Below are 72,089 nucleotides of genomic sequence, written 5' to 3'. Positions count from 1 at the left end.
AATCATTTAAACCCCATATTTTAAAATTTATAACAATTTAGTTCTTATTCATTTAATCTTCGGTTAGTTGATTGATCTACACGTATAAAAAAATTCATTAGATTTCAATAATATTTTTCATGATAGGCACTATATATGAATTGTAAAGTACAGTAATTAAATTATTACTTATTATAATTTAGGAACTAAATTGTTACAAATTCAAAAACATTGAGATTAAATTGTTACCAACTAAAACTCAAAGACTAAGGCCTCATTTTGTAACCATTTGGTTCTTTTTGTTTTTGTTTATGAAATTTAAGCCAATTTATTTTCTATTTCTTACCATATTTTGCATTTGTTTAAGTACAATGGTTAAATACTTAACCAAATTCCAAAAACAAAAATAAGTTTTTGAAAACTATTTTTTTTTTAATTTTGAAAATTTGACTTGGTTTTTTAAACTATTGATAAAAAAATATATAACAAATAAATAAATTTGAAGATGGAAGTAGTATCTATAAACTTAATTTTCAAAAATAAAAACTCAAAAACCAAATTGTTTATAAATGAGATGTAAATTTTTAGTTTTACGAAATTCCAAGAATGAAAACGTTTTTTCAACCAAAGTATAACAACTTATACAAGGTGATAGGGACTCGAATCAAAACACAAAAAACTTCTAACTACTTTCTAAATAAATAAATTAAAATAAGAGACTTCTAGTTACACTTTTATTATTTAACCAAAAAAATTTCTATAGTACGATTCCCTTTATTCATGGTATGTTACGTCAATATTTTTTTAAAAAAAATCAAGTAGAGTCTACGTACATTAATGTGGGGTATATTGTTTTTTGTAAAGATAAAATTATTGCGTGAATAAATAGAGTATGGTATTTTCATTTTACTAAAAAATTTTCTTTTTTTTTTTTTAAAAAAAAGAGAAGTACAAGTCAATTTGTTAATTTTTTATTTTATATATATATATATATATATTTATTTATTGGTACTAAAAAAGTTAGCAATGTCTTTATATGGTCAACTTAAAAATTAAAATATATGTACTAAAGGGAACTTAAAAATTAAAGTAAATTACTTTAATAATTATCTTTAGAAAAATAAACTAAAATCCCCCGTCACCTTTTTAGGTCAACTTAACTTGTGTCACGTAACTTTATAAGATGGACACCGGCCTCTAGTTTATTTAAGTTCAATTATTAAGGCCAATAATTATACTCAAATCTCCTTTAAAAAAATATAAATAATTGTACTGAAATCTGCCACGTACACTTCTAATATATTTTCTTCAACTTTTTTCCCCCTCTCCAAGGTTTTCCTTTAAATCCGTTTGGTAATTACTTCCTATTTTATTTTTAAAAATTAAGTTTATTCCTTCTGATTTGCAAGTATAATCGTTGAATTTTTAGCTAAATTTCAAAAATAAAAAAATATATTTAAAAGCTACTTTTTTAGTTTAAAATTTGGTTTGGTTTTAAAAACATCGGTAAAAAATAGATGCACCAAGGAAGAAGTTTAGAGATAAAAGTTGTGACTGTATGCTTAATTTTCAAAAATAAAAAACAAAAAACTAAGGCCTAGTTTGATAATCATTTCATTTTTTTTATTTTTAAAAATTAAGTCTATTTCCTCCTCACATCTTACAATAATTCGAATCTTTCTTAAGTATAATGGTTGAATTCTTAGCCAAATTCCAAAAACAAGAACAACTTTTTAAAAGTTATTTTTTTTAATTTTTCAAAATTTGGCTTAGTTTTTTAAACCATTGGTAAAAAGTAGATAATAAATGGAGAAATTTGAATGTGGAAGTAGTGTCTATAGACTTAATTTCCAAAAAAAAAAAAAAGGGTTATCAAACGGAATCTAAATGGTTACTAAATGAGACATTAGTTTTCGACCATGACTTACTTTTGTACCATCTTTTATCTTAAAATTGGAAAAAAAAATCCACTGATTAGGATGTACACTACTACAAAAACTATATTACTTAACACTTGAAACTTTTGAGTTTCTTGACGTTTTTTATTTAAAAAAAAAAAAAAAAAAAAAAGTCAAGTAACATGTAAATTTGATGAAAAACGTCAAGAATAATGAAAAAAAAATGAAGGTTCGCAGAAATTTTTGAATTTTTTTTCATTCCATTTTTACTTGATGCTTTATAAATATCAAGTAATTTGTGATTTAATTTTTTTTTGGGGGTTTCATATATTAAATAGATGCAAACTACCATCCATCTAATTGGAACCTGATTCATAGTCTTCAAATTAAGTGTTACGGTTGTTTTGAGGTAAAACTTATCTAAACGTTCTTTCAATTTTGATTTAGGATTCTGAATTGATATATTTATATTATGTGTGAAAGCTCTAAGGAATTATATGATGTATATCTTTTGTTATAGGACCCAGCTCCATTGTCATATCTTTTTCGAAAAAAGGCATCCAAGAACTATGGCATTTCATTGAAGGTACTTAATTCATTCCATTTCACTGCTTTATATATATATATATAGTTGTCTTTTTTTAGTTTTTAGCTTGATTAACTGCATTTTTGGCTTGAAACTCCCAAATCATATCATATTCAATGTTTACGATAGTTTTAGTTTGAGTTGAGATTCACATTTACGGATGTACGGGTCAACTTGTAGCCATATTCAATGTTTTGATTTCAAAAGAATGGTTTAGTTTCAAGCTCAAATGTGATTTGTTTTTTTTATTTGTATTTCGTGTTAGGTTTGTGAATCATGTTACCATTTGCTTTTTCCTTCAGTTTTTAGGACTTTGTAGGTTGTGGTACTAATTTTAGTAATGTTTAAATTATTTCAATCTATATATTGTGGTTTTATTTTATATTTCATTTGTTGGGTCTTGATTTTTATGGCTTGTGTAAGGCTTATTTCATGGTAGCATTAGATTTTGTCTTTTTTTTTTTTTTTTTTTTTTTTTGGTTAGAAAGATATGTGATGCCTACAAATGCATTTTGAAATTCTTGGTATTGAACTTTGGAATAGCCGTTTAATCCATATTTTGGTGGTTAATCTTTTCTCCTTGGACTTGACGTAGTGGGGTTGAATGTGAACCCTCCCCCTCTCCTAAAAAAAAAAAGTTTGATTTGGTGCTTTTTGTGTGATTAAAGTATGTTTGGTGCTTAATTGTGTGATTAAAGTTTGATTTGGAATTTAGTGTGATTAAAGTATACTTTTAAACTTTTATTGATTGAGTTTGAAAAGTTAGCACACTACAAGAAATCAGGCTTCTCTCGACGCCTGAAATTGCCGAAAAATGGTAGAAAACGCGTCAGGAGATCCTTTCCCGACGCCGTACTGATCGTCGGGATTTTGGTCAGAGAAATCCGTCGGGAGAGGAACTCCCGATGCTGGAAAGGGCGACATCTGGAGTTGTTCACAAACTCCCGACGCCGATTGTACGGCTTCGGAAGTTAGGGAACTCTTGACGGTCATTGTACATTGTCAGGGGTTCCACTAACTCTCAATAGTCTGTTATTTCTTTACAATTATTGAGAATGTATCAATGTGCGATACGCTTTTCCTTTGAAAAACTCACCAATAACAGAATCATAAGTTTGCACACCAATTGTCCATAATTCTTTCAACTCTTCAATCAACGGTTGCAAGTAAACATCAATTTCCTTTCTAGGAGATTTTGGACCAGGTATGAGCAAAGACATGAACAAGTTTGTTTCCTTTATGCATTTCCAAGGGAGCAAATTATAAGGGATTATCACCACAGGCCATATACTATAAGAGGTATTCATATTTCCAAATGGATTGAACTCATCTGAAACTATTTCGGGGATCTAAAGCAAAATGAGGAAATTCAAGGTCAAAATGTTTCTACCCCTCTGCATCAGCTAGATGTCGCAATACATCCTCCGTTTCAACTCGCTTATCTTTATGCCATCTCATGTCAGAAACGCCTTCTTTTGATGCAAACAATCGTTTTAATCTCGTATCAATGGAAAATGATGCAATATCTTATGTGGTATTTTTTTACCCTTCCCATCATTAACTTTGTATCGAGATTCACCACAAACGGGACATTGTTGTAAATTTGCAAATTCTTTCCAATACAATATACAATCATATTTGCACGTATGAATAGACTCATAACCTAGGCCTAAATCATGCAATTTTCGCTTAGCTTCATAAAATGAAGTAGGTATAGCGGTGCCAGTGAAGCAACATGTCAAACAATTTGTTACTCCAGCTGTTGAGAACTTTGATATGCATCAACTTCACTAAAAAGCTCAAAGACGAAAAATTGCAAACAGCCAGGGTATAGTTCATTACATGCTTCTGTCATTAAATCCTCGAATAAGTTCGTCGTATCTCTTTCTTGACCATTAGAGGACATTTCATTCTCAATTCCTTTTTCATTTGCATCTTCTTTTTCAATTGGAACTTGTAGATCGTTTATAAGATTCAACATCTCATTTTCTTTGATAACATTACCTTCTATACTATTTACTTCAACATTGTATATTGAATGAGTTGTATGACTTTTCAAACCTCTAGATAAGTTTACTGGCTCTCCATGATATACTCATTCACAGTATGAGGGAGATATTCCATATGTTAATAGATGTCATTCCACGATATCTAATTTTTTCTAAATTAAATTCATACAATTCTTGCATGGACATCTTATTCGTCTCGAATAATTAACATGAAATTTCGCCATATCTAAAAACTGGGATACTCTATCTCTATACTCCACTGATAACTTATTTCTTAGTTTAATCCATTCTTTATTCATCCTTAAAAATAAATCTTTTCTCACCAACTTGTAATCCAAAACAATAATCGGTATTAGAGGACAAAGTACAAAGCCTTTAGTAAGCATGATTTTTGATTAATTTAATACAAAATTATTTAAGGTGATGAGGTGATGTATACATAGGTTTATGTCTATCATAGGTTTAATGTTTAACTTTTAGATGAAGGACCTATATCTTTTAACTTAACTAGGAATCAAAAAGCTATTAAATCTAGTGGTAGTTTTGTAATTTTTGGGAAAACGAGGCCTCAATATTCTCCAAAAAAAAAAAAAAAAAAAAAAAAAAAAAAGATCAAAATTCTTATTCTTAACAACCGTTGGAAAAAAAAAAAGGAGTTAACAAGTTTTCACTCTCACCGTCTTCTCCATCTCCAACCTCATTGATTCCTAAAATCCCAAACAAAGCAATCCAAATGCCCAAAGCTTCTCTTCTTTCCAATAGCAATCCAAATCCAAATCCCAAAAAAGGCCTCAATTTCCCTCTTTAATTGCCTATGACACTTAAACTAAATTTTTTTCAAGTTGGAGCCATTGAAGGATGTTTGTAAATAAAAACAATAAAGAGTCATTGAAGAATTTCTTTAAGTATAATTTAGAAAATTTGTTTAAATTAATAATTAAATTGTTTTTACTCTCAAACTAAGTATTCATATTGAATTACTAATTTTAGACTAAATCGCTACACAATTGAAAGTACAAGCTTTACATAAAATCAAACAAAGTAGACAAGCACAAAATCAAATTTCAATCAAACTCAAAGCTTTATACAAAATCAAACAAAGTAGACAAGCACAAAGAGGTTGAATATAAGTTTTCTAAAATGCTGAGATAAAAATAATTACCTTATGAAAGTACAAGCTTTACACAAAATCAAACAAAGTAGACAAGCACAAAATCAAATTTCAATCAAACTCAAACTTTACACAAAATCAAAGATGTTGATTTTACCCAAAATCAAAATCAAACTCAAGCTTTACACAAAACCAAAGATGCATCAATCAAAGTAGACAGCACAAAGATGTTGAATATAAGTTTCTAAAAGCTGAGGGAAAAATTACAACCTTATGATGGAGACGGAAGAAGAAAGGGCGAGCGAAGATGGAGACGGCTCAGCGAAGATGGAGATAGCGAAGATCAAGATGGAGACAGCGAGAGACGGCGAGATCGCACAGTCGTATGTCAAAAGGGCTAGGGTTTTCAGATTGGGGAAGAAGAAGAAAGGACTTCTGACCGATCTGGAATATATACCGGATCTCCTCGTCGGGAGTTATTTACTAACTTCCGACGAATAAATTACTTCATCAAGAGTTACTATAACCCCCGATGGGTAATGTCTCACCATCGAGAGATAGGACCTACTCCTGACGGTCCCTTACGTCGTCGGGAGAGACCCTATCTTCCAACGACCGATCTTCCGACGGCGAGTATAAGCGTCGGGAGACATTCTTTTTCTTGTAGTGGCATTTAATTGTTATCTTTCTATGTGTTAGTATTAAGTTTTATTATATTGAAGGATCTTGGGATTTTTTTTATTTTGTGTATCAATGTGATATGAACTTAGAGTTTCTCTTTTAGGCATGACTTTAGAGTTGGTACCTTCCATTTCTAGTATTTTCGGATATCAACTAGTAAAATTCAAGATTTCTCGGAAAGATTCTTGCAAAATCAACCAACCAATTATAGAACCACAACACTAGATACAAAGTTAAAGTAATTTAAAGTAGTGTATCAAGTTTTCTTCTTAATAATTATGATTTCACTTCAACTTGTATAGATTGGGTATCCGAAACTTGGTTTTGAAGTCGTCGAATGATTTGAAGATCACTAGATTTACCTTGTCGTTTGGATGAGTGGTTAAAAGGCGTTGGATGTCGTTGGATTGGTGATTTACTTTGCCAAATCTATGACCAACTTGACAAGGTAATCAAAGACCATCAAGCCTTCGATACTAGTTTTAATATTTTTTTCTTGATTTGGTTTATGGTAGTATTTGAACATTACTCTTTGTAATCATCATTCATCAAATTTCATATGGAAGAGAAAAACTTGATTTTCTTTGTTGTTAAACTGGTGGGAATTTAGTTTTATTTGTTGTTGACATAAAATTGTGAATATATATTATTTGTTTATATGGATGACAAGATTGGAAATGTCGTTAATTTGGTTGATGAATATTGTTTGTCTTATATATATCAATGTGATTACTGGACCTCAAAACATGAGCAATTATATAGGTAATTTCTAATAGTACAATTAAAAAAAAAACACACATACAAACTTGATAAGCAAAACGTATCAAGTATTCATTTAGTTGTCAGTTTTTGGATGTCAAGAAAAAATTATATTTGACAAGTAAAAACTGTCAAGTTATGAAAACCTTAATCCATAATAAATGTCAAGAATTTAGATACTTGACATTTAAAGTAAGTCAAGAGATCTCATATGCTTCACAGTTATAACGAATCAAGTAAATTACAGCTTAATACTTTTAGGCAGTCAAAAAATTTCTCTTATTCTTGACACTGGATTACTTGATGTCAAGTAACACTGATACTTGATCACGAAAAAATGTCAAGTAATACAACTTTTGTAGTAGTGGTAAACCAATAATCAATAAATAAAAAACTATAACACCAAAAAAAGAAACAAAAAATCTCATCCTATTAGCACATGCTGAAAAAAAATTGAATTAGGATCCTCGTTTGTCAATTTTACTAAGGTAGATGGTCTAGTTAGATGAAAGTAAACTTCGAGTCTATGTCTTTAGTTTCAAGTTGTCACAATTACAAACACTTTAAGCTTAGATGTATTAACTTTAGTTAAATTTCCTTTACATATTCTCTAGTTTGAGAGTGAAAAAATGGTGTGAATAGTATAAATACTTTGAGAGAGTGCTCTTATAATTGAGATCGAGATAGAGAATTTATTCTCTGTGATTGTAGCAATTTTTCAGATAGTGGATTTCTTTTCAATTCAAACATGGGTTTGATTCACACTCCATGTTCTGAGAAATATTTACCGCCAAAAAAGGTCAGTCGGACTCGGTTAGGACCCTTGATCTGGTTCAGCTAGGTCTTAATCCAACCACAGGGATATTTAGGCTCGATATTTGTGAGTCGTGGTTTTTTTATAAATTTAGAGTTTTCTACTTAAATTCCAATGTTTCCTATTTTTATTGTTCTCTATTATATTTCTGTTTATTCCTACAATAACAAGAATCCCATAATTATTATTAAAAGGACATCGTGTAAAAAACAAAGTTAGGATCATCTTTTGCCCATTCAATTGATGGAGATGTTCAACTTTGATGAAGATGAACCATTCGGTAAAATAATATTTCAAAATTTTTTTTATTTTTTTTTTTATTTTTTTTTTATTTTCTTTTTGGCTGAGAGAAATGTTTTGACAGTTTTGAAAGGGATAACATTGGGTCAGTTTTATAGAGGAACCCTTAACTATTTCTAAGTATCTCTTATCGTTTTAATCTTTGTATATCTTATTCAGATATTATTCTATGATAAAATCTTAAAGATTTAAACCATAAATATTTAAATAAAAAAATAAAAATAATATATATAAAAAAAACTCCAGCATCCAAAAAGAAATTAGTCACTCGACAAAGGCTATTTTAAAGCATTTTGTAAAAAGCTAAGTTATAAGGTCACGACTTCAAGCATGGCCAGCTCCTAGTGTGACGGGCGGTATATTTACTAAGGGGATGCCAAAGTTTGATGAAAATGAACCCATTTTTTTTATTTAAGTAAAACCATTTTAAAGTAATTTTTGAATGCGATTGGGAACTATTCGTAAGTCGTAAATAGCTCCCTTATTGTTTAAACTTAATGTATATCTTGATCAGAGATTGTTTAAGCAATAAAGCTGGCAAGATTTTAACTTTCGTTTCCTGCCATTAATTTGAAACATTTGGTGAAAATGAATCCATTTCTTACCTAAAAAAAAAAAAAAAAAAAATACATTTCAAAACCTTTTTGTGATGGCAACTATTGGGCGATTTTTGAAGAGGGTAGCATTGACCATTTCTACAGAGCTTCATATGATTCTAGTTTTTTGTGTATCTTGATAGAGATTATTTGAGTGATATAAATCCAATGATTTACACCAATAATCCCCAAATAAAAGTGTACAGCACCAAAGAAGAAACAGTAATTAAAACCCATGGGCCAATAATTAAACCCTAAATAATAATTAAAACGTGGCCACGATTGCTAATTTGAAGCACTTGGTGAAAAGAAAAAGAAAAGAGTTAGGATTTTGTAAATTTTCTAGTAGGAGATGTTTAAATTAGATGAAAGTGAACCCATTTCTCAAATGAAGAACACATTTCAAAACTTTTATTAATTAGCAATTTTGGAAAGTTGTAAAGGGTACCACTCATCGTACCATTTCAAAAGAGCTCTCTTATCATTTTACGTTGATAATTTCTAACTAAAAAATCTTCTATTATGAAAACAGCAATTAAAGAATATAAAAGAACGTAAAAGAATCAACACACAGACAACTTGCTAAAGAAAACCTACAGATGAGCTACAGAGAGCTATAGAAGGAAAAGAAAGATAGGGCAGTCGTCGGTAAAGAATTTCCTTTTGATATTATTTTTGTACATCTTTACAATTGCAGATGTGTGAATTTATACAAAAGAATAGAAAACCCTAGGCTATAGTAAATGACAAGAGATGAGGGGAATACATACACATCATGGCATAAAACGTAACTAATTACACAAAGGACAAAATAACAATTATATTAATGACTTTTTGGTGGAGTCCTTTCCACTGCCTTCTGAGACTGAACAAATTGGTATGTTGTATTCCTTCACATCCCCCTGCAAACGAGCAGGTAATTCAGTTATCCCGAGTTTGGAGCGAAGAAAGGTGAACTGAGAGTGAGACAAAGGTTTCGTGAGGTTGTCCGCAACCTCATCTGGAGAGGAAATATAACAAACTTCAAGAGCACCTTCAAGAACTTTGTCACGAACAAAATGGACATAGATTTCAATGTGCTTGGTCTTTGTGTGAAACACAGGATTGCTAGCTAAAGCCCCAACACTTATATTGTTGCACCAGAGAATTGGTTTTGACGGCAGTAAAACACCAAGTTCACGATGTAGTTGATTTAGCCAAACTATCTCGGAAGAGGCATGGGCTAAAGCCCGATACTCAGAATCCGTGTTCGAACGTGCAACGGCTGTTTGCTTCTTGGAGGACCAAGGGACTAGAGAGTTACCCAAATACATACAGTAGGCAGCAATAGACTTGTGGTCATCAATATTAGATGCCCAATCAGCATCAGTGTAAGCAGTGATGGCAAGATCTTCAGATGGTGTGATTAAAAGGCCTAGATGTTTGGTGCCACTTAGATAGCGAAGCACCCGTTTAACACCTTGCCAGTGAATGTTTGTGGGCTATTTCAGATGATTCAAATGTAGGCAATGTCAGGGCGTGTAGTTGTTAAGTATTGGAGTGCACCAATTGTGCTTCGATATATAAAAGGATCGGACAATGGAGTTCCATCAAATATAGAAAAGTGTTTACCCACGGCTGAAGAAGTTGATGCAGACTTTAGAGAGGATAGATTCAACCGAATTAATAGATCATCAATATATTTCGACTGGGTGAGCAACAACCCAGAACTGAGATGGGAGGCATGAATGTAGAGAAAATAGTTTAACGGTCCGAGGTCGGAGTTCCATCAGATATAGAAAAGTGTTTACCCACGGCTGAAGGAGTTGGTGCTGACTTTAGAGAGGATAGATTCAACCGAATTAATAGATCATCAATGTATTTCAACTGGGTGAGCAACAACCCAGAACTGAGACGGGAGGCATGAATGTAAAGAAAATAGTTTAACGGTCCGAGGTCCTTTAAAGCAAACTTGTTATCCAACAAGGCAATAAGATTATTTACTAGTTGAAGGTTGTTTCCTATGATAATCCCATCATCAACATAGACCAGTAAAATCACAACATAGGACCCATGTCGAGAAATAAACAGGGAGGTGTTAGCTCTACTATTCACAAAGCCCCATGAGGTCAGAGTGTTCTTTAACATTGTATTTCAAGTGCAGGGTGCCTGTTTGAGGCCATATATGGCCTTGCGTAGTTTAGGTAAATGTTAGAGTTTTGATCAGGGGTAGAGTTGAATGTTTGGAAAGAGGTAGACGTGTTAGGTGTATTTAGCGTTGGGGAAGAACACAGGCGACCAGATGGGGGAGATGGTAAGCCAGGTTTCAGTGGGGAAGATAGGATGCACAGAGTCGGGCTTAAAGTTGGGTTGTGGGGACACTGAGTTTAACTTAGGCTTCTAAGCGGTTGAGGGTTAACAAGATCATGGAGGCTGATAGTGGGCTTGGGCTAAAGGGTACCAGCAAGCTGGTCATCCCATGGTGGTTGTGGATAAGAGTTGAAATTAATTGGGCCAGCTGCAACCTCCAATGATGTATCAGATCCAAAACATGTTGCAAAAGGGAAAAAAAATTCATCAAATTCAATATGTCTTGAGATTAATATTTTCACGGGTACCAGGCACAACCAAGTATTCTCAAATATGAAAAGTTTAACTGCTTATGAATAAGTTTCTCCATTGGAGACTGCCCCTTTAGAACTATTGAAGGTAACCCATTGATTATAAAACTTGAGGTCATAAACGCATCCCACAAAAAATGTAGAGGCATTGAGGCTTGGGCCAATAATGTTAGGCCCATTTCAACAATGTGTCGGTGTTTCCTTTTCGCCCTACCATTTTGTGCTAACGTATAAGGGCAAAAGAAGTGTGATTTAATGCCTAAGGTAGTACACATTTGATGTATTTGTTTATATTCCCCTCCATTATCTAACTAAAAAGCTTTAATAAACGTTCCAAACTGGTTTTTCACCATACTAAGGAAGTGAGAAAAGGCAGCAATTGTGTCACTTTTTAATTTTAAGGGATAAATCCATGCAAATCTATTAAAATCATCAAGGAAATGTATGTAGTAACGATAACCATCAGAGGACATAACTGATGCAGGACCCCATAGATCAGAGTATACTAAATCAAATGGTGCTGAAGTATGTGATAAAGAGGCTGAAAATGGGAGAGCATGAGATTTTCCATACTTACACACTTCACAAAAGTTAAAAACTTCATTGACTTTCACTGGCAATTTACATTTTTTAGCTACATCATTTAAAACTTTTAGAAAGGGGTGTCCAAGTCGTCTATGCAAAATTTCCTTGGACACTGCAACATTAACACTACTATTTTGAACAACAGCAGAGCAAGCCATTATTTTACCATCCGAATTCAAGTAAGGATCGACCGAACCTGAAGCACTACCAGTGGCTCTCGTTGTCCTTAGTCTGTACAATCCATCACTGAGTTCCTCCTTCAACACCACCTTGCTCGTATGGGCATCCTTAACAAGACAACAGTCATTATGAATTTCAATTAACACTTTGCTATCTTGTGCTAGTTTAGAAACACTTATAAGATTTTTTGCTTTTTCAAGAACACATAACACATTTTTCAGATCCATCAAACCATTATGTGTAACTAAGGAACATGAACCAACATGAGAAATGGGGAGAGCACACATGTTACCTACAGTAACTTTTTTAGTACCTCCATATTCAGATGAGTAGGTCATATTGTTTGGATCCCTAATCACATGATTTTAAGCTCCACTGTCTACATACCATTCAGGATTAGCAACTAACTTAGGAGTGGCTATAAACGAATTGTTGGTTTGAGCTACTGTAAAAGCTTGGTTCGTTGGTTGACTTTGACCATCAAAGGTCTGCCTAGAATTCTGACTTCGATTGTTCTGTTCATTGTTCTAATTTGAAGAGAAACCTTTGTTTAGCAGTTTATAGCAAGTGAGAGCAGTATGCCCTTGTTTAAAGCATACTTGGCAGGTAGGTCTATTATTACCACCATTCTAGAGACCTCTGCCTCAACCACGAACTTCTTTTACGTCCACTGTTTGGAAAAGAAGGACGAGTATTGGCAACCACTTTGTTGCTTGTTTTAACTAGAGTTGGACCCATGAGTAGTTGTAAGATTCACAAAAGAGGTGCTGCCAAGAGAGACTGACTTGCTGGTATTTTGCAACTCTAGACATTTTTCAAAGCTCAATAGTTCAGAGTGTAAATCTGACCATTTCATGTTAGCTCTTCCTTGAATTGTGACCAGAATCGGATTATACTTTTCATCTAGCCCTATTAAGACTTGAGACACCAGCGATCAAAGCAAAACAGGATTTCCAGTAAGCTCTAAATTTTCTGCATGATTTTTCATAACTCGCAGATAGTCACTCATTTTCATTGAACCCTTACGTGTAGATTGAAATACCTGGCTGAGGTAGTCTTCTTCAGCACGAGATTGGATTCCAATCAGCTCCTAGATGGCATTCCACAGACTTTAGGCACTTTCATGACCCATAACTTGCTTTGCAACTTCCACAATCATAGAGTTATAAAGCCACCCCAACAAGAGAGTTGTTCGGTGGCTACCCAGGAATGATACAGAGGACTTACCATGATAGAGGAGATCATAGAGGAGCTTGAAGCTCCAGACACAACCTCTTGTTGTGACTCAGCTTGCATAGGGGTTCCGGTGGTCAAGTTTGTCGATGACTCTGCTGCTGTCGGTAAAGCCATCATTGGAGGGCAAATGTCCTCCCCAGTTAAGTATCCTTCCAGTTGATAACTCATCAGAATGGGGAGAGCTAAGTTCTTCCATAGCAAGAAGTCGCTTCGATCAAGCTTGATTGTTGTAATTTGGTTTAAAAGTTGATTCAATAGAGGACTGCTATAAGTAGGACTGATAAACGAGCTACTGATGTTGGATGTATTGGATGAGGCATTGGTCATGGCTCTGATACCAAATCAACCTACTAAATAAGGCCTACAACTGAGCTATAGAGAGCTATAAAAGGAAAAAGAAGATAGGGTAGCCGTCTGTAAAGAATTTCCTTTTGATATTATTTTTGTATATCTTTACAATTGCATAGGTGTGAATTTATACAAAAGAATGGAAAACCCTAGGCTATAGTAAATGACAAGAGATGAGGGGACCACATACACATCATGGTAGAAAATGTAATTAATTACACAAAGGACAAAATAACAATTATATTAATGACTTTTTGGTGGAGTCCTTTCCACTACCTTCTGAGATTGAACAAATTGATCTATTGTATTTCTCCACACATACAGATATATGTGGTTCACTAATGGTTTATTAGCTATGTCTACAACATCCACGGGACAGGTTCACTAACGATGTGTTAGCTACGTGCATGGGGCAAAAAGAGAATTGTATTATTAAAGAAAATATTTTCTGAAAATACAAACGACGCCTCTAGGGTTAGAGAATTTATATAACACACTACTCAATGAGATTCCCATACTTGATTATTTGAAGTGACAGTAAACAAATTCAAGGCATTCCAACACTTTCAATACTAAAAAAGAAATAACCCCCCCCCCCCCCCATTAATTTGAACCATCGGAAGAAAAAAAAACTATGTTAGGATCATCGTTTGTCAATGCATGTTATTGTGGGGGAAAATAAACTCACTTTTTATTTAAAAAATAAATTTTTAAAAATTATTACTCTAAGCAACTATTTGAACTTATTTGAAAGGGGCAGCATTGATTATTTTTTCATCGGTTTTAAAGAAGTACCATTGATGATCATTTCTGTGGAGCTCCCCTTATCGTTTTAATTTTTTATGTATCTTGATCGATGATTGTTCCAATGATACAACCCAAAAGTTTTAAACCCATAACCTCTAAATAAAGACTTAAAAAGAAACAAGAACCCATAGAATTATTAATTTGAAGCATTTTGTGGGGGGAAAAAAATCTAAGTTAGGTTCCATGATCATTTCAGAAGTTATTTGCTCTTGAATCTATTTGGTAATTTTAGAAATGGTTAACATCGGCCATTTCTAAAAACCTCCATTCTCATTTTAATTTTTGTTTGTCTTGATTAAAGATTGTTCTTGTGATAAATCCCAAGATTTAAACCTAGAATTCTTAAATAAAAAACTTATACCACCAAAAATTAAACAAAAAGAATCCCACAAAGTATAATTTAAGGGCTAGTTGCAAAATGGACAAAATAAATTTTAAATATTAGGCTCATTGTCCAAATTTTTTAGTTTTGTAAAAATAGCAAAAAAAACAAGTCCAACCCAAAATTTAAAATAGAAAATGTAAAAAAAATTGTAGGAATACACCTGGTACATTTGATGCACACTTGATACATTTGGTACATTCGATACATTCGATACATCTGATACACTTAATAATGTAACTAGTACACTTGATAATACATCTGTTACACTTGATATCCCTTGATACACTATTGATGTACAGTTGATATACTTAATACCCTTGATACACTTAGAATTTTTTTTTTTTTTTTTAAAAAAAAAGATCGTCACTTCTCTCTATCAATTAATTGTTTAGGAATTTATGTAATAAAAAATAATTAGAAATTCATATTTGATGTTTTTGCCATTTTTGCAAAACATCAAATATGAGTGACACACCTACAAAATAACTTACTCAAACTACTACCCACTGCAATTTTCCCCAATTTGATGCATTTGGTGAAAAAAATTGAGTTAAGATGAATGTTTGTCGATTCAAATGAGGGGATTAAATTTTGATGAAAATGAACCATTTTTTCACTATAGAAACATATTTTTAAAAATATATATATATATATATATATATTGGTAAATTATTTGGTATTTTTTTTAAAGGTGTAACATTGCTCATTTTTTGACGATTTTAAGTGGATATCAGTGGCCATATTTAAAGAGGTTCTTCTCATTTTAAAGTCCAGGTATCTTGGTAAGATATTGTTTTAGTGATAAAACCCTAAAAATTTAATCCTATAATTCCAATTTTAAAGGGAAAAAAAAAAAGCTATAATGACATTCAGCAAAGTAAACAATTGCAAATATAGACATTAGACTCAAAGTATTAGTAGACAAAATATAATATAAAAAAAAATGCAAATATAGTCAAATTTAAATAGTCTATCAGTGATAGATCATATCACTTGTAAGAGTCTATCAACGATAGAAGACTATCGTTGTCTATATTTACATTTTTTTTTAAATAATATTATATACTTGGTTATTGTTCCTAAAAATTCTACCCATTGCAATTACTCAACAAGGAAAAGAAATAGAAAAGAAACCCAATAGTTAATTGAAATCATATGGTGAAAAAAAACTGAGCTGGAATCATCTTTTGCCAATTTAACTTACGTGGATATTCATATTTGATTAAATTGAACCCATTTTTTTAAGTAAAAAACACATTTCAAAAGTTGATACGGACAACTTTTTAGTATTTTTTAAAGGAGTAGCATTGGCTATTTTTTGCCAAATCTCCTCGTATATTAATCACATATTTTTCTAGTCATAAAACTCCAAAGATTTAAACCCATAACCTAAATTAAAAAAAAAAAAAAAAAAAAAAAAAAAAAAACTACATAGTTCCCAAAGAGAAACAAGAATCCTACATCGGTTAATTGAAAGCTAATGGTGAAGAAAAAAAAGCTCACTTTGGATCATCACTTGTCAAAAAAGAAAGCAAAAGGAAATCCCTACTCGTTAAATTTCATATGTGGTGATATGAATGTTCTCCCAAGACTATATCATCAATATCCCTTGTGTGTTGGCTTACACCCAAGCTAAACACATTTTTCAGAATGAAATTGAAACTTTTGATGTCGGTACGACCTGAAGTACGGAAAGCAAGCACAATAAAAACAATTTAGACCTAGAAATCAATTTTACGTTAAGTAGTAGCTCAATCGGAGATTTACCTTGAATAATCGGAGTCGGTAATCCATTGATGAGAAATACAGTTGTGACAAACATATCCCACCAAAAGCTAAATGGCGCTTAAACAAGTAGTGTGAGACTCATTTTTACCACATGGCGATATCGACATTCAACACGCCCATTCTGGGCGAATATGTAAGGACAAGAAAATCGAGAATCATTGCCAACATTATTACATATCTGATGAACCTTGGTGTATTCACCTCCATTATTGTTGCGCCAACTTATTGAATTGCAGGCCCAAATAGAGATGAAGGCTGATCCAATTCAATGTGGTAGGTGAAAGGAAAGGCTCTGGGAGAGCCACGAACCTCAGCTCAAAGATCAACACGTGGAGAAGACCACTAACACAGATCTGATGGTATTCTGATGAACTGATGCAAATCTTCTTCAGGTAAACAAAACTTCCTCTCTCTCTCTAACCCATGATACTGAAACCCTCTCAACTCTTTCTAACCCTATTCTGTTCTTGGCAAGATTTGCAGATAATGAAGAAGTAATTCAAGCATGCAATGAAGTAAAGATGAAGAGAAAGAAGAGATCTACACAATGATATACGTGGTTTGGCAAGGTGGTGCCTACATCCACGGGAAGGGAGTTCAATCTTTATTGAAAACTACTAGAAAGATAAGTATTTTTCTTTTCTTACAGATCTTGTACAAACTGAAAAGGACTGTAAGTAATTTGAATGTATCTCATATATATAGGTTTACATTTCTGTTACAAGTTTGTTAAGCAATCTGATTGAAGAGGAAAAATATAGTCGTTGAGATTATATCTTCAAATCTCCACTTTAATCTCAACTTAGTAGTCCCCTTCCTTCCAAATCTGACTAATTTTTACCCGTTTTCAGGTAACATGAAGCTGATCTGTTCAAGACACTTGATGAGCTTGAGCTTCGAGACAGGTTTGGTAAGCATGTCAGTTGCGTTCACCGAGGTATGGACTTTTAATACTTCGATTTGTCCTTATTCAATCCTGTCTCTAACGAAATGAAATTTTATGTCTATATGTTTTGTTCTTACATGGTATTATAAGTTTTTGGAAGATGGATAGCACTTTGGTTATCACAGTAGATCTTAACTACTATTTGTTTGATGCGAAAGTCTTACATCAAGCCCTTTAACCACAATGCTTCTTTTATAGCTTCTGAAAGTGTCATGTACTCTGCTTCAGTAGTTGATAGGGCTGTAATTGATTGTAGATTAGTCTTCCAACTTAGTAGATTAGATCCATATAGGAAGAGATAACCTGTCAGTGACCTTCTTTTATCTTGATCCCCTGCAAAATTTGAATCAACAAACCCATATAGCTCAAGTTCTGTCTCTTTAACACTCTAGTAGATTAGCTTAGACTAGATTAAATACCTAAGTATCCATTTGGTAGCTTCCCAATGCCTTCTTCCAGGGTTTGACATGTATCTACTAACTAGACTTGCACAATAGGATAAATCAGACCTAGTAGAATCATGAGATACATCAAGCTTCCTACTGCCTGACTACAAGGAACCAATTGCATCTGATTTAGGTGTTCCAAGTCAGTTTCCTTAGGTGAATTAGCTTAGGATAGTTTAAAATGTTGAGCAATAGGTATAGTTACAGGTTTAGATTAGACATTTTGAATCTTCTGATGATTTTCTCACAGTAATTAGTTTGACTAATGCTAAGTGTAGAGGAACCCCTGTCTCTGTCAATTTCAATCCTAAAGATCTTCTTAGATTGACCCATATCCTTCATGTCAAACTCTCTCTTTAGGAGATTTTTGACATGACTTAAATCTTCTTTAGAACTCCTAACTAGCAACATATCATCCACATAGAGAAGTAGCACACCTTGTTCCTATAGGTAGTTGAGTTCACATAAGTGCAAATGTCATAGGTACACTACAAGAATTTTGGGCTTTAATGTCGGCTTTAAACCAACATTAAAGACAGTTTTAAAGCCCTTTAATGTCGGTTGTTTTTAATGTCGGTTGCAACCGACAATAAAGGGCTTTAATATCATTTGTCAACTGAAACCCATAATCCATTAAAGCCCTTTAAACCGACATTGAAACCCAGAATCCATGTTCGTTTTTTTCAATTATTGTCCGTTTTTTTTTTAAATTTCGTTGTCAAGTCCATTTTTAATATCAGTCAAAAACTTTAAAACGATATTATATGTCTTGTGTTGGGTCAAGAAATATCTGTCATTGTTTTTTATTAAAAAAATATAAAAAATTGTTCATTGTAATGTGTGCCTATTATATTTTGCATGGCAAGTCAACAATATTTGTCTTCCACCTATGAATTCAATAAACTCAAACCTGAAATATAACAATAGACAGAACAATACACTCTACCACAAAACTAAATACAAAGTTACCTGCAATGAAGTACACTTCTATAATAATTTATCCACAAAAAAGAACTAATATTTCCAATCCATTCTATAAGTACTCATCAAATATGAAATAAACACACTAACCAACATTTGTATATCGATAACACACTTTCATAGAACAAGAATTATAATTATCAACCACCTCTATGATAATCATTTCTCTCATTCACAAATATCAATTCGTACTTCCATGAATACTTACACCAAATACCCCATAAACAAAAAAATTATACATAAATCTTCCAATAAACAGATCATGGTTAGATAACAATTCGTCTATCCACAAACCAACGATTAGTACGTCAAATTCATTCTAAACTTACATATTTTACTCAAAAATCGTCAAGATTCATTATAAGCTAGCATTTATATTCTATTGAGACAAAAAAAAAAAATAAGAAGTACATCCTTACACAAATCGGCCAATAAAACTTGCCAATTGGGTCCAAATTACGTCAATCTCTCCTCGGGTATATGCATTTTTTGTATTGAACTACAAAAAGAAAAAAAATAAACTCAACATAAGTTTACATCATTTATTAAATTAAAGCTAGTATATAAAAAATAAATAATTTACGTACGAGGCTAGTAAAGGGAGTAGTAGGAGTATGTACTATTTCGTGTATATACTTTTGCACATAGTACCCATATCCTACAGAATCTAATTGATGGGTGCATTGCATATAAAGAAGTTAAAAACAATTATTCTTATGTTCAAATGAACATAAATTGTTAAAAAAAATTAGTGCAAATTTACCTTTACAGGTTTCCATTTTGGAGAAGATCGATGGTGTTGGAGATCGTGCTTGGCTTGCCATGTTTTAAATCCACTAAATAGTTTGAAAACATTAGTTAAACATAAATACTTCAATTAAGAGCTAAGAAAGTTCAATTACATTTACATATTTATAACTCCATGAAAATTCTCTTGAACCTTACTTCGAATAGAGTCCAAAACATTAACACAATTTTCTTGTAGATTGATTACAATCAATATCCAATGATAACTATAATAAGCAACAATTTTGAAATATTAGTACGCATATAATGCAAATTAAAAATAACTAAAGAACTTGTATTTACTTACCCTGTGTTATATTGAATAAATTAGCCAATTCTAGTTGGTTGGCTAAATTTCTGGATCAAATATCTTAAGACTTCACATGTGGAGACATTCTTGCTTGATCAATTATAAGAAACTTCTTCGTAATATCACGACCAAATTCATCCCAAAGATACCTAAACAAAGTAAAAGTTATTCTTTATACATGAAATAAAATATACATGAGTGAATCTAGATGAGTAATACTTAAGCAATGTATATCAAAATACACATGTAACTTATTTCAACCATATTACAATATTGGATCAGATCATCGCGGCCTAAATAAACAAATTTGTCTCTTCCAAATATATGCTCATTCAAATTGATATGGATCATGTCTACATCATCCATGTTATGCATGGCATGTCCATTCAAGAGTTTGATGGTACCATTGGTGTCCGTATATTTGAAGGAGTGGCGGAAGCTCTTAATTATTGAATGGTCCTACCATAACCAAAGTTACAAAAATTCAAAGTATAAAAAATATTAAATAACTAAACTCATATACTAAAAAAGAGGCATTCTTTTTTCTCATCAACCATAATTACAAATTCACGAGGCCATGTTACGAAGTTGCCCATTGCTTGATTTAATGACTCTATTTCTCCCTTCACAGGAATTGGTATTGGCAAATCTTTTCCCATGACAATGTCAATTAGTACTTTAATAGTTAAACATGACACATCATCATCAAATGTTGTGACTACTGCAAAAATATTATCTAGAGTTCCTATAGCCAAGTGGCATGGTGTCCCCTTAACAAATTTTAAAGAACTAATGTCATGCATGGTTAAGTACAATATGATTAAAATTTAAAAGTTACAACAAATAAATTACCTCCAAATATTCTGTAGGCATTTTCTCAGTATCTTCTTCTTCAGATGCACTAAATGCGACATTTCCAATAGATGATTTGGACTTATGAGATTGTTTGCTATGAGTTTTTTCTCTTGATACTTTACCATGCCGAACATTTTTTTCATTAGAGCTTTCTTCAATTTCTTGGCTCATTGTGAACTTTGGTTTTACTAATTTGAAATATTGGGAATGGGAAACAAAATCACCCACTCCTCTAACACGTCCCCAATGTTTAATGCTTTGGTCAAAACGTCTTCACCTTTATAGACTTTGGCCAATTTATCCTGTAAAACATATTACAATTTTCATACAATATCTATATCATCACAAGTTTCAAACATTATATATATGTCATCTTAAACTTTGCACAATATAAACTTACAATTCGATTGGCACATTCTTGAATGGCTTCATCAAAGTATTCATTATTTTTTCCTTTTCATGCTTCTTTCTATAAAGTCGCCCGATAAGGAAGATCACTCGATATATTCTACATGAACATACATATTTAATTTGCATAAACATATTAAAATAAAAGATTTAAATTGAAAAACTTACTAGTTCTTGGACAAGATTCGCATAACTCTAACGAGAAATGTGATGATTATATATACACATTTCGACATTCTTTCTTTTTGAAGACGAGTGATTTCTTGTACAACAAATCTAGTTGAAGTTACCTATCAAAACAATGATAATATTGACATTTATTTAGAATGACTTACATCCCATTCTTCACTCAATCGTTCATTAACAAACGATGTCCACTGATCTTGATCTATATAAGAATATTGTTGGGAAGAAAATTGCAAGACCGAGGGTTCATCTTTAAATGGAAGTATGAACTTTTGAGTCAATGTGGTCTTAAAAGTCCGAAACTTCCTAGATGCAGACATGATTATACCATGTTTGGACTTAGAGTCCACATCGAACAACATCTGCACAATGAAAAAAGTAGTAAACAATAAACTAATAAACTACTATGCACATGAATTAAAGTTTTAGAAAACATACCGCTACACAATTAAAAAGTTTATCTTTTAGATGGTTTGGAACTTTTTTTCTAAGAATTATACGTTATAGGTATTTGTTGTCGAACACAAACTCCTATATAACTTTGCATCTTCTTTGCACCCAATCCAATTGGTTGTCCATGTTCATTATAATCAATGGCCAACCGTTGCCCAGATGTTCTTATTTGTGTCAACTCAGACATAGTAGTTGGCCATGTGGAATACTTATTCTGCTATTTTTTTGTGGGATCATATTTCTATCATCCTCATTGTTACTTGCTGAATTTTCCATGTCAATCTGCAAAAAAAAAAAAAAGCATTACTCACATAAAAAACATATAATCTTAATATTTAAATACATATAACCATAGTAAATGACATACCATGTTTAATACATTATTTATCTACCCATCTACCCTCACAATCATTTCTAATGTATGTGCATGTTGTATCATCAATCTCAATAGATGTATCAACATTGGGCATTCTTTGCATGCCTCCATAACCACACTTTTATAGCGTATCTCCTATTTCATCTTCATAAAAATCATCTTCAATTGTTTGTTATGGAGATGTTAAAACAATTGACCAACCCGAATTTGCAGGGTCTTTTACATAGAAGACTTGTTTAGCTTGAGAGACTAAAATAAATGGGTCTGATTTATGTCCAATACAATTGAGGTCCACAATAGTAAACCCAAACTCGTCTATTTTGACTTCATTTCTATTCTCAACCCAATTATATTTGATTAAAATAAATGATAATCCAGGATAGTCAAGCTCCCATATTTCTTGTATTACACCATAAAAGGTCATATCTGACATGACAGGGCTTTTGTCCTTAGCACTAGAGACTTGTATTGTGGTAGTCGTTATACTAACTCCACTATTTTGAACCCTTCTAATATCATCGTAATTCTTTATGTGATAATAGTAACCATTGACCACATAACAAGAATATTTTGCCACAGTTGGACAAGGTCCATTAGCTATCCATCTTTAAAAAGGCGATATGAAATTTTTGGGAACTTCAAGAGCTAGTGCAACCTACGATATATTTTATAATAGTTCAGTAGTTAACATTTAATTATACATCAAATAGTAGGCTTCTAGAGATTAGCCGTGTGGACAACCACCGACTGAATATACGATTATGCTCTTCCATAAGACACTTTCTACCTTTACTTCTACCAGAATTGAGCTAAAAAATATCCATACGTTACCTATTATAAATGACAAAGTTAGTAGATCATTGAATAATCAAGTAACCTAAAATGAGAATAAGATGAAGATCTATATACTCGACGTAAGGAAGCACATCATTTACATTTTGAATGACATAAAGATGAGTTTGATCCAACTCATCCTTACTCTATCTGATAAAAAAAGCAGCAGACAATGCTCTAGCAATGTTTGAGTTCTCTTTCTTTGTTGATGAGTTTAGTTCAATAGAATTAACACCAGATACAAATTCAGAACAAAACTCTATAGTCTCTTCGACAATATAATTTTCTCCAACACATCCTTCAGGTCAATTTCTATTTCATACAAAAGTTTTCAACACTTTCATGTATCGTTCAAAAAGATACATCCACCACAAATAAATAGGTCCACAAAACTCAACTTCTCTTACGAGATGCACTACAAAGTGTATCGTTTTTGTGAAGAATGATGGTGAAAAATATTTCTCTAAAAGGCATAGAGTGACAACTATATCCTCTTGCATACCCTTTAACTGAGATGAATCGATCGCTTTGCAACATATAGCATTAAAGAAGAAGCATAGACGAGTAATTGCAAGTCTTACATGTTTGGGTAAAATATCATGAATGGCTACAGGTAATAATTGTTGCATAAGAACGTGATGGTCATGAAACTTAAGTCCGTAAAGTTTCAAATCTGTGAGCGACTCTAAATTTTGAATGTTCGATGAATAGCCTTCAGGTACTTTAATTTCTGATAGTATCTTAAAAAAGCTCAATTTCTCAGCTCGTGTTAATGTATAACATATGGAAGGTAAAAAGACTTTTCTATCTCCTACTTGAGGTCCTAATACTGATCTAATGTTCAATTCCACCAAATATAATCAAGTTTCTATTCTATCCTTCGTTTTACTAAGAATGTCAAGCAATGTGACAATAAGATTTGCACATACATTCTTTTGAATGTGCATCACGTCTAAATAATGCCACACGTCAAGATACTTCCAGTATTCTAACTCAAAAGGAATAAATTTTTTCTTCCAATAAGTTGAAGGGTTATCTCCACTGTTATCTTCCTTTATAGTTTTCTTACCAAATGAATATTGATACTTACTTGTTTCTGCAAAAATTTCTTCCCCACTTAATGGTTCTAGAGCAAATTCTAATTCTTGTGTGCCATTAAAAGCTTTCTGTTCTTTCCTATATGGACGATGGCATGGTAGAAACTTACGATGCCTAAGATATGCCATCTTCTTCACTTTTTGTAAATAAGTGGATGAAATTTTCTCTCTACAAATTGGACATGCATGATATCATTTAACCATACAACCACACAAGTTACCATACGCAGGAAAATCATTAATGGTCCATAATAAAATAGTTTTAAGCATGAAACGTTGTTCTTCATATGCATCGTAACATTCTACCCCATCTTTCCAAAGTTTTTTCTCAAATCATCTACTAATGGAGCTAAATAAACATCTATGTCATTTTCTGGTTGTTTAGGACCAAATATTAGTGCAATCAACATAAAAAAATTTTGCTTCATGCACAACCATGGAGGTAGATTGTACGTCACTAACATCACTGACCAACAACTATATCTACTACCATGATCACCATGTGGATTTACCCCATCTGTCGAAAGAGGAAGACAAAGATTTCTAGGTTTTAACCCAAACTCTGGCCACAAATTGTATATTTTTTTCCACAATAGGGCATCTTTGGGATGTTTTAATAAACCATCAGTTTCTTTTTTTTTTTTAGCATGTCACGTCAATAAACTTGATGTTTCTTTACTTCGAAACATTCTTTCAAATCTTGGAATTTGGGAGAAATACCACATAACTTTTGCTGGGATATTCTTAGCCCTTTCCTTTAAATTTTTATGAAGCTTCCATCTTGACGTACCACAAATGGAGCATACATTTGCATTAGAGAGTTATTTTCTAAACAAGCAACAATCGTTGTGTAGGATTGTAACAATTGCAGCGGAAGTACAAGGATCATTTAAGCACTCAAATTCACTAATTTTGGCATAATATAAAGCATGCTTCTACAGAAAAATGGGTTTCAAGACATACCTCTTGTAGAACTTCTTCAAAGCTCCTTCTCCAGTTGCAATCTTCTTCATATCTTGTTATAGACCACCTCAAGACCTTCCCCACTATTCTCTTGGTGCTCTAGATTGATTTGTGGGACTCAAAACAAGTTTGAATCAAGGGATGAAGGAAAAAAGCACACTGCAGCAACCTTGTTGAAGAACTATTCTTCAAACCGAATTTTCTCTCAAAATTCTGTAGATTGCATGCCCGATTTTCACTCCAATTTTCTCATTATATTGCAGATCAACATGCAAAGAGAAGAGCTACAAGAGTTGTAGCTCATGCTTGGAGAAGACAAGGCCAAGACAATGCAATATGTGTGAGCTACTTGGTGATGGATAATGGAAAAATACATTTTTCCATTTTGTGTTTTTGTTTTCCAATTTTTCCAATTTTATCTAAATAAAAATTTTGATTTAAAAAATCTATTTGATTTTAAAAATAAAAAATTAATTAATTTCATAAATTAATTATTAAATAAAACTTAATTAATTTAATATCAAATATTAAATTAATTTTAACACATATCCATCTTTATATATTTAAATCATATTTAAATATATAAATTCTCCTATTTCGGTTAATTCTAAAATTAAACATAATTATATCTCATATAATCACTAATTCCCTTAATTCTAATTTGAACGTTTCAAATTAACTTATCACGCTATTTTAAAGCTAGTCCGTTACGAGCTAGTAGGGGATCTCGTGGACGTACAGATCATGGGCTTCAATGATCAAAGATTAATTAGAAACTCATTAGACCAAATTAATCTCCATTCGTTAATTAATGGGTCACTCCACTAAAGCCCATAGTTGCACTCCCCTCACTGTAGATATATTATGTCCACATGATTTAACCATAATCAGCTAGTCGACCCAGGTTGTTCGTAATAACGGTTGGGTCAAATATTTATTTTACCCCCGAGATTATGTCTTATTCCTCAAGTCCCTACTGATCCTCTAATGAACAACTGGTTTGTGATCCAATCACCAAACCAAACTCTCTCAGCTCAGTGAGAGGGTGGGGCCCCTTGTTCAAGACCTAGATTCATTACTTGAGAGAATAACCTTTCTCCTACCCCTAAATCGGGTAGGCGTGAACTCCATCTTGGACCCTATGTCCCCAGCTATCTATTCGGTCTTACCCCTGAAATGGGAGTCTTATTGAGCAGGTGTTGTTGAGCCAACCCTCAACTATGCAAATCTAAGGGTAATCTTGAATAAATAGGAGTTCATAGTTAGCTCAGGATTAAGATCGAGTTACCTAGGTCATCTAGGTGAAATAGTCAATCTTAAATAGTAAACAGCATTATAAAGTAAGAGTGACTTATTTCTTGGTCCCGATCTTATGCAAACTCATTGCATAGGACGCCCCCACTCCTCATGTCATAACATGTACAAATTAGGATCACATCGTATGTAGCACTTTACAACTTTTTGCAACAACTACAGAGTAGGTCGCATCCAATGGTGTTACCAGAATAAGGTACCCAATCTCATTCATGTACCATAGATCATTTTGACTATTTACTCGAACATGATTCACTCTTATGTCTCCACATAAAGTTCAAGTACTCATACAATAGTCATGGTTTCTTAGTTTATTGGATTTAGACTTTCATATAATTTATGAGATCAATAACAAGTATATTGATAATAGAAAATGTTTATCATTTTACAAACTGCGAATTTTTAGTACATAAAACCCAACACGTTGCTACATGCATGAATCTTCTCGTACTTCATTCCAAGAGTACCTAACATCTTTTTTGCTTCATAAGTAGAAGTTGGAATTTCATTAGGACTAGGTAATATGTCATGAATTAATTCCAACAACTCAGTGAAACTCTTATTGCTCCATCCAAATTTAGCTTTCAAATTATATAACTTTACCAATGTAGATATTTTGGAAAAAGTTTTACAATTTGGATACAATGGTTTCTTTGTATCATCTAATAATTCTTCAAAATTATCAGATTTTCATTAAGATAGTTGTATGTAGCCTCAAACATACCAATTGTGTCATCAATATCAACACCATCCTCATCAACTTTGTCTCTTTCACTAATAGACACATTTTCATTGTTTCACTTAATCGGTAATGATTCACCATGAAAAATCTATGTCTGATAATTTGATATGTACCATTAAAAAATAAGTGATCTCTTATTGTGTTCACATTTAGAGTCTTTGTATTCACATGCTTCAAACATGAACAACTCATGATATTCGATATATTTGAATGTTGTAGACTATTTTTAATAAACATCTCAACCCCTAAACCATATTCAGCTGATATTCTATTCATTTTCATCCATGAATTATCCATGATTGTAAAATATGCAACTTAATATACAAAAAAAATAAATAATAACAAAGGAAAATTATGTAACCGTAAGCTTGTAAATTTAACCATAATCAATAATAAGACCTAAAACCAAATTGGTTCTGATATACACTTGAATCACACCAAGCAAGACTATCAACCAAGTACATGTTTTTGAACTAATTTCATTCAAACATTAACAAATTTCAAGAAGCTTAATCATTGGAACAAACCATAAAATTAATGAAATAACATTTGAACCATACCAATCAAGCTTAATCAACCAAGTAAGACTAAATTAGTTTATATATAATTGAAAGAAAAGGATTTTGATATACACTTAAACTACACCAAGTAAGACTACCAACCAATTATATATCCTTTAACTAATTTAATTCCAACATTTCAAAATTTCAAGAAGTTTAATCATTGGAACAAAACATAAAATTAATGAAATAACACTTGAACCACACCAATCAAACTTAATCAACCAAGTAAGACCAAAGTAATTTATATATAATTGAAAGAAAATGATTTTGATATACACTTGAACCACACCAAACAAGACTATCAACCAAGTACATATTTTTTAACTAATTTCATTCCAACATCGACAAATTTCAAGAAGCTTTATCATTGGAACAAAACATACAATTAATGAAATAACACTTGAACTACACCAATCAAACTTAATCAACCAAGTAAGACCAAATTAGTTTATATATAATTGAAAGAAAAGGATTTTGATATACACTTAAACTACACCAAGCAAGACTACCAACCAAATATATATTCTTCAACTAATTTAATTTCAACATTTCAAAATTTCAATAAACTTAATCATTAAAATAAAAATAAAATGAATAAAATAACTTTAAATTACTAAATTGAAAATTCATATAAAAATAAAATTTTATCTTTCCAAGCAAACAATTTAAACAACCCACAAACTTGAAGAGATCCAAACCGAAGCTCGAAGATTGGAACGTCGGCGAGCACCAGACCTTGCGAACAAAGTTGAGACGACAGATCTAACAAAATTACAACACCGACGAGCGGATTGGAGGACCCACGAGTAGATCGGGTAAATAGACGACCGGATCAGAAAAACTCACAACTAAATCTACAAATCCACACCGGTGACCCATCTCTACGACCGAAACTAGTTGGACGAATGGTGAGCTAACCCACCAAAAGAACAACCACGACGAACAACCACCAGAAAACCAACTGGAGAACACTCGGAGAACAAAGCCAACCACGACGAACAACCACCGAAAAAACACGTAAATAACAAAGGAGAACACTCACACGCCGGCGAAGAACACTTACGTGCCGACGAAAACCAACCGTAAAATAATCGAAGAACACCCACGACGATGACCCACCACTGGATGAACCCCACGACGACAGAGATCCAAGCAACACCGGTGACGACGACGATCGAAAGTGATGTGCACACCAAACTAAGGAGAGAAGAGAGGGTATGGTAAGAGAGGGTTTGGTAAGAGAGGATTTGGTAAGAAAGAAGTGAAAGGAGAGAGAGGATTTGATATGAAATGGAGAAGATATTTGTTTAATAAAGTTAAAACAAAAAAAAAAGAGGTCTTTAATTTCGGTTTTAAACCGACATTGTAACCCATCTTCAATGTTGGTTTAAAATCGACATTAAAGATCCATTTTTTTAAAAAAAAAAAAAACCGATATTATACATCCAATTTCACTTTTTTCAACCGACATTAAAGCCCAAAATTCTTGTAGTGGTGCTTTTCTGAAACCCAATACTCATAATGTAGTCATTGAATCTTCTGTACTAGCATCTAGGAGACTGCTTAAGACCATAGATGGACTTATTTAAAAGACAGTAGAGGTCTTCTTTTTTCCTTTTCTTCAAAACCCTTTGGCTGAACCATGTAAATGACCTCATCTAAGTGGCCAGTAGGAAGCTGTTTTTACATCTAGTTGGTCTAATTCAAGGTTGTGTTGAGCAACTAAGAATAACAAGAGTCTGATTGAGGTTTACTTTACTACAGGTGAAAAAATCTTAGAGTAGTCAATGCCTTCCCTCTGTGTGAATCCTATAGCTACTAATCTTGCCTTATATCTAGGCTTTTCTTCTTTAGAAGTGTCCCCCTTCAGTTTATAGATCCATTTAGATGTTATAGGCTTGCATCCTTTAGGAAGAGGAGCTAGGGTCCAAGTGTTATTAACACTTAGTGATTGCATTTCTTCACATATAGCTTCAATCCAATTTCTAGCATCAGGGCAGCTTACTGCCTTTTCAAAGTTAACTAGTTCTTGGTCATTTGGAGCTATAGTTGCATTTAAAACTAGGTTCATATAGTTTGTTTCAGTATACTTAGCTAGAGGAACAATCACCCTTCTTTATCTGTTCCTTGCTAATGAGTATTGACTTAAATCAGGTTGAGCTTTAGTATGTTCTATCAGCTGTCCTGTAGTTTCCTTTTCCTCTTCTGAATCATTAGGAGGATCATGACTAGTGGACTTATCTTTAGAAGCCTCCACCTCAATTCTAGTGGTAGGACTCTGAGGTATCTCAACTGTAGTCTTCTTTTTCTGCATGAACATTTCCTTTTCTCTAAAAGTGTCATCCCAACTGATCACAAATCTTTTCTCAACAGAATTCTACATTTTAAAGCCCTTTACACCTTCAGTGAACCCTATAAACATACATTTCACAACCCTAGACTTACGTTTTCCTTGATTTTGATGTATGTAACCAACACATCTAAATACCCTTAGGTTGCTAGGTTAAGAGGATGTTTGGACCATTTTTCTTCAGGGGTTAAAAAGTTTAGGGATGTATATGGGCACCTATTTAAGGTGTACACTGTAGAGCTTGCAGCTTCAGCCTAGTACTTTTCACTGAGAGTAAACATCTGACCCTTTTCCATAATAGTCCTATTAAGCCTCTCTGCTACCCCATTCTATTGGGATGTATATCTGATTGTCCTGTGCCTAGTTATGCCTGATTCTTTACAAAATTTATTGAATTCTTCACTACAAAATTTCAGCCCATTATTTTTTCTTAGGTATTTAATTTCCTTAGAGGTTTGCTTCTCAATCATGAGTTTCCATTCTTTAAATTTTTCAAAATTTTGGTCTTTTGATTTAAGAAAACCCAACTTTTCCTTGAGAAGTCATCTATAAAGGAAAGTAAGTACCTCGAGCCATGTAGTCAAAAATTTCCTTTGTTGAATGTTGTGCTTTGGTAAAGCTATGTTTAGTTGCTTTCCCCAAAACACAATGTTCACAAAAGGTTAGCTTGTCTGAAATTCCCTTGGGTAGAAGTTCCTGTTTAGACAAAACTTCCATCCCTTTAGCACTTATGTGAGACAGCCTTTTGTGCCATATGTCAGCTTCTGTCATATCATTTGGTGTGACAACATATGCCCCTATCATCATCTCAACACCTCTAACCACAAACAAGTCATTAACTTTCTCCCCAACAAGGATCACCTTTGAGTCTTTTAGAATCTCAAGAGTTCCACCCTTACCCCCACTGCATCAACATTCCTAAGGAGATTAAGTTTCTCTTTAGAAGGAAACATATCTCACATTTCTGAGTAGTTTGATAGTTCCATCCTTGAGTTTCATAGAGACAGATCCAATGCCTTCAATTTTACAGCCTTTGTTGTTCTCTATGTAAACCATTTCTCCATCAATCTCTTTGTAGGTGTTAAACCAGGGTCTCATAGGTGTCATGTGGTAGGTACATCCTGAATCCAAGACCCAATCATGTTTCCAAGAGGGTTAAAATAATTGGCCTTGTCAAGTGTTGAGGCTAGTGCATGAGAGTAGATGTAGGAGCCTTCTACTACAGAGGCTTCTAGTTGCTTGCCTTTGGGCTCTTTTTCTTTCTAAGAATGAAGCAGTCTTTGATCAAATTTCTTTTTGTAATATTTGCATTTAACTTTCTATTTTGGCTTGTTTTCTTTTGTATGTTGTTGTTTTCTATCCTTTGACTGATTTGGTTTGATGTTTCACTTCACAAACAACCCTTCACCACTTGGTTGTTCCTTTTTAACTATTTGCAGCTCAAGTTCCCTTGTTCTTAGAGCAGATATAATTGCATCAATAGACTTCAATGCATTTTTTATTTTCCTATAGGACTCTGGTAAGAAATTTAGAAGCACATATGTCTCATTCTCATCTCCTATTTTCTCCCCTAGATTCTTAAATTCAGCAACAATTCTTTTGAACTCATCTAGATTATCAAAAAGTGATTTTGATGAATCCATTTTAAAGGTGAAAATCTCTCCCTAAAGTACATTTTATTAGGAAGATCTTTAGTAGCATATAAGTCTTCCAATTTTGTCCAAATCCTATAGGTTGTCTCTTGATAAAGGACTTGCCTTAAAATCACTTAGGTTTAGGACTAACGTACCATAGGCTGCTAGCTCCCAATCTTCCTTTTCTTGAGTTGTCACAGTGTTTAGGAGAGTGGATGGATCAAGAAGGGCCTTGTGAGCCTTCTACTGATCTAGGATGGCTTTAATTTTGGCCTTTCAAAGACAAAAGTCTCTTATTCCATCAAATTTCTCCACCTCAAATCTTGTTACTGCCATTTGTGTATGAATCTTGAATCTTGATTCTCCAAGAATTGAAATCTTTATGTGTCTTTTGCTTTGATACCAATTTGTTGGGCCAACTTATTGAATTCTAGGCCCAAGTAGAGATGAAGGTTGATCCAATTCAATGTGGTAGGTGAAAGGAAAGGCTTTGGGAGATCCACGAACCTCAGCTTAGAGATCAACACGTGGAAAAGACCACTAACATAGATCTGATGGTATTCTGATGAGCTAATGGAAATCTGCTTCAGGTAAACAAAACTTTCTTTCTCTCTCTAACCCACGATACTGAAACCCTCTCAACTCTCTCTAACCCTATTTTGTTCTTGGCAAGATTTGGAGATAATGAAGAAGTAATTCAAGCATGCAATGGAGTAAAGATGAAGAGAAAGAATAAATCTATACAATGATATGTGTGGTTCGGCAAGGTGGTGCCTAAATCCACGGAAAGGGAGTTCAATCTTTATTGAAGACTACTAGAAAGATAAATATTTTTCTTTTCTTATAGATCTTGTACAAACTGAAAATGATTGTAAGTAATTTGAATGTAACTCATATATATAGGTTTACATTTCTGTTACAAGATTGTTAAGCAGACTGATTGAAGAGGAAAAATATAGTCGTTGAGATTATATCTTCAATTATCCGATTGTAGCACCTTGACTACCGTATTAAATTGAATTTTAATCAACTTTAAGAAATGATTAAAAGCATTAACAGTATTCCTCTTTTGTTTGAGTGGATATATTCATGTATATATGTTGAAATCGTCAACAAACAGAACATAATAGCGATATCCATTGGTAAAAGAAACTGGAGTTGGTCCCATAAATCAGTGTGAATAAGATCAAAATGATTTGAGGCTGTACTTGTAGAGTTAGAAAACGGCAATGCATGAGTTTTACCAAGTTGACAAGAATCACAAAAAGCAACTTCTTCATTAGATTTGGCTTTCAAAATACAATCGGTAATTAACCTATGTAAAACTTTGGACGAATGATGACCATCGTCAGTGCCACACAGGCCTTGATTCTACAACATTGACACTTATTCCCACATCAGAAAATTAATGCTTCAAATGCATTTTATTCAACGACAATGATTTGCCATATCTCCCTATACTTGAAACATCAACTGCACGAACCTTCAAATTGATAAAGTTGATCTTTAAGTGTTCTTCACAACATTGTTCTACCCGTATCCTTGTCTTTTACATGACAACAACCATCGTGAAATTCAATAGGTAGATATCTAGATCATTGAAATCTGTTCGTCTACTTTAGCTATAGAAAGGATATAATTTATAAATGATTTTTTTATTGTAAAAAAAAAAGTATATTTGTAGCACTGTGGTCGGTATTCTAATTTTCTAACTCGTCATCAACTTGATTTGATTTTATCTTTGATTGACATCAATTTGATTTTTTTAAAAGATTATCCTTTGCTTATTTATTTATAAGATTATGTATACAAAGAAGTGTGTTGAATGTATTAAAAACTTTGTTATTTTTGCCACGTATTTCAATTAATTGTTTGGGAATTTCTGATCTCTTTTTAGGTACTATAAGTTTTTTATTTAGGGAATATGAGTTTAAATCTTTGAGGCTTTATCTCCCAAAAAAAAATAAAATAAAATAAAATCTCATATATCAATATACACGAAAATTAAAGCGAGAAGAGTTATTTATAAAGAACCATTGAAACCCTTTTCTGATCGACGAAAAATGACAAAAAATGACCAATGCTACCCCTTTAAAAAATACCAAGTTGCAAGAACAAAACACCTTGGAAATCTATTTTTACTGAAAATTGGTTGACTTGAATATCGATCATTCTTAGTTAATTAAATTGACAAACGATGACTCTAACTTAATTGTTTTCATGATATGCTTTCAATTAACAGGTTTCTTGTTTTTTATTTATTTTATTTTTTTGGGTGCAGAAGGTTTTCTTTTATTGTGGGATTAATGTTTTGGCTTCATCACGTGCTTTCCATTAATCATGGTGGGTTTTCTGTTTTCTTTTGAGTGCTACAGGTTTTTATTTCATTTTATTTTTATTTAGGGATTATGAGTTCAATTTTTTGGGTATATATCAACAAAACAATCTCTGAACTCTTTTATTTATTTATTTTGGGTGCTATAGACTATTTTATTTTGTTATTAGGAGTTTGGATCTTTGGAATTTTATCACTAGAACAATTTCTTATCAAGATTCATAGAAATTAAAACGATAATGAGCTCTTTAGAATTGGCCCATGGTACCAATTTAAAACTGACGAAAAATGACAAATATTATCCCTTAAAAGATGACAGTTGCCAAAGCAAAAAAGAAAACGAAAAAAAAAAATATTTGAATTGTATCTTCACTACAAACAATTAGCTCAATTTCATAAAATGTGAACATCCCTCTGCATAATTAGCAATACGAGTATATTAGAAACCACGAAGTATGTGATTCGAATCCACCTATCCAATTATACTAAAAAAGGGAAAGTTGTTTTTTTAATCTCTAAGTTTTTCTGTATCAGGTGTATTTGATCTCTAAGTTTTGAAAATAAAACCTTTTAGTCTCTGAGTTTAAGAATGAATTCAAAAGGTCCCTCTCTTCTAATATAGCGTTAAAGGAAAACAGAAAAATGATTTGGCATCAAGGGCTTGCTGACTAGGATTTTCTTAAAGAAAAAAATCAATAACATTAAGATGAAACAATATAGACCTAAAATTATTGAACCCAAGTTGATAATTATTTGTTGGCAAATCGCAAATCGTTATTTCTTCTTCAACTCTTTTCAATCTTCTCGGGTTTTCTATTCTTTTGTAGGATGGCCACAGTTGGCCGGTTGGAATCGGAGCACTTGGTGGACCAGATTTTAAGCATTGTCTCTGTTTTTAGGTGAGATTGGAGAATCAAGCGAAAAGTTAGTGGGTTTAAAAATTGAAGAATTTCTCGTGTCATTAAATTAAGTCTAGACATTACTTCGACTTTCAAATGTCTTCTATTATCTACTTTTTATCAATTATTTAAAAAACTGAACCAAATTTTGAAGAAAAAAAAAAAAAAAGTAACTTTCAAACATTTGTTTTTGTTCTTAAAAATTAGCTCATAATTTAACTACTATATTTAAAGATGCAAATCATGATAAAAAATGGGAAGGAAGTAAACTTAATTTTCAAAAAACCAAAATGAAAAGATTACCGTACAAGACCTCAATTAAGTCCTAAGAATTGCAGAAGAATTGAAAAATGGAGGCTTTGTTGTTTTTGAAAAATTGTAGAAATTTGACAGAATGTGATATTGAAAATTTGCAGAAAATTTTAAAATAAAATATAGTCCACCAGTGCAGAAAAATTGCAAAATTGCTTTTTTTTTTTTTTTTTTTTTTCAAGAAGTCCACCAAGTGAGAAAAATTGCAGGAAAAAATTTCAAAAGATTTTCAGGGTGAAAATACAGTCCACCATGAAAATGCTTAAAATGCACCGTCAATCCCATCAAGTGTTCAGTTCATTCGCCCTAGTTCACTTTTAGGGCTAAAGGAATCAATATTTATAATACATTTTTAATTGATTTTTCAAGTCCAAAAACAATTAATATGTCATCACGTAAGCACATAACTTAAAAGTTAAGTTAGGAAGTATTTACAACTATTTTACAGACGCGAAGGACTAAGTGCAATTTTAAAATTTCAAGTGTCAAATAAATATAAAATCTAAACTTCAAGAACCAAAAGTACATTTTGCCCTTTCTTTTTAATTTTTGAAAATTACATTTGTTTTCGTCCTTAATTTTTAATATTTTTTAGGTAAACATTTGAATTACTAACCAATTTTTTAAAACAAACCAAATTTTTAAAAACTATTCTTAAACAAAATGGTTTTGATTTTGAACCAACACTTAAAATATAGGCAACAAGACACTAAAAAACTAATAAATGGAAGTGATGTTTATTGATCTAATTTATAAAAATAGAAAACAAAAAACCAATACCCCATTTAGTAACCATTTGATTTTTTTCTTTTTATTTTTTAAAATCAAGTTGATAGACACTACTTTCACCTCCAAATTTCTTTATTTGTTATCTACTTTTTACTAATGGTTTAAAAAACCAAATAAAAATTTGAAAACTAAAAGTAACTTTCAAAAAATTGTTTTTATTTTTGAAATTTGACTAAGAATTCAACAATTATACTTAAGAAATATGCAGATCATTATAAGAAATGAGAAGAAAAATAGACCTAAATTTAAAAAAAAACCAAAAACCAAAAAACAAAATGATTACTTAAGGCTTAATTTTTATTTTTAAAAATCTAGGTTACTAACACATACGAGTCTATTGAGTTTCATCACTTCAACCAAGATTTAAATTAATACCATTATTAATTTGGAGTTTTAATTGCTACACTCACAAAAATTTAGGAGTACAAATTGATATTCACCCAATATAAACTTTTCCAATGATACAATTTTTATAAAATTCACATTTACAACTATAACACCTGCAAACTCCACTACGTACTTTAATTTGAGTAACACCATCGAAATTTATAAGCTTCTAAAGAAGAGTATGATTTCATCTATTTACTCACACGAAAGTATACCAGTGGCAACTGCTAACTGCCCCCAAAATACAGAAATTTTTGGCATTCTATTACAGACAGATTAATATGAAGAAACTTGGTTAAAAACAAGAAATACGATCACCTATTAGCCTATTAAATTCAAAATTAGACCAACGCCATAGATGATATTGTTTAAAATGCTATGGTGTTATTATTTATAGCGGTTTCTTTTATCAAACAAGTGAGCGAGTGATCAACCACATTTTTAAGGCCAATTCCAATAATTTCTCGACTTTATCATACACGTAAAACATACCGTCGGTCATCCTAAAATTATGTCAAAGGAGTTCTGATATCATTAGACGATGTGTTGCTACCCAATGTGATTCTGTTTCCAAGGGTATTAGGTTAGAGAACTTACTGAAAATTTGCAATATAGGATACCACAAGACACCATCGATCGTATGATGTAATTAGGTAGATGAAACCAACCCTTTAAGTGCTGGGATTTGACTCTCCAAAAACTCCCTTTTGGTCAATATTCTGTCAGATGAACAGTCGTCTTCCTGAAAGATTACATGTATAGCAACACTGATTAGTGTATTCTTTAGCAATTTCTAACGCCCAGGTTAAAAGAAATGAAAAGGCTTCCTGTTTTGAGAACATGAAAAAAGATAAACTGAAAAGATTATTGAACTATATATATATAAATATATATTTTTTGAGAAGATAATTGAATCTTAATATTATTTCTACAAAATTATTCATCAAATTGCATAAAATTATTCACTAAATTGTATAGTTTTAGCGACACAAGATCAGGAACACACCACCATGGTTAGGAAAAAAATACAAAAACAAAACCAAATTTACGTATTATTTAAGGTATGTTTGATAACAAATTTCTATGTTCTACTAAAATGTCATGTCCTTCACAATCATTTTGTATTTAGGATTTTTTAAGTATTTTAAGATTGACATACGTTTGGCGTGCTAAGATCCAAAGTCGAGAGGGAAACAGCCCAGATCGTACGCTAAGGTCCCTAAGCAATCACTTAGTGAAAAAGGAAGTAATTTCTATAAATGTATTTATTTTTATTTTAGAAATAATAAATATATTACAATTTGCTGGGAAGGTTGACAGTGAGTGAAAGAGTGAGCATAGAGAAAAAGTATGTGAAAAAAAAAAAATGCACCGAGTAGTGAGGAAAAAATAATTTAAATGAGAATAAAGAAATAGAAGTTAAACAGAACTTGAAATTATATATAACGTAGAAGCTCTTTTTTTCTCTCCGTTGACAAGTATATAAGTGCATAGAGAGTATGAAACAAACATTTGATATTTGAAAATTAAGCTTATAAATTGTTAGAAAGTAGATAACAAAACAAAGAAACTTATAGGTGGATTGAAAATAGTGTTAACATTTCAAAAACCAAAAATAAAAAACAAATGGTTATCAAGTAAGGCCTTAAAAATTGTTTTTGGGATTTGGCTATAAATTCAAGTATGAACTTATGAAAGATGAAAACTATTGTAAAGAAGTTGGGAGAAAACAGGTATAATTTTCAAAAACCAAATAGTTATCAAATCAGATAATTTTCCTCTCTTTCCTTTTCATTTGACAAGTATGGTTTGACTTTATGGTAAAATAAAATGAACAAAGAATTATAGACCTCTAACACTAATGTAACTAGCATGTATCCAGCTAGATTTGGATTGTCAGGAGGCTTACTACATGTTGGATAAAAACACATTAGTAAATCTTAAGACTTCAGTCTTCCTAGTTCACAATGGCAGTTTCTTGTTCTCTTTGCTCAAGTCTAGACATATAGGGTCAAAATGCTAAATCAATAATCTGAGAAGGAAAAATACTACTTACATCACCGACAGCAGCTGAAATAAGAGACAGCAGGGTCACTGTTGCAGTTTGGTAATCTGATAAGATCTTGAATGCCGAATCATCCAGTTTATCCTGAAAATTAGCACATAACTTCAGAGAGGGGAAGCCTTAGCAGTCCCAAATGAAATTAATGATTCAATCTATGCATGTGGAAGACCCCTAGTTATGGAAATAGTAGTTTTATTAGTAAAATATTAGTATGGCTATTAGAAGGGGTATATTAGTAAATAGGTAGTAAATTTGTTAGAGCTTTTAGTTATAAATAGAGGGAGTGGATTGGGAGAAAGGTTTGAAGAATTTTATGGGATTTCCTTTAAGAAATTCTGGGAGAGAGTTGCCCTCTCAAAAGGCTATGGTATATTGTAGTTTCTTCGTTGATATCGTAATACAAATCTATCTTTTAGTGTTCTTTGTCATTCATTGTTATTCTTGAGTGTTCTTGTTAGGTGGTATCCTAACAGCATGATAACAGATTAACCTAGCCGGCTAGTCTATCAAAAAGTGAAGGTTTCACGAGTCAACAGCAAGTATGAACTGAACATAAAGTCATATATTTACAAACCAAATACTTTGGAAGATGTTGAAAGCAGCAGCTGAGCTGACAGTCTGAATAATAAGCTGGATATTTTTTGTTCGTTCTCTCTCCAAATGTACTGGAATTTGCATTGGAAGATGCAGAGCATCGTTGAGCAATCACTAATAATCATGCTCTTCTGATTTTTTTTTCCATGCCATAATTTGCCTTTGTAACAAATTATTTTGTCCATCATTGACCGAGTATTATTAATTAAAGGTAAGCTTTATCTCTCTCTCCTTTTGCGAGAAATAATTTATATGAAATAGAAAGGGAGAAGAATTTTTAGCAGGATTATGATAGAATCTCTCCAGTTAGAAACTAAATTAGAAAGACTGAAAGCTTCAATCAAAAGGATGCATGTGTTTTCACCAATATAAAGTTAAAAAAAGATCAAATCCAATAAGCTATTAAAAGATGAAGATTTGTCACTGAATATTCATCCATTCTGTTCAAGCCCAAGAATCTAAAGAAAGGATCGATCGAGAGCAATCCAAAGAGTCTACTTGTCATCTTTGGAAACGGGTGTCCCACAAAAATCAAAGAGAGGAGATCAACTGATGTTTCCAGGTCTAACCATAAACCACCCAAAACTCTCCAAAATAGTATTACATTACTTTTGAGCAAATCAGGAAGTACTAAAGAGGTGGCAATGAGACTCAGATCGAGTTTTGCACATAACACACCAAGGAGAAGAAAGAGAAATATAACAAGGGTTTTTTAAGGCAACCCGTTGTGTTTACGCCACCATGACTAAGCTACCATAAAAAAGCTTAGATTATCTTACGATAATTGTCCTTCCAAACACTATAAACAGAGGATTGTTTTCCCTTCCCCTAATCTGGAGCAACTACTCCAAAAGCTGTGTATTTGGATGGATCAAGAGGCCAACTTCAAGAGGCCTTACTCGAATTTAAAGTGATTAAAGATAAATGTAGACAGTGTGAGTTATTCTGAAATTTCCACTTCATTAAGATGAAGTCAAAGCCCAAGGTTCCAAGCCTGATTTTCTTTCAGAGTTCCACATGCTAGTCACTGAGTTACTAGGAATAGTGGATAAGAAAAAAAGGGGTTAACAAAGCGAAGCAAGAGCAGCGCCTCGAGACCAGGTATCATGCCAAAAAAGAGTGCATTGCCGTTGACCATCACCAATGACAAGAACAGCATGACTCCTAACCAAAGTATTCAGTGATGAAATGGATCTCCAAGGAGCTTTGGTTGAATCAGGAGTAGAAGAAATAGGTCACTGATAGTTGGCAAGGGTTGGATAATATTTTGCTTAAGCAATTTTCCTCCAAAGAGCTTGTTCCGCACAGAGGTAATGCCAAATCCATTTGGCTAATAATGCTGAATTTATGTGCTTAAGACTACCAATTCCCAGACCACCCATTTGGAGGGTTAACTGGGTATTTTCTCAATTGACACTGTGCATACTACCATCAACCTTTGCACCTTCCTAGAAAAATTCTTTGAAGGACTTTTCAATCAACTTGGCTACCTTACAAGGTAATTTGAATAAAGCAAGTAAAGTGGCATACTAGAGAGAATTGATTGAATATAGGCATGTCTACCTCCTTTGGAAATAAGAGAGTAATTCTAAGTCCAACAGCACAGTTTATGTTGCATTTTCTCCAAAATATTAATAAAAGGAAAGCTAGTCTTCTCAGCAAATTCATGCTGAGAAGAATTCCCTCAAATTCAGTCAAAATTATTTGAAGAGAGCATCTACGACTCCTTGAGGATTACATGCTAGCTAACATGGAGTAGCGGAAGGAAATAAAGAAAAAAAACTATAGCTCTATTTCCAAAATTCATTTTGTTTGGATGAAATTCGGTCTTTAGTCTAAATGTAGTGCTTAATAAAAAAGCCCAACAAGATTTGTTTCCCTCATCCCAGCCCAGGGTTTGTGCCTTCTGTCCCTTCCCTCCTCTTTTTTTTTTTTTTTTTTTGGTTATTTTTCCTTTTTTTCCTTTTGTTTTTTTGTTTTTTTGTTCAGTCTAAAAAAGATCAGAGTTTCCTAAAAATGAAAAAGCCAAACAAGTATTGTTTTCAAAACTAGTTCAAAAGCTTGAGTCTAGTCTAGAATTCTAGCCGCCTCACATCAGTACTTGTTGATATTGCTCTCAACCAAACCTACAAAATTGCAGCAACTAATTTGAAAATATTAAGTACGGAGATAAAAACCTATGCTCTAACATAATGATTGAAGAAAGATTTTTAAACCTATATGGACCAATTACTTGTATTGTAGTCACTTTATCCTATCTTTTGCATGTGTCGCATGACCAAGAGGAAAGATCTCAAATCTACCTCTCGAAAGTGTAATTCCAGTAGTTAAATCAACTTATTCCCCATTTTCAGTCATAAAAAACTTGCTTTTCATAGCCCTAACACTAAGTTCTGCAAACAGTAGTTCTTGCAGCAAGGCCCAACAGCATGAATAGCTAAATATAGTGACATTTTGGTTTCCATGAGTACAACAGGAAATTCTTGCTATCTTGTCTATAAATCGGACTCTAAGTTTCTTACCCAATGAACATATGAGCACAATAATTTTCTATTTCATTTCCACAAGCACAATTACTCTGATAAAAAAAAATAGATAACAGCTGGATATTCTACGAACCAGGCAACAAATTTATCATTTTTTAATCAATTTTTACGAAAACATACCTTCAAGCGAGAAATAGCAACAGAGATTGCCCTTCCAGGAGCTTGAAGAGCTTTATGATGAATCTATTCAAAAGAAAACCAGATCAACAAGCCGAAGAGCAAAGAGATTTATGTGAACAATTAGTTTAATTCATTTTATAGTCAAGCTTAACGAACCTGTATGTAAAGAAGAGAAACAACTTTGGGTAGAAGAGCAATTGGATCCATTTCAGCAGAAACTTGAGATGTCAACTCCTGACCATTGAAAAACAAAAAAGAAGAAAAAAAATAGTGATTGAGGAAGAGTGTCGAATGAGAACTCATTTTAACAACTTTATTATAAATAATCTACAGTTGCCTTTTTTACCTTAGCTGTTAGGTCTTTATGATTGTTATAATTCCAGATAGTAAGATGTAATATTCTTTCCTTAATATAGACTTCTTTCCTAAATTGAAATTTTAAGTCCTAGTTACTTAAGAACCAATGTTGTACATTTGTATTATGAAAGAAATCGTTATTTGGAAAGAAAAAAACTGAGTAAAATGATAAAATCTCGTAGTAATGGGAGTCCAAAAGTCTCAAACTTTGGAACAATAAAATCAGACTTACAGAATATCTTACCTTACGATATGAATGCAGAAGAGTCCTCTCCAATTTCTTGTCAAGTTTTTTCAAGATCAATCCACTGAACCAAATGCAGATTCATATGCTCAGCAAAGTGTGGTAATGACTACGTTCTTATGGAGGTAAATACTAAATAAATACAAAGGCTACCTCTCTTCTACTAAATCCCCCAGTGCACTTATGAAGGTCTCCACCCGCTGTTAAATAGAACACTAAAACTCTGGGTCATAACATTCACATACATTGTCCTTCCAAATTATTAATTAGTACTTAGATGCTAGAACACAGATACACCAGCTTCTTCAATAGATAAGTTGCATTAAACAGGTACGCTATATCTACAACGAGTACAGTTGCTGGAATCAATACTATGCTGAAAAGCCAAAATAATGATTTCAGAAAACCAAACAAGTGGCAACTTTAGCGATAAAGGAATAAAGCTTTAGTGCTGCAGGAAGAAACTTAGAAAAAAAAACATGTTAATTTATCTTTTCAAATAAAATAAATATGGTTGTAAAATTTATTCATTTTGAAAAGGCATAAAATACAAAATCCAACTTAAGTTGAACTGAATATTCAGTTTATGTACTAAATGAAGTTTTCCAATTAAATCAAGTACAACAAAATGAACATACCTGATTGAAAATGAAGTTTATAATTTGATTTAATTCTTAAAAAAGAATGAAAAGAAATGGTATCGCATTGTTCTCTAACAAACAAACAAATGTGAGTGAAAAAAGTGACAGTGATGTTAGACAACAATAGAAAATTTTGTTGAGATTTAATGTTCAATTTCAGAGTTCACAGATGTTGGCAGGTGGCTGTCGAAATCTAGGAACAGAAGATAAGACAAGATGGAAAAAAGGAAATAAAAAGACAGACAAGGACTTTAGTAATCAGTATTCTTTGATGAGAAACTATACTTTCATTGAGAAAGAGCGAAAGAATACAAGGAACATTTAAAACAAAAAAACAAAAAAGAAAAACAAAAAATGCAAAAAAATGCAAAAACAAAAAGACAGAGAGACAGACCATGTGGAAGAAGAAATATGACAAATTATCTAACAAAAAATTTTCCAAAGTATTGAAAATCATTCTCAATTTCTCAACAATAGGTTTTTATTTTATTTTGTTTTGCTTTATTTCAAATAAAAAATAATAATATACATGTCACAACGACCATTATCTTCTTGGCAATCAATCACTTACCTTCCCTTCCAAAGCTTCAGCTGCAGTGACAGCCTTATTTGATAGAGATCCAGGAAAGCTCTTAGCCTAAAAAGCACAGGTACATAATTACGACTCTAAACATATTGTTTCATGAAAACAAGCTCAAGTGTCTTAGATGTTTTAAAAGAAAGAAAGAACATGATAATCTGTCCTTTTTTTTTCTTTTCCAAATTGTTATATCATGATTCATGTAAAGGTTTTTGTTCATACAATTGTAGTTCTTTCTCCTGTATTAAGTGAGACTGATTCAGAATTCTGCAATTCTGCAACTTCTATTCCATTCTTCAACTTTTTGTACAAGTCCTACATTAGAAATCCACAGCACAAAGAAAATACTAATTATTATCTCATCAATCACTCTGGATCCAATTAAAGTATTAAAAGAGTTTATAACTTTACCAAGTTATGAAAAAGCATATCCACGATTGGTGCAGCTGTTGTTCTTAACAAATGCCGGTGCAAAATGACCTGTAAAAGCATTATCAATATCCCTTTTGTGATCATACCCAGTTCACATTCACATCTCTTATAAAATTATTTACCAAACTTTTTACTTACAGAAATTGACTGGTCATCTTCAAATAAATCTAAAGCTTTTTCGTACAGCTGCAAATTTAAGAAAGGCTGCATGGAAAAATGCAAGCTTACGCTTAACATACAATTTTCTTCTGTGTAGGTTTTCAATAATATATCACAAACTTCACAAACTTATTACCCGTTAAAAACAGAATGAATGCAAAGTTGAAATCAAATATTCATATGATACCACCAACATAGGGCAATATAACTGTATTTACCTCGTCAAGTTTCTGTTGGGTATTGTCAAGTAAGCGTTTCATTTTTTCTGCATTTTCCGTAAATAGTGCCTTCCTTCTCTCCTTCCATGAATTGTTCAGCATAGGTCTAAGATGATTTACCAAAGGTTGGAGGATTATTGCAGGATCATCTATGCCTAATATAATTTGGTATGTCAGAACAAGTACCAAAATGAAAGCAAAATACTACAAAATTTTGAGTTCCACTGAAAACAAATTTCAAACCATGTTCCTCAAGATCAGGTATCAGCGTCTTGATCTTCTCAATAACCCATTCTTCGGTAGGGTAATTAATATTGTTCTCTTTTGCTTTAACTGATTCCTTTTTACCCCCTGCTTTAGTCTCTGCCACTTGCACATTGGATGTAGCCTTAGCTTTCCTCTGGTTTTTCTTGGATTTCATTGAAGTTTCGTGGTCATCTAGAGCACCATCGGCAGCTATAGATTGAGTATTTCCAAATGATTTACCCTTCTTTTTCTTTGACTTTTTCTCCACGATCTCTCCAGTTTTACCAATATCATTTCCCGTTTCAATTGACTCAGCAGACATGCTTGGATCATTTCCAAATTTACTACTGCTCAGTGAATCTACAGAAGAAATGCCAGTAGAAGATCCTGGGACATTTATGGTCTCCATCTCCTTCTCCATGCGACCATATAGATCCTGGTATGAAGATACAAGATTGTGTAATATACCAATTTAAACAAATAAGTAAAAGAATGGAACTAAGTTCAAGAGTTCTTTCAATGTTCCATACTAGTTTTATGTTACTTTTTAAGAGTCATTTATCCATCATCTTCTAGGAAATTTGACCACAAATTTCACATAATTTGGGGATGTGGCTACAAATGCAAACTCCTTAATTTTCAGAGAAGAGAGATAAGAGACAAAGGAAAGAATATAGGTCAAGTTAAAGTCCGATGACGAGATCTACAATGCAACGCTCAAATCATTCAAAATGGTTGATAAAGTTTGTTCAACAATCAACCTCCGAAGCTATCATGTAACAACCACAAACCTTACTCACCCTCCAAAGTCCCCAAGCACTTTTCCAGCATGGTATAATCTAGCAATCCTGGCAAGACTAGTTAACTGATTGTAAACTAGTACAGAACTAACATCTTTTTTTATTATTATTTATTTATTTATTTATTAGATAAGAAACATTTCATCGATTAATGAAGAATGGAAGAACTCCAAAAGTCATTAGGCAATTACAAGAAACATTTCCAATTGGAGACTAAATAAGACAAGCTAAAATGATTAAAAGGGTGTTTATCCCTGCACCAATAAAAAGCAACTAACATCTAGTAATGAATTACAACTCAAATTAAGATGGAAGGAATCCGTAGATTCTTTTTATGAAACTGAAGGACAACAAAATTATAAAAGAAAAAGCCATACCTTGATAAAAATATTGCTGAATATAAATGAATCTCCAAATATGAGAGCTTTATTAGACTGCAAAGCAAGAGAAACATAACAATCTTATAGTTCTCCATGTTGTTAAATGAGCAATAACACAACTTCACAATTATGCTCACCTTTAGAGCTACCTGAACAGATGGGCAAGATAACAAAATTTTAGAAGCATCTTGGGGCTCAAATGACGAAGGAAGTACAAGAAGAGAATTGGTCCTGCACCATTAGAAAACACATGTAAGGAAAACTGTTAGGTATCTGTTCCCTGCACTCAGTAAAACCTAACACAACCAAGACAAATAACAGAGCACAAGCTCTGATGTAGATATAATGATATATGGAAAAAGGCTTGTATTGCCAGTACAAAAAGGGAAATGAAAAAGTACTCGATCTTCACACAAGGACGTAGATCAATGTAGAAGAGAAAGAAAACAATCGATACCAGCCAATTCGAGAGGGCTGTTAGACTCTCCTTCCCCAAAAAGCTATTTCAGCCTTTTACTAAAATCCCTCCTTCCTGCAACCTTCCTTATTTAGTTATATAGCTTCATGGTGGTCCCTCCTCACTGTCATCCTACCTTCCTACAGCCTCATGGTGGTCCCTTCTCATGGTTATTTCCCCCCATTACACTATTATTCTCTTCTTCATTTAGGATCTTAGGTACAATTCACTTTCTACCCTTTCTCTTATATGTATTTATAATTGGAGGTCTAACAAAAACATGCACATAACTGTTTACATAAAAGGTAAATTAATCATTAAGAAAGAGTTATAAATAAAGGAAAATCTATTGTAAGACATTCCTATCAAGTTCCTTTCAGCCCTTGGGTATTTATAGGTCTAAATAATGTTTTAAAATGAAATTAGTTCCAAATATTTATTTTTTTTTAACATCCATGAGTGCCCGGTCTAGCTTATGCGTGCCTTGACTAATCTCCTAGGACAACCCATCTGACCCGACAATATTTGGGTGTCAAGGAAACTCATAAGAAATTAATCCCTAGGTAGATAGCCAGCATGGATTGAACCCTTGACCTCTTAGTCATTTATTGAGACTATGTCTCCTTTTTTACCACTAGGCCAACCCATGATGGTTTCCAAATATTTATGAACAACAAATACAAAAGACAAGTTAACTATATTACAAATCTACAACAAGATAAGCCTTACCAGCTACCACGCTCAAGGATATCTTCAACGGTAGAATCCAACATTTCAATTATTGAAGGATGAATGAATGTAGTGCTTAAAGGTATTCCATCAGGATATCTGGACTAGAATGAGGAAAGATCTCTATCATAAGTTTATGATGTAAGCACAGAAATTCCATTATTTTAAAACACAAACTCAAGATAAAAGAAATTAAATACCTGCAAGAACTGAATGGGGTTGGGAATCCCCAGTTTTCGCAGAAAATCATAGCTTATAACAGAATTCTGCATTAAATTATAAAATAACATAAATGAGCATATAGTATTACTGAGGAAAAATATTTCCCAAAGCTCTCATAAGCCCCAACTTCTCCAAGTTTTGAGTTATAGGCACAATTAAATCTTGCAAAAGTGTAACTAATAGGCTCTAGCATAAAATGAGAGGAAGTACATTTTTTGTTTTTGGATAAGAGATGAAAAAAATCCCTTTCCATATGGATTTGGAGGGAGAAGATGAAAGCAGAAAGAAAGATAGTAGAAAATTTAGGCAAAATATTAATAAGAACTCACCTAATACATAAGATAGTATATGTATTATGCACTTTTTTTTATAAGAAACATCAAAGCAGTATATTCCAAAAAGGGGCAAGGTACAACCTAAGGGCCGGGGTAGAGGAACCTCCCTAGAGATCAATAGATTATAATTGGAAAATAATTTAGTATGAAACAATATCCACAAAGAAGCTGAATTTCGTAGAAAATTACAAAAATATCAAACTGTAAGGATTTATCTTCAAAGGTTTTTGCATTCCTTTCTTTCCAAGGATGCCATAGGAGGGCTCTAAAAACATAGCTCCCCACCACCTTGGCTTTTCCTTTTAAATTCCAGCCATTCATTCCCTCCCAAAGCCAGTCATCCACCTTCTTGAGAAATCCCCAGGAGCCCCTCCAGAAAATTCCACGCCTGAGTGGTAAAAACACAATGAAGAAACAAATGGTCGATTGATTCACTTCCTCCTAAACACAGCCTACACCTTCACGAGGAAAGAGACCAACCTCTTTATTTTCTTTGCAATCTATCATCAATAATTAGACTTTTGAAGGCCACCAACCAAAGAAAAACTTTGACACTCTTGGCATTAGTTCTTCCAAAACGAACTAATTAGGTTCGAATCAAAAGTGGGAATTTTATAAGAAAGAGACTGAAAAGCCATCTACATGAATAACTTCCAGATACCTCTAAGGACCATAAAATTTTGTCCATTCCTTCCCCCAGCTGCACGACATTATGTCTATCTACCAAAGCTACCCAACTATTTAACTCTCTCAAAAAGAGCTCTTCAAAGGCCCATTCCAAGCTAGTCTATCATTATCCCAACAATCCTAAATGGAGGCCTCTTTTTTGTGAGAGACAACAAACAGGTCAGGGAATTTCTCCTTCAGAGGTTTTGATCCACACTAATGTCTTCCCAAAAGCAAATGGTTTTCCCACAATTCATCTTGAAATTTTCTCTTTTTTTTTTCTTTAAAAAAAAAAATTAAATATAAAAAGAAAAGAAAGAAAGGAAGAAGATAGTTCTTAGCAATGTCCACCACGAACTATTTCTGCTTTTCTTTTTAAACTCAACAGTTGCCCAACCAAAAGGGGCCTCCCATAAATACTAGCAATAACCCTTTTGCATAATGGATTTGCTTTGCCTGAATCTCCACAGTCATTTGGTGAGAAAGAGGGGTTGCAGTGTGTTAGAGGCCCGACCCCCAACCCTCCAAGGGGAATAGGCAAGGTTGTTTACTCCCAGTTAACAAGATTGCTTCCCGGTTTGTACATACCACCAACTCAGAAAAAAATTCTAAGAATTTTCTTCAGCACATGAATGACCAACTTCGAGGACCTTAGAAGAAAGAAAAGATAAATTGGTAAGCTATTCAGAACTGATTGCACAAGAGCCACTCTCCCTCCTTTAGACAAATTCAAACCTCTCCAAACATCCAACTGCCTTGGTGAATCAACGGATCCCAAAAAGATTTTCTGCGGTGATTCCAGCCTAAAGGAATACCAAGGTAATTAATTGGAAAAGCTTCCATTTTACATTAAAACGCTTCGACCTATTGTTCAACTTCCTCCTTACCCATATTGAAACCCATAGGTGAGATTTTAGCCACATTCAACGTCGGACAAGAACCATCCCAAAAAATATGCAAAATATCCCACCAATTTCTCAAAAGAGAAGTCTCATCTGGGTAAAAAACCACTGTATTATCATTTATCAGCATACTGAAGAATGATAACTTCAGTGTTTTTCACGACAATAAAACCCTTCAAAATCCTTTTCTCAAGACAAAATTGAATTGTTAGACTAAGAGTATCTCCAATAATGGTGAAAAGAAAGGGAGATCAATCTCCCTGCCTCAGACCCCTAGAAGTTGAAAATTTCACCTCGGTCTTCCATTGAACAAAATGAAGTTGGTGGACTTTGAACAACCCCTAATCCATTTTCTCCAAGTTCTACCAAAGGCTTTCAATTTCAGAACCGCATCAAGGAAATTTCGGCTAACCTTATCATAAGCCTTCTCTAAATCAAGCTTTAGGACAAAGTTAGAAGCTTTTCAATCTTCTACCATCTCTGCAGCCGCCACCAAGATAGCATCCAATATTTGTCTGCCTTTCACAAAGACAACCTGACAATCACTTATTGTATTAGAAAGGGTTTTTTTAGGTCTTTCAGCAAGAACTTTAGCTGTATATGCTATGATTTTATACGAAGGGGAGATCAAGCTTATGGGTCGAAAGTCACTGACTCTCGGGACAATCTTCTTCTTAGGGGTTTTTTTTTCTTTTCAGAAACAAACTTTCATTATCAAAAGATTGGTTACAAAAAGAGAGGGATATGAGATATCCCCACACCCCAAATTGTTACAAAAAAAGAAGCCCAACTGATGACAATTTGAGATAGACTATAATTACAAAAAAAAATTAGATTAATAGGCCAAGAAGAAGCACAAAGAATGACAGGATCCGGGATCCCAAAACACCTCCCCATTGGACTCATAGTTGTTGAAGATTCTTGAATTCCTTTCAAACCAAAGTCTCAAAAGAAGAGCAAAGACCCCACTAGACCAAAGAATCTTTGCTTGCCCTTCAAAGGGCATACCACCAAAAAACTAAAAAAGGGCCTCCGACGCTTAATGTTGTTAGCTCATTTATTTTTTTAAAAAAAGGAAACGGTTCATTATATTAATATATAGAGAAGAGCTAAGGCTCATAGTACAAGAGAGTTATACAATGAGCAAAACGGAAATACAAGTGCTTCTAAAAGGATCAGGAGGTGCACCCGGACGTCTTAACTAGGTTGACACTCCCTTAGCACCCTCATCACTTCCAATTCAAACCTATAACTGGGAAAGACAATAAGAAGATTACAAAATGAGGGAACAATAACCGTAGTAAAATCGAAAATAAAGATCTAAAAACAAAGCCAACACAGTGGCCTAAAATTTATGGAAATAAATAAAAAGTTCAACGAAAAAGGGGTGGGGGGGAACAAGAGTAATGCTGAAATCCGGCAGTGTTAAACACTGTCCGAAGGGGGGGTGAAGATGAAGGCCCCCCAGTTGAGATTGAAATTTGAAAGACTATAGGGAAGGAAGGGATCGGAGAGGATGCACCAAGAGGAGGCTTGACGGCGGGCGGCTTCAAAACGGTCTTGGCATCTAATAGCTTTGTTATGGAGGTCTGCCAAGAGGGCTTTTATTGCATTACACCATAGCAGACGGGTGGAGTTGTGGAGATTAGGGCCGGCTAGGAGCTGTAACACATTGCTTTTGAAATCATTGCACAAGGTCCATGAAAAGTTGAAAAAACACAGCAGTTTTTTCCAGCACCAATCTGAATAAGGGCAAGTAAAGAAGAGGTGAAGGGAGTCCTCACTGTGTTGGAGACAGAGGGCAAGCTGAGGGAGAAAGGGAGGATGCTGGTTGTTTTCTTTGAAGAACTTCAGCTATATTCAGCTGACCGAAAAGCATAATCCAAATGAGAATGTTGACTCTTCTTGGACTCGTTGTTTTCCAAATAGCCGAGAAGAGGGGCTTTTCCAAGGGGAGAATGGTGTTTGTATACTTTAAGGGATTTAACGGTGTAGAGGCCAATGGTTGAGATGGACCACACTCTTTTATCAAAAGAGTGAGAAGGACTTCTACTTACAATTTTTTCCAACAAGTCTTGGAAGGCCAACACTTCTTCATCTTTGAGCAACCTTCGGAAGGTGATGGACCAAGAAGCTATACTACTGTCCCAATGATCAGCAACTGAACCATTGGGAAGTATGGTGATTCTGAATAAGCTTGGATAAAGGGTGCTGAAAGGGGAAGATCCTTCCCAAGTGTCTAACCAGAAAGCAATTCGGCTGCCATTATCAAGCTTGAAAGTGGCCAAAGATTCTACCTTAAGCCAAGTCTTTGAGATGCTAATCCATAGACTTTTCAAGCTTCTACCACCTTTTCCTGCTGTATGCCAATCAAATGCATCTTTACCATGAATACTTCTTATAATTTTGCCCTAAAGAGAGTTTTCCTCATTGAAAAATCTCCATCCCCATTTAGCAAGGAGTGTTGTATTCATAGATCTGAAACCACCAAGGCCTAGACCACCATCTGCTATAGGTTTTTTAACCAATTCCCATTTAACCAAGTGATTTTGCTTGCTGCCCTTGTTGCCTTCCCAAAAGAAGCTTCGTATTATCCTTTCCATTTTAGATACTACTCCTTCGGGCATGAGGAAGATGGCCAAGTAATGAATTGGAAGGTTTGAGAGGACTGAAGTGCATAGAGTGGCTCTTCCTCCCCTAGATAGATTAAATCTCTTCCACTTGTCAAGTTTAGCTTGTACTTTGTCTAGGACCGGCTGCCAAAAGGAGGCTTTTTTCGGGTAACCCCCTAGAGGCAACCCTAGATAATAAAAAGGAAGATGGTCAGCCGTACAATTCAAAGATGTTGCTGTATTAAAGAGGTCACTATCGTCCACATTGATGCCATAGAGGGTTGATTTATCCCAATTTACCTTCTGCCCTGAACACCATTCAAAGAACTCCAATATATGTTTAAGTTTTAAAAGCATAGAACTATCATATTTGCAAAACAGTAAGGTATCATCCGCGAATTGGAGTATGGAGACTTGAACTTGCTCTTTACCTACTATAAAAAACCTTCAATAATGTCGGATTGGTTGAGTCTGGAAATTAAAGCACTCAATACTTCGCTGACTAGAAGATAAAGGAAAGGGGAGAGGGGATCACCTTGCCTTAGCCCTCTTGAAGCAACCACTCTTCCCCTTGGTCTCCCATTAATGAAGATCGAGTAAAGTGGGTTTTTGACACATCCCATGATCCATTCTATCCATTTCTGATTGAAATTCTTGGACCGTAACACTTTTTCTAGAAAATCCCAATTAACTCGGTCAAATGCTTTCTCCATATCAAGTTTAAGGATCCTTCCCTTCTTCTTTTTTGTATACTCTTCAACAGATTCATTGGCTATAAGGATGGGATCCAAAATTTGTCTTCCTTCTATGAATGCATTGGGAGGGAGCAATAATTGCGGCATGAATCCCTTTCAATTCTCTCAAGCTAGCACCTTAGTCAATGACTTTGTATATTAAGGAGGTTAAGTAAATGGGTCTGTAATCACTGACCTTAATTGCTACTTTCTTCTTTTGGATCAAACATATGAAGTTGTCTTTATGCAAGCATTGATCTTACCATTCTTGTAGAAGTCATCAAAGGTATTCTTGGAAGCTTGACTTTAGAAGAGACCAAAATTTTAGCAAGAATTCTGAAGTGAAGCCATCGGGGCCTGGAGCTTTGCTTTCCCAATTAAACTGTCAAATCTTTCTCCATATCAAGTTTAAGGATCCTTCCCTTCTTCTTTTTTGTATAACTCCCAACAGATCATTGGCTATAAGGATGGGATCCAAAATTTGTCTTCTTCTAATGATGCCATTGGAGGGAGCAATACATGTTGGGCTATAATCCTTTCAATCTTCTGCAGCTAGCACCTTAAGCAATGGACTTTGTATATTAAGGAGGTAAGCTAATGGGTCATGAATCACTGACCTTAATTGCTACTTTCTTCTTTTGGATCAAACATATGAAGTTGTCTTTATGCAAGCATTGATCTTTACGCATTCTTGCTAGAAGTCATCAAAGGTATCTTGGCAAGCTTGAACTTTAGAAGAGACAGAAATTTCAGCAAGAATTTCTGAAGAGAAGCCATAGGGCACTGAGCTTTGGCTTTTTGCCCAAGGGCTTGTATAGCTGAGAGATTCTGTGGCTGAAAAATTAGTTTGCCAAGAAAAGATTCTAATTCAAATTCACACAAGACCAATCTAAGTTTATTGGAAGATGCCTCTGCCCTGGGGATTTTAGAAAAAGACTGCTGTAATAATTGATTATTAGGCTTTCAATTTCTGCACTCGACTTTGTTGGCACTCCTTGCTCATCAACTAACTCATTTATAAAGTTTTTCCTCTTTTTTGCTACCAAGAATCTATGGAAAAAGCTTGTATTCTCATCTCCTTGCTTGAGCCAATTTAACTTGTTTTTCTGTAATAGGTTGATTTCTTCCCGCCTATATAAGGCCATAAGTTCTGATTTTGATGAAGACCGAACTGCATAGTCACTGCTGGAAAGGGGGGAAATCTCAGCAAGAGTGTCCCATTTTTCAATTTCTGCTAGCAGCCTCTCCTCTTTCTTTTTTAGTTCTTCCTTATTGCTGTAATGCCACACCTTTACTGCTGTTTTGACTTCTTTCAGCTTCTGATTTAGTACAAATCCAGCCCATCCATGCGCTTTACTGTCAAACCATGCTTTCTCTATAATTTGGATGCACTCTTTGTTGAGTAACCAACTATTGCAAAACTTGAAAGATGAGGGACCCCAGCTGAAAGAACCGGCTTCTAGTAAAATTGCGTAGTGATCTGAAAAAATTCGGGCCGGTCTATTAAGGATCCTGAAACAGTGACACCTTCCCTTGACCAAGTGAAGTTCCCATTACTCAACCGAATTTCCATGAGTTTTGCTTGCTCAATGAACTTATTAAATTTTCTCATACCTCTAGTGCTTCGACCCAAGGGGAATCTCTCATGTGCCCATCTTATTGATATTAAAATCACCACCCATGCACCATGCCTCTTCACAATAAGCTACCAAGGAAAGTAGTTCTTCCCACATAAATTTTCTTTCTTTGTAGTCGGTTGGCCCATATACCTTAGTGACCCAACAAATCTTTTTACAAAAAGTGGTACATTTTATTGAAAGGGAGTAACCACCTTTGAGGGTTTCTAATACCGAAATCATATTTGTGTCCCACATTGTCAACAATCCGCCAGAAGCACCAAAAGATTCAACAAAATCCCATCCGACATCTTTGGAACTCCAAATAGATTTAATAAAACTTGCATCAAAATTTTCTTTTTTGGATTCTTGAACTAGCACTATTGAGGGGTTAATTTTCTTTAGGAATCGTTTAAGGACCAGCCTTTTATTACTATCTTTGAGGCCTCTTGTATTCCAGGATACTATCTTCATCTTTTTCGAAATCAGGGTTCAGGGCCAACCAAAATTCAATCCAGAATTAGGTTGCAATTAGTGACTATACTCAATAGATGTGTTGGGAGGTCAGAAGGGGTTGATGGGGGGTTGGGTGGGTAGGACTAAGGGCTTTTACCTAAAAAATAATGTCCTCCTCTGTTTGAAACAGAGTATTTTGGTCAACAAGCAAGGATGCTTCTGTTTTTGGCTCTTCTTGATCTCTTGAATTGTTGATCCAATCAGTTTCCTTACTACTAATACTGAAAGGGAAGTCAAGAGGGCTATCCTTCTCTTTGATTACTGAAGCTTCTGGGGGAAAATTGGGAGTTCCTTTTAGGAATGGCCCCTCCAGGTTGGATGGGAGGAGAGAAATTTGACTTTCTGACCTTGTAAAAAGAGGGTGTTCTGGAAATGAAGGATTCCTGGCTTCTTGGAGCTAACCAGACACTGATTTGGGGGTGAAGCCAAGGCTTTTGGAATGTTCCTTTAGATACTTTCTTTTGATAAAATGCTTGGGAAAAGTTTTGAAGAGGCAAGAGGGGTGGCGTGCTCTATGCAGCCGCTTATGGTTTGCTTTGTAGGGTTTAGGAGGTGGTTTAGTACTAAAGGGAGGAGGAGGCTTGTGGGACGCATAGGCAAGAAGGAATCGGCTGCTCTGTTAGGACGGGGGGGGGGGGGGGGGGGGGGGGGTGGTTTAAAAGGGGGAGATATGGTTATGTGCTGAGGCAGGGGACGGGAGAAGAAAAGGCTTGAAGTCGCGTTGGGTTTCGGATGTGGTTAAGGCATGCTCAGAAGAGGAAGAGGCTGAAGGGACAACCACATTGCAAGGGAAAAATAACTTTGTTTTCTTTTTTCTTTTTGGCGCGAGTGTCTTTTCAGTTTCAAAAAGGGAGAGGTCAGCTGGGAATCCCTTCTCTTTCTTCTTAATGGCAGAAGGCGAGTTAAAGTCGGGCCGTGGAACACGAGGGGCCTTAGTACTAACACTAGGTGCCTTCGCTGGTGGTGCATTTAAGTCAGAAGACTTTTCAACTTCCTTTAGTTTAAAAAAATTCCTCTCGGAGGACTGCAGCTACAAGGCAGGGGAGGGGGACTTTTCAACTTCCATCCTTGATAGATTTCCCTCGTCAGGGCTTAAAAGGGCGGTTTAACTCCTCTTTCAAGGATGAAGACTTTTGAAATTCTGGGTTATTACTAATTAAACCCAAAGGTGGTGACTTTTCGTCTTCCCCTGATTCTCCCCTATTGAAATTCAAAGTCTGTGGCTTATGGAACTCCTTCTTTTCCGCTCTTGCATTTGGACTTCTTGAGAACTTTGGCTTGGACTTGGTTGACAATAGGAAAGACCAATCGGATAAATCAATTAAATCAATTTGGGAAGTGACACCTTCATCCTTCAGGACTTCTTGTATTCGAACTAAATCTATTGGGTTGGAGAAGTCCTTAAACAGAACTTTAAAAGGTAGTTTTGTAGGCTGATGACAGCAAGTAATATCACCAAAATTTAAGTAAAAACTTCCACGAATTTCATCCTTAATTTCAATGGTGGCTGGCATGAATCTACATAGATTTTTCCTGACTTGAATTTTAGCTTCTAAACAGCTGATGAGATTAAGAGTTTCTGAAGCAATTGCAGTTAGTCCACCAAAATAAGCCCAATTGCTCAAAGGCACTTCTACACCAATAATCTAGGGGAAGATTTTTTATTGCAATCCATCCCCCATAACCTTGCATTACTGAGGGTCTTCCATGACTAAGGGGATTCCATTTTTCCAGTAGAAGATGAAAAGGGCCATACTTAATCCATTTGCCCTGTATTGGCACTTTTTCGGTGAGGTCTCCTTGGCTGAGTTTGACGAGGGCCTTGTCTGCAAACAGAGGGTTGATGACAACGTTGGTGCCTAGACACTTCGTTCTTTGGCAATTTCCTTCCACCCATTTGATGCAAGAAGTCTTGAAATAATCCATAAATTACTAAAATCTTCAGGCAAAACATCACAATTCTTCTTCGTCCAGAAAGAGCGGTTACTTTGATTCTTTGAGGGTGGAACAGGGGAAGGTGAAAGGGGAGAAGTTAAGGGGAGCAGGGAGCTTCTAAAGGTTCGGAAGAGGAATTACCACAAGAGGGGAGAGCAGGACTGTTACTACTGGCCGGCCTCTGAATAGGGGAGGGACAAAGTGAAGGAGAACTAACTTGGAAATCAGGGGGTGCTCTGAAATTTTGGATGCAGCCTTCGATCACATCCTTAAAATCTTGCCAACCTGCTTTTTCAATGCCGAATGGGACATAGATATTCTTTCTTCCTCCTGTGATTGGCCAAACAGCACATTCTACAAACCATTTCTCCTTTGCACGAAATTTGGCCAGCCTTATGAAGCTTTGATCAACTCTTTCCTTTAATAAGAAGAATTCAAAGGTGGAACCATATAGAAGTACGAAAACTCTCAAAGAGCCATTTAGTTGAGGTTAAGGAGAGAAGAATGGACTGTCCTTTCTTTAAATATTTTAAAAGGAAGTCGGATCCTTCTTGCCCCATAAGGAAGGTGTGGTCAAGGATGCGGCAGGATTTAAAGGCCATGGCTGGAAACAGGGCAAAAACAGGGTACAAAAGAAGAACGGGAGGAGGGAAGGGGCTGGAGGGTGAGCAAAAGGAAGAGGGTGAGGGAGGCGGTCAAAGGGAAGGAAGGCATGGGAGGGCATGATGAGCTCCGGTGGGGTGGTCGGAAAGGAGGGCACGGGGGGAGGGAGAAAGGGAGGAGAGAGGGGAGAGCATTTTTTCTTTTTATTTCGGCAACCCTGGTTGTTAGCTCATTTATTGATGATGTCATTTTCAAAAAATTCATGGAACACTTAGATTAAGTCAGCCTTCAAATTTTTCCAATTTCTTTTTTTATAAACTCCCATGTCATCCCATCTAGACCAGGGGATTTGAGGATGCCCATTTCTTTGATCGCTTAACGGATATCTTCCTCTTCAAAGGAACTCTCCAAACTCACCGCTTGATCCCAATCAATCCCATCCACCGTAAACTAAGGCCCATTATCTGTCTTATATAAATTCTGGTAGAAACCATTAATCTTTTTTTCTACTTCTTTTTCAAAGGATAACAACTCCACAGACTCGCTTTCAAGAGTAGCAATAAAGGCTCAACTTTTCATTGCCAAAAACCATCTATGAAAAAAGGAGGTGTTTTCATCCCTCTCTTTTAGCCTTTTTATCTTACACTTTTGCCTCAAAATCCACTGCTCGCTAATGGTTAACTTCGGCAAAGAAGCTTTTAACCTTGTTTTTTCATCAATTACCTTAGGTGAAATAAGCCATTGCTCTTCAACTTCAACAATATGCACGATCTGCTGAAGAATATTATGCTTCATATCAATCACATTCCTAAAAGATTCTTTGTTCCGCTTCACAATACTAATAATGTAATATAGAACTTCAAACCCTTCAGTTTTTCCATGAGTTTGATGTGAGAGAGCAAAGCATTTAAGTACCACATTGGTCATCCCATTCTAACCGATGTGGGACAAAGGTAGCCCATATTACATTGGTTCCTAACATTTGTATCCTGCCCACTCATTTGCATTTTGCCTGGCCCACCAAATCATAACCTTCCTTCTAAAGTTCGTGGTCATTACAGCGCCCATATTATAAAATAACCTACCTTTTTATCTAAAATCTAAATAATATTAGGATACTAGGACTGACTATAATATATGTATATAAGTTACAAAGATTTAATGTATATTCTGTGATGTGCAAGGTTAGGCACTCGACTGACCATAAAATATATATAACCTCCATGCATGTGTTTTATTATTAAGAATGACAAACATATAAATAGCATAAAATTACCAAAAAGAGAAGGAAAAATAAAGGCTTCCACTTCAAAGCTAAAAGAGATTATAAAATAGTTAACTAATTGACCAGTTGACCTAAACTAAGGAGAGTAATTAAAGAAATTCATATAGAAGCAGGATGAAAATCAAATATTTACGCAAGCTTCATATTTAAGAGTATCATAAAGGAAGTCCATGTTTCCTTTCAAATGAATTGATACACAAAATTGATTCTAGAAATGAGAAAGAAATTCATACTCATAATTCCACAACATAAATACAGTAGAATAATAAGAGCTCTGTACCTGTGAGAAGAAAGAATCTATGGATTCTTTTTGAGCAATGGAAAATATCTGCATTATAATTCCACATTAACCAAACAACTGCATTAGATTTTCAAATATAGATGAGGAACTGAAGAAATCTATATATGACTACTGCCGTATCTATTCTCTTATAAACCCAGATTCTTTCTTTTTCATCTCCTTTCTTGCCAACTACTTTAGTTTTTTTTCCCCCCATTGTAATTAAAAATAACTACCATGATTAGCAGACAATCAGCTAGCACATGCTTTTCTCATGAAAAAATATGAAGATAACTGAACTGCAAATAAGCATTCGATAAAAAAAAATGGGGATTTTGAAAAATAGAAAAATAAGGGAAACTATTTATACAAAATAGCAAAATTTTAATCTTTTTTTATAGAGGCCGATAGAAGTCTATCGGTGTCTATCAATGATAAAATTTATAGAAGTCTATCACCAATAGACGCTGATAGAAGTCTATCAGTGTTTATTATTTATTTTTTTTTTTTTTTTTTTTTGTTATTTCTGTAACATTTTTTTATCTATGAAAATTTCCCATAAAAAACGCAAATGTACAAATTGAAAGTCAAATTGCATACATTTGGTGTCCAATGAACACCAGCGCGAAGTGATCCAAGAATCTCATTTTCCTTGACAATTGCATTAAAAAGGGACTGGAAAAATGAACCATCAACAGCTATGCCACTAGCTCCGTCAATGCCTTGCAAGATTTGCTGTAAAGAGCTCCATATGACAGTTAAATTTGTCGGAACAGTAATAGCTCTGGTGGCACCACGAACCATGGCAGAAACTCGTGCAACATATGCTGGGGTATATAGCTGACCACCTTCGAGCCTACCTTTTACCTAAATTCACAAAACCACAGGGAATTTTTTTTTTACTTTTATCCTAAATTTGGCTGATCATAATAGCAGAACAGAAATTACCAGCGTCCCAAGCCGTTGATCCAACATCGATGCAAGCAATTCAGAACCAACTTGCAACTCTGCAGCAATTTCAGCCAAAGCAATTTGACTAGACTCCTGAAGCCGCTCATTTATTTCTTCCGCCACAGAATCCCAATAAGATTGAGATATTATTTCCCCTTGAATCAATGTAAGTCGTGGATCATCTGATATAATCTGTTCAGCTTGCTTCTCGATATAGTATAGATCCACACCAATAGTATCCGCAAGATCTATCAAAGAAATGCGTCCTAACTTCTCAATCTCAGCCAATATTTCACGCCGCAGGTGCTCCTATTTTGTACTAAAAGCCATTAGAACAAAAGAAGTTGCAGTCCAAAATGAACTAGAATTGAGTTGCGATAATCTCTCCTTCCAGCTAAAAGAAATTACACAAGAAATTTGAAGATTTCCATTTCAGCAAAACACATTGTTCAAAACCTAATATATCCCAAGTCGATACTGGCATATATCCCACATTTCAAGAAGTAAGCTTCTTACGAAGAGGGAGCAAAATCAGACCAAGCAGCTTCAAAATGTACAATTTGGACAAGTTAACGAAATTTCAATTGCATTCATCAGTTTAACATAATCAGATATATCTGTAATAAAATTGTTTGCATTATGCGATTAACAAGTGTATGATTGAATAAAATTATATGCGATTAGAGAAACATAGTCGTACAGGAGTGATATATTCTTTGCCGGTGACGGTGTGGAGGAGCTCGAAATCGAGGATACGAAGCTCTTGAAGCTTTTGGACCAATTCCACAACGTTTCTTTCCGATAGTCGAATGCTTGATTTGGCTTGTTGCGCAAATTCGAACTGTCTCTGAAGCTCTAGCAATTCATCGTCCATGTTGCCGTTGGGATCACAGAGCGCGCAAGAAACAGAGCCAAAGCACACATACAAATCGACTTCGACGAAGGAACTGAAATCGAATTTTGTTTTCTTAGATGGATACTTGTTTGGAAATTGGAATTGGGATACTTTTTCAATATTTTTAATTAATTAAAAATGATTTTCTTGTTTTTTAAGGTTTAATATTAATTTGGTCGCATGATAGTACTTGAAAAATATTATTCTATAACTTTTAATTTTATTTTTCTGAATATAACAAAAATATAATGATTACAAGATTATGTCATTTGACACCATCATAACGAAGCCGCAGGTCCATATCCAAGTATCGTTGGAGCTTCAAGTCACAGGTCCATAAGGTCTCATTGGTAGCTCAATGGATTTAAGTTGAAAATCAGTTTTTGGGTGTTCAAATTGACAAGAGGGAGTTTGATTATATATGATAATGATTAAACTGGTCGATTATATATGATATAGTTGACATGATGTATGAGATACATTAATTGGATGAAAATGAGATATATATGATTTATATCTAGTGAAGGAGAAAAGAATTATGGTTTATATGTTGCATATGATGTGATATTAAACTATAGGTTATAAATATAATATGATTATATTTATTTCTAATTAAACAATTATAAGATAATTGTTCGCGATTTTTTCTCCGTAACCAAATGAGATAGTGGGAGGTTGCAATTAGTTTTCATAACTGAAGGATAAAATGAAAATGGTTTTCATTTTGCAAAGAGATCAGATAATCGCTCCCCGATTTAGTACACTGCCCATCGTCTAGTAAACGAAAGCCTACACGATAGCTCAAGTTGTCCTGAATGATCATGTACACGCGCGGATTACCTAAACGATCACATAGACTTTTCTAAACTATCGCGTGCCCAAGCGATTTTACTAAACGATTGTCTAAACGATCAGACCCTTTTTACTAAACGATCGTGCACCTTTTGCTAAATGATCAAGCACCCGTCTATCGATAGACTTTAGATATCTCCCACTTGCTTGGTCGTGGTAAACGATCATTCCTTCCTCCTTCCCTCTACCAAATCCAACAGAGCCCACACCTCTTGGATTCTCACTCCGAGAATACCAAGGTTCCAAGTGGTTGTGTCCTCTTTGCTGCCAGTTCGTGAGAAGTTCGTTTGGTGGTAGACGACAGCGAGATTTTGTGGACGATAGACCTGACGATCTCAGCGACAGCGAAAGTTGCTAACTTGACGAGAGCAAGATTTAAAGAGAATAAGAGTTCTTCAACTGGTATGTCTCTTGTTCCTTTGTATTTAAGTTTTGTTCTAAGCATGTCGCAATTTGTTGTTAAATGCATAACTTGTTTGTTTGATCGTGGTTGCGGTATTTCTGTCAAATGAATTTTGGAACGATCTTGCTTCCGTTTAGAGGTACTCTTTGATAAGAGTTGCTTCAAAGCTATTGTTCAATTAGGCATGAGAATGATAGAAAAGCAATAAAGGTTTATAATGAAGAACCTTAGTGACACACGTGTTAGTTAATTACAACGAGAATTGGGTTAATAATTGGGTGTGAGAAAATATTAAGCTCGAAAAAGGATACTTGAACATTAGGCTTCTTGGCTTATGTAATCAAGTTAATCGGTCGAATGGTTAATCAATTGAAACTATCGGTCTATTGGATGAAGTCAATATTGGGATTGGTGTCCTAATTCTCTCGGAGTCTCGTTGTTTTGTAAAGATACATATTGTTTAATGAATAAAACAAGTGTTATTTAATTCTGGCATTTACTCATATCCAATAAACAAAGCTCCTCGGTTATCTTATGTGAACTTAAGCATGTATATGTGATATACAAGTGGATCGTGCCTTAAGTAATAACCTAAATAGGTCTGTAGTATAAGGATTAAGGTGAGATACCTGATCCTGGTGACACTACGGATACGGCCCACTTTGTAGAGGTTTGCAAGTGTTGTAAACTACTACAGATGGTAGATCCTGACCATTCATGTGGAGACGTGCGAGCGGGTGTATCCTATACAAAGAGTTTGTATAAGACCTGGACCACGAGATGACTAGACTCTGTATATAACGTCGTTGATACTAGAGATTTACATCTCACCTAAACGACCATAGGTGACACGACTTCAATCCTGAGTGTTTTGGGCACTCCTGCCTTTGAGGGCGGTCCTTTGATTAGTATGGGTAAGAGTGGCCAGATTGCCAACTCAATTTGGGAGCTGGGAACTCAATCCACAAGATGGAATTCACTCATTTCCCAAAGCAAGAATATAGAGAGATTGCTCCCTTAAAGGCTGGTTCCGGTGCTTGAACATAGTGGCCAACAGCTTTGAGAAGACTCAGTCATAGTAAGACTATGACTTATGTTTATTAGAGGGATTAGTGATACTTAAGGAGACAGATGTAACTATAGGGGCATATCGGTTATTGACCCAGTTGTACTTACGAGCGATCTATGAACGGTTGTCGCACTGTTGATTGGTTAAGATGGACACATAATATATCTGTGGTAAGGAGAGTTCAACTGTCGGTCTTTAGTGGAGTTTAGTCAGTTATTCACGTATCGTTGGAGCTTCGAGCTACAGGTCCATAAGGCCCCCTTGGTAGCTCAATGGATTCAGTTGAGGATCAGTTCTTGGTGTTGATTTGAAATGTTCAAATTGACAAGAGGTATTTTGATTATATATGATATAATCGGTATGATGTATAAGATACATCTAGTGGAGGATTGATATTAATGAAAGAAAAAAATAATGAAAAAAAAGAAAGAAAAGATTCTTTTTTTAAAAAAAGAAAAAAGAAAAAAAAATCGTTGGAAGAAGGAGTGGAAAAGGAGATAAAAGAAAATGTAGAAGAAGAGGAGGAGATGAGGATAATGGAGAGGTTTAGGTCCCTATTTATAGAGCTTCCCAGGTTCCGTAACAAATTAGAAAATTCAAATCAAATAAAAATTTGGTTTAAAATATTAGATTTTTATTAGATTTCCTAATTTGATTCTATTATAATTTCAAATTAAATTAAACAAATTTTCTATTTAATTTAATTTTATTAGATTTTGTCCTCAAATTTATCTTGAAAATATTTGGACATATTCCAAATTTTATTCAAAATCAAATTAAATTGGGGATAAAATTTGAATTTTTTATCTTGAATTAAAAATTTGACCATATTCTAAATTTCATACTAAATTCAAAATTCTAAGCTTTTTTATCTCTTAACCAAATTAAATTGGAGATAAAACTCACAAATTTTCCTTAAATTAAAATTTGGCTATATTCCAAATTTTATTCAAAATCAAATTGTTCAATTTGATATTAAACTATATATAAAATCTCAAATTAAAATTTGGACATATTCCAAAATTTATCCCAAATCTAAATCATCCAAATTTATATTTTTATCCTCACGTCAAACTAAATTGAATAAAATCTCAAATTGATGTAAAATTCAAATTTGGGCATCTTCCAAATTTTATATCAAACTCATCCAAATTTAGGTTCTTATCCCTATTTCCAAATCAACTTGTGGGAAAGATCTAAAATTCATCTCAAATTAAAATTAGGTCATATTCCAAATTTTGTTCCAAATTCAAGTTGTACAAACTTGAGTTATCTTCAATCAAAATAAATTGTGGATAAGAAAAGAAATCTCAATTGATCTTTTATTAAAATTTGGGCATATCCCAAACTTTATCTCAAATCCAAATCAAATTGGAGTAAAATCTTAAATTAAAATCTGACCATATTCCAAAATTTATCCCAAATTCGAGTTAAACTTATATACTAAATTCATAGTTTGTTTGACATATCAATTGAGGTCAAATTCAAAAACAAATATATTTGAATTTTGATTCCAACTTTATATCTTTTGAGATTCATCCACCCATATATGTGCATAAATCTTGAAAGAACATTTGTTGAACGAGAAATTTTGGACCAATCACAAATTGCCACGTTATTCACTAAATTAATGACGAAATTCCAAATTATCAAATTTAGGACCAACTAGGAGGTGACATGTGTCCCAAATTGAAATTGAAGACAAATTTTGATGACACACGTGGTTTTATCATGACCGTTGAATCAGATAAGATTAATTTGACCCAATTTGATATTATTATTTGGTTTAAAAGTCCAATTGAGCCAAAAAAAATATGCTTAATTTAACCCAAATATCAAATAAGACCCAAATCCAATTAGTTGGGCCCAAGGGCCAAGTCCATGGACCAACTAAGCCTAAGCCGATGAAACCCACCTAAGAATTCTATAAATAGAGAAGTTTTCCTCATTTGTGGGGGTTAATAATTCTACACTCCAGGGAGCTTAGAGGAAATTCTCTACAATCAGAAGACTTCTTGACTCCTGAAGTTGACCACGCTTGAAGACTGAAGTCTTTTGAAGATGCATTCTGAGGACTGGAGTCCTTTGAAGATACAAGCATTCTAAAGATTGAAGTCCTTTGAAGATACAAACATTCTGAAGATTGAAGTCCTTTGAAGATACAAGCATTCTGAAGACTGAAGTCCTTTGAAGATACAAGCATTTTAACCACGCTTGAAGACTGAAGTCCTTTGAAGATACAAGCATTCTGAAGACTGAAGTTCTTCGAAGATACAAGCATTCTTCCAAGACTCGAAGCTCAAGAACATCCACACGCCCCACATTTATAGATTAAGTGTACACATTCATCTGATAGAGAATCAGAGGATCAAGTACTAAAGATCAAACAACATCGCATCAAATCAACATCAACATCAACACCAACTCAAATTCAAGTTCCACGAGACAATTTCGCTTGAAATCTCGTGCGAACAGGTAGTATTAGTTTGGGCTTGCATAACACATAAAAGAGAGAAGTTAGAAATACGTTGGAAGGTATTGTTGTGGAAGTTAAGTGTTTTAGAAGTACAGAAGTTAGAAAGAAAAACTAAAGAAAGCTGTCCAATTTGCTCATTGATCTAGCTAGGTTCAATATCTTTCGAGATGCACAAATCTTTTGCACTTGTTCTTACGAAGCAAGTACTTGAGAAAGGTTCTACAAACTAAGAGAGGATCAAAGCAATAATTTTCTAAAGTGTTCATATAGAAAAAGAAAAGAAAATGCATAAAATAAAAGTGTTTCTTCTGAGAATGAGGCTTGATGATTTAGGGAAGAAAATGTCACTTTTTATAGATTTTCATGAGTTGAGGTTTCCATAAAAACTATTTGTAACCCTTTCCTTATCAGTTTGGACAAAAATAATGAAGACTTTATTTGATTTAAGTCGAATTGAAAATCTTGAAAAATCTGGAAACCTTCTTTTTTTGGAAGTTATGGCCGCATGTTGGGTGCAACCTAGGCATAATTTTTGCATTTTCTAGTTACTTTGCATTCTTCCATCTAGAAGGTTGTGACTGCATCTTGTGATCCATCGTGGCACTGTGCTCTACCCAATCCTCTTGATCTCCTCCACTTAGTCCCATCGTTTTGGCTCTATGAATTCCTCTGAGTGTCAACCTCTTGACCTCTGTGGAAAGCCCTCAGTGATCCTAAGTAAAACTTCCTTTCAAATGATGGAAAAACTAACCTAAAATAAGTAGAAATCAATGTAGCGCTGCAACACTATAAGTGGCCACCGCGGGGTGCATGAAAATGTAGCGCTCTATGATAGTTGAAGCATTGCAACACTGTTCTACCTTGCCCTCTTGGGTTTTTGGCATCAAGCATGGTGCCGCAGCTTGTCATTAGCTTTCCTTCCCATTTTTTGACACCTTTTTGACTTCTTTGGTTCCCCTAGGTCAAAGTTTGACCTTCCTAAGGGGTATTTTGGACTTTTTACATCATATTTGGCTTATTCTGCTTTAATTGCTTGTTTCATACAAAATGAATAAATAAGGCATAAAAAAACTCATTGATGTAACAATACCGTCTAAAATCTAAGCCTAAGAACGCACTTTTCAAGTGCTTTTCATTTGTGTAGCCTCCTTACAATCTTTGGAAAATGATAAAAAAAAAAAAAAAAGAACTTAACTTGGATTTTTATTACTTATCATTTGTAAAAATTGGTTGCGAGGACAACTCTAAGTGCATGTGGCCTATCACATTGTGCTTAAAGAGTGGCAGTTACAGGCACAATAGATAGTCACTTTTTATCATTTCATTTATTTTGAATTTCAATTCGCTACTTGCTTCACTTTTCTTTTTACAAATAAAACCCTAATCAAATCTTTTAAACTTGATTACCTCTCAGTTGCATACTTATTTCTCATTTTGTACTTAAATGAATTTGAAGCTTTGTTAGCCGTTCTCTTGGGTTCGATACTTGGAATACTTTAGTTTTATATTACTTGCTGACAGTTATACTTGCACCTAGGAGGTATTTTCCTTACACTCACCAAGCTTGTAAGGCTTGCGCCATCAAAGTAGCTCTCTCTTATTGCCAATTGTAACTTGTGGCAGCGATGGCCTTTAGCAATGCTCAGGCTGCCTCAACCATTTTGAAGAAGATAGAACCTCATGTGGCTACATCAAAGATAGATTTGGTCATACTGGACCATTTGTTGTAAAACAACTAGATTCGTAGCCAGTCTAGGTATCAATGTTGTGGAATCTTTCACAGGAGCTCCTTGTACCTCTCTCATACCTCGAACAATTACTCCATTCGTTTTTCCTGCAGGTGCCCATCTTCATCCTCATCCCCATCGTCTTTAGTGGTGAAAAAAATTTATTCAAGAATGTCTGGGTTAGATTATCTCAGGTGGTGATGCTCCATCCTCAGCTTTGTCCTACAAGAAAAAAGGTAATAAACATATGCATATAATATCAGATGATGTCCTATTTATTTTTATTGTGTTGCAAATTTCCAGAAATGAGCATAAGTGCTTATGGGGGTCCTCAAATAGATGCCCTTTAATCACACAATCTCTTGTCATCTGGATACATGAGACCAAGTTTGAGCTCAAAATTATTTGTATCAATAAGTGCATGCATGATTCCAGGCTGAGTGATTGGAATTAGATGCCCTTTAATCGCACAATCTCTCGCCATCTGGATGCATGAAATGTTGAGCTTAAAGTTATTTGTATCAATCAGTGCATACATGATTCCAGGCCGAGTGATTGGAATTGTTGGCTAGAAATAACCTATGATTGTTCTTGGTTCCACATGTTGCTCTGTCATGGTTTTAGGTTAGGTCTTGTTTGCCCTTAAGTTTATCCTAAAAGTTCTATCAATCTCTAAATCAAAAGAAACAAGGTTAGCCCCTTACTACGTCACATCCATTAGAAAAAAAAACTAGTAAGATAAAATAAAATATAGTAATATATACCTAAAAGAGATTATATTAGACAAAGTTTTCTCAATATTAAAATAAAGTAAGAACATCGAACCCTGACAACAATGCCAAAACTTGATAACACAAAAGCAAGCGGGACAAACTGTAATATAAAATGGTTCGAGACTGACTATTACCCTTCTGAGAAATTTAGTTATCAAAACACACTAGGGTATTGACTGAAGGAAATCGAACTCGATATTTCCATGAGCAGCGGAAATAAGATCATTCCAAATTACAATCATGAATGAGCATTACAAATTATAGTCATATAGAAACATGCGGTTATACAATCAATATAGAAATTACAGCATGAACAACTACAAATCAACAAGGAGAATACTCTACGAACATTTGTAGACTCGTCTCCATGCTCCTTGCTCACAAACATTCGAACATAACAATCTTGAACACTCGAACAACACGACCGCTCCCCAGCACGAACACCGCGTAATCGTCCTCTACGATCGCCTTAGTCACGAACTCCTCAACAACACGAACTACCTCCACAGAACCTTGACGGTGTCGAGTTGAGTATGACACCACCAAGAAGGTTACCTTGGTATTCTCGGTGTGAGAATCCAGAGGGTGGGCTTTGTTCGGACTTGCTTTGAGGCAGACGAAGAAGGAATGAACAATCGTGTACACGATTAGGCAAGTGGGAGAAGACAGGAACCTATCACATAGGTCAATGCCCAATCGTTTAGCTAAAGCTAAGCGATCATCTAGCAAAAGCTATGCGATCATTTAGCTCATTGTTTAGATCGGTGTCTGTCGCCTACAAAACACTACACGATCGTTTACTAAAACACGTTGTCGCATAGTAAATCCATATTTATTTGACCAGCGCCGTGAGTTTTCTTTTTGCGAGAGAAAATCTCAAAACAAATTTTTGACAAAACTTAATAAAATTAGGAAAATAATTTTCCTTTTAACTCACGGTTACCATGAAAATCTAATAACTACCCACTCATTTGGTTATTAAAGAAAAAGAATTAATTATCCAATAATTAATATTATTATAAATATAAATGATAACCAACTTATCATACTATATTTATAACCTATAGTTTTAATAGTTCATCTCATGAAACATATAAACCATAGTTCTTTTCTATTCCATGGTACTTAATGTCCTTCCTTTTTTTCTTCTTTTTCTTTCTTTCGTTTTTCTTTCTTTCTTTCTTTCTTTTCTTTCTTTTCTTTTTCTTTTCTTTTTCTTCTTTTTTTTTCCCTTTCTTTTTCCTTTTTTCTTTTTTTCCCCACTAACTTACCCTCTTACCATTTTTTTATAGTCATTAAAGTGATTCACAACTTGCATTTGAGGGAACATCAATTTTTTTAATCTCACTGACCCGCCAATAACTTTAAAGGGTGGGGTTTTTTTTTTCATCACAAACTTTCTTTTGTAATCAATGTTTTTCCCCTTTTTTTTTGTTTGTAGAAATGCCCGCCCACGTGGTTTGATTCCTTGGTATATATAAGGATGACCCCATAAAGGTCTACCTATTGTATCGTCACTCGTGCTTGTGCTTCCTGGTCGTCATGGGGGGTCCCAGAAAGGCTTGCAACTCCTCCATCCAATCAACCTAGGATAGCCCCAGAAAGTTCTAACTATTGTATTGCCGCTTGTGCTCGTGCTTCTTGATCATCATGGGGGCCCTGGAAAGGCATACAACTCCCCCATTCGATCAACCTAGGGACGACCACTGAAAGGTCGATCTATTATATCATTGCTCATGCTTGTGCTTTCTGGTCATCATGGGGGGGCCCAAAAAGACTTACAACTTGCCCATTCAACCAACCTAGAGACGACCTTGGAAAAGTCTACCTATTTATATCTCAATCAACATGAGGGCCCTGGAAAGACTTACAACTCTCCCATTCGATCAACCTAGGGATGACCCCGGAAAGGTCTACCCTGGTATATCTCGATCAACATGGGGGTGAAGTTGTACCAACCTTTTGGAGAAGGAGCAAAGTTGCACTGACATGAATTGTGAAGATGAAGTGGAACCACGCCAGACTTGGGAGATGAAGCAAGCCATGCTAGACTTAGGAGATTAAGTAAGCCATGCTAGACTTGGGAGATTAAGTAAGCCATGCCAATCTTGGGAGATTAAGTGAGCCTCGTCAGAATTTGGAGATGAAGCGAGCCCCGCCAGATGATGCTTGATTTTATGAAGTGAATTATGGATGATATGTGATGGTGAAATTGCGTTGTGCACTCAAGTTTCCTCAACAGAATCCAAGTGTAAATTCCACTGAGTTTCCTGGTAAGTCCAGGGTCAAACTCAGAGACTTGTAAAAATAGATTGCATTGGTAATTTTTATGAAAACTTTGTGGTAACCAAATAAACAAATTGTTGATTTGTTGTTGATTGCGTTAATGAGAAAAACAAATGCAGCGGATTTGAGAAAAGTCAGTTGTGTGATAGATGCACTGAGTATGCGATGAACGAGTTGAGAAGATCTTTAGCTAGCGTTACTTGGGAATGTGTCAGACTATGCGATCATGCTACAACTATGCACAGCAAGTCATTTTCCAATGCAAATGCGATGCTCCTAAGTCTAGGATGCATGTTGATGCTTTATTTTTATGAAGTGGAAATGTGGATGATATGTGATGGTGAAATTGCTTTGTGCACTCAAGTTCCCTCGACGGAATCCAAGTGTAAATTCTACTGAGTTTCCTGGTAAGTCCAGGGTCGAACTCAGGGGCTTTTGAAAATAGGTTAAGTTGGTAATTTTTATGAAGACTTTGTGGTAACCGGATAAATAAATAAAGTGTTGGGATTGTTGTTTGCATTGATGAAAAATGAACAAATGCGGCAGAGTTCGAAAAGAGTTGATAAACGGGAAATGCGATGAGTATGCGGTGAACGGGTTGAGAAAAGTTTTGGCTAGCACTTCCTAGGATGCGTTCATGCTATTCGATCATACAACATGCATACAATAATAAACCACCTCTCGGTGCGAATGGCACGACTTCTAAGGCTAGAACGCATGCGATATATGCGCTAAGTCTATAGGACATACACATAAGCTTCTATTCTTATTTATGCGATGACGAAATGACACACACACAAATAAGACGACCACATAATATCATTCCCATCTCTAGGATGCATCCGATGCAGGTTGACAAATAGAGCTTATCTCTAAGTCCCTATCTCTTGTTTATGCAGTTCTAATATTGCTCTCTCAAGTCCAGATTCTAACCTAGCTCTCTCGAGTCATTAGGTTCTTTCTTTAGACTCTCTCTCGAGTAGCTCTAAAGGGTATTTGGCACAACATAAAACAAGAAAATCGCAAGCAATGAACTTCTTAAGTCATGTTAGCTTAGTTTTTCTCACCCCATCTGACTAGTTTAGCTACTCATGCGTGCTAAGAGAGTGAGCAGATGTAGAAATAAAACTTCCATTGTATAAATATGAAGATGAAGTACGAAATAACAATGCAAGTATAGAATAAAGGGGCCTGGAAGCAATCTCTTGCTGCCCAGGCTTTTACACTGATTTCTACTCATGCTCAAAAGATAATCTCGCTCTCGCGAGAGTCAGCCCACTCTCTGCTTCTTCGCCTCAAGGTTCTCTCTTGAGTTTCCCTGAGCGATCTCTGGTGTCTCCACTATTCTCTTACTCCGCCTTAAAACGAAAGGAAAACTATACATAAAGACGAGTAAAATGAAGTATGAAATCTCTAACTGTTGAACTGGTTAACCCCTTTTCTGAAGGATGCCCTTGGTATTTATAGAGCATTTAGGGTGAAAGGCAGCTTCTCTCTCATGATTGTACAAATGGGACGGCTTTAATTCCTGACTGATGCACCGAATAATTGTCACCAAAAAGCTGAATGTACTTGTGATTATTATCGACTGTCAACTTAATTCGGATTCGACTGTCATTAGCTTTTTGTCCTATCACGATTAATTAGCCTTTCACCCAGATGCGCCCACCATGTTGCGCTGACCAAGTTGCGGTGATCCTTCTCAGGAGAATATTTGCGAACACGATCATCGCAAAGCCTTGCGGTGAAACTGTG

General features: G+C 34.4%; 1 protein-coding gene across 2 annotated transcripts; it reads right to left on the bottom strand.

The window, feature by feature from the left end:
- Positions 1–36,987: 36,987 nt before the first annotated feature.
- LOC120083067 (E3 UFM1-protein ligase 1 homolog) lies at positions 36,988–60,853 on the bottom strand. Of its 2 annotated transcripts, XM_039038596.1 has the most exons (20): positions 60,554–60,852; positions 59,851–60,162; positions 59,503–59,769; positions 58,903–58,950; positions 47,397–47,462; positions 47,197–47,300; positions 46,148–46,241; positions 46,008–46,064; positions 44,828–45,266; positions 44,585–44,739; positions 44,346–44,411; positions 44,187–44,255; positions 43,998–44,090; positions 43,767–43,832; positions 42,708–42,754; positions 42,555–42,618; positions 42,110–42,187; positions 41,954–42,016; positions 38,685–38,777; positions 36,988–37,370 (listed from the first exon to the last, which is right to left on the bottom strand). In XM_039038596.1, exons 1-20 carry the CDS (start codon positions 60,725–60,727, stop codon positions 37,278–37,280), a joined length of 2,448 nt encoding a protein of 815 aa, XP_038894524.1. In that variant the 5' UTR covers positions 60,728–60,852; the 3' UTR covers positions 36,988–37,277. The 2 variants fall into 2 exon arrangements, with proteins under 2 accessions (XP_038894524.1, XP_038894525.1); XM_039038597.1 differs by lacking the exons at positions 36,988–37,370; positions 38,685–38,777; positions 41,954–42,016; ... (1 more) ...; positions 42,555–42,618; positions 42,708–42,754 and adding an exon at positions 42,778–42,930 and having other exon boundaries at positions 60,554–60,853.
- Between the last annotated feature and the right edge of the window lie 11,236 nt (positions 60,854–72,089).

The sequence above is a fragment of the Benincasa hispida genome, chromosome 8 (assembly GCF_009727055.1).
Source record: "Benincasa hispida cultivar B227 chromosome 8, ASM972705v1, whole genome shotgun sequence".
NCBI lineage: Eukaryota > Viridiplantae > Streptophyta > Magnoliopsida > Cucurbitales > Cucurbitaceae > Benincasa > Benincasa hispida.
Note: the sequence above shows the minus strand (reverse complement) of the source record. Positions and strands in the feature narration are given on the sequence as shown.

Excerpts from the sequence above, each read along its gene's own strand:
- LOC120083067 (XM_039038596.1), bottom strand. The coding sequence starts at position 60,727 with ATGGACGATGAATTGCTAGAGCTTCAGAGACAGTTCGAATTTGCGCAA. Across the intron at positions 44,412-44,584 it reads CCCAACAGAAACTTGACGAG|CCTTTCTTAAATTTGCAGCT; the intron begins GTAAATACAGTT and ends TTTTCCATGCAG. Across the intron at positions 38,778-41,953 it reads TTGCTATTTCTCGCTTGAAG|GATAAACTGGATGATTCGGC; the intron begins GTATGTTTTCGT and ends GCTAATTTTCAG.